This window comes from Humulus lupulus, chromosome 9, assembly GCF_963169125.1.
Source record: "Humulus lupulus chromosome 9, drHumLupu1.1, whole genome shotgun sequence".
Classification (NCBI taxonomy): domain Eukaryota; kingdom Viridiplantae; phylum Streptophyta; class Magnoliopsida; order Rosales; family Cannabaceae; genus Humulus; species Humulus lupulus.
In genome coordinates, this window is record NC_084801.1 from 98,593,576 (window position 1) to 98,665,664 (window position 72,089).

The 72,089-nt window shown below is 39.9% G+C and overlaps 2 protein-coding genes across 6 annotated transcripts; one reads left to right on the forward strand and one right to left on the reverse strand.

Moving 5' to 3' along the window:
* Nucleotides 1–6,132: 6,132 nt before the first annotated feature.
* Nucleotides 6,133–38,374, forward strand: LOC133802407 (uncharacterized). Of its 5 annotated transcripts, none has more exons than XM_062240703.1 (13): nt 6,133–6,287; nt 6,633–6,719; nt 7,497–7,633; nt 8,253–8,367; nt 8,452–8,508; nt 8,607–8,669; nt 9,189–9,257; nt 9,445–9,537; nt 28,745–28,849; nt 28,918–28,995; nt 29,959–30,087; nt 37,443–37,548; nt 37,864–38,374. In XM_062240703.1, the coding sequence occupies exons 4-13, from the start codon at nt 8,260–8,262 to the stop codon at nt 38,052–38,054; spliced, it is 999 nt and encodes a 332-aa protein (XP_062096687.1). In that variant the 5' UTR covers nt 6,133–6,287; nt 6,633–6,719; nt 7,497–7,633; nt 8,253–8,259; the 3' UTR covers nt 38,055–38,374. The 5 variants fall into 5 exon arrangements, with proteins under 5 accessions (XP_062096687.1, XP_062096688.1, XP_062096690.1 ...); XM_062240704.1 differs by lacking the exon at nt 6,133–6,287 and adding an exon at nt 6,458–6,479; XM_062240705.1 differs by lacking the exons at nt 6,133–6,287; nt 6,633–6,719 and adding an exon at nt 7,174–7,189.
* Nucleotides 38,375–45,453: 7,079 nt separating this feature from the next.
* Nucleotides 45,454–46,906, reverse strand: LOC133799885 (uncharacterized). The gene is made up of 4 exons (XM_062237873.1): nt 46,189–46,906; nt 45,782–46,134; nt 45,578–45,625; nt 45,454–45,459 (listed from the first exon to the last, which is right to left on the reverse strand). Exons 1-4 carry the CDS (start codon nt 46,904–46,906, stop codon nt 45,454–45,456), a joined length of 1,125 nt encoding a protein of 374 aa, XP_062093857.1.
* Between the last annotated feature and the right edge of the window lie 25,183 nt (nt 46,907–72,089).

Sequence of the window (72,089 nt, forward strand, 5' to 3'; positions counted from 1 at the left end):
GGTGCTCACAGTTCCGGAACCTAGTTAACATGAAGAACTGGTCCTTGAAGTCATTTGGATGGCTTGGCAGCTCGATGACCACCGCCGTATTAGGAAAACGGGTTAAATAGTAAAACCCGTCACCTCGCCCCCGCTGATCCGGGCTGGCTTTGAGGCAAAAGAAATATAAAATATCAGCAGGAGTAGGGACCTCCCACTCCTGCTTCTTGAACAAGTACCTCAACCCTGCCAGCAGACGGTAGGAGTTGGGGGGGAGCTGAAAAGGGGCCAACCCCACGTAGTTCAGGAAATTAGCGAAGTACTGATCCAGGGGGAGGAAGGCCCCTGCCTTGAAGTGTTCACCACTCCAGGCCGCAAACGATTCATCTAGCGGCGTGCAGCTCCGCTCGCCCTCCACAGCAGGTAAGGCTATGACTGAGGCTTTCCCCAGTGGGATCTTGTGGGTGAGGAAGAGTTTGTTGATCTTCACCTGATCGGTTACCTTTGAGACGATTCTCTCCGCCTTAAAGAATGCGTCGGGGACCACCTCGACTTGTTTCTCCACGGCCGGCCCAAAGTGGGGGGTCGGCGAGCTGGGCATCACCGCCTTTCCCTTCTCCTGCCGGGAGGCCGAGCTTCCAACGTTCTTCTGAGGGAGGTTCTTTTTTGGAGTCATCTGGTCGCCTAGTGAACACAAGAAAACATTTTAGAAAAGGCGACCCAAGCGGGAGGAAGAATAATTATTATTTGCACGAGCTGAGGAAAGCCCAGCTCGTGGGAAGTGGAACCACGCGGTTTAGTGAACACGCGCGTATACTCCCAATAGATCCCAGATTACTCGGAATTCGTGTGTCAGGAGGTTCAGAGTGAAATTTGCCTTGGGAGGAAAGTTTCAGTAGGCAGGAATTGCAAAACCGCCCATGAGGCGTGTTCCCTAAGCTACTCGGTTTTGCACCCAAAATTCCCAAAACTCCTACCCAGAAAATGTCCCAGAAAAAGCATCCTGAAACCCAGGCTCTAAGGCGATTTCCTTCAACCAGTATGTCCTAGCCTAAAGAGGATTGTCACCCTCCTTATCCACGCAACCCAGAAAACCCTTGCATGCGGCTACAGTAAATTTTTTACCTAAGCTACAGTAGCATGTTTTCAAAATGAACAGGGTCAAGAAACTTACAGTATATGGCTGGAAGGTCGAAGAGAATGCTGCGTTGATAGGAGCTTCGTCGGTGAGATAGCTTCCAAAGCTTCGGAGAAACTCGTGCGCCTAAGCTTCTTGAACAATGAAAATGGCAGCAACGAAGGCGAGGGTTTTGTTTTTCTGAAAGTTAGAGAGGGAAGAAGGAAAGAAATTTGGGAAATTTTGAATGAAGGGGTGGCCCGTGCGTAGGGTGGCCACCCCCTTTTTATATACGTGAAGGATCACGTGTAGAAGGCTCTTGGATGACCCTAGTGAGGGATCCGAGGCCTTCCACTCGAAATACGAAACGACGGCTGGGCTTAGGCTAGGCCATTAAATGCGATTCTCGTAAAACGCACCGTCACCACCCACGGCGTTCCACGTATCAGACGCCTGCACAAAAAGTGGAATGTGAAGGGTTGTGGGGAAGTCTAAAAGCCCCTACTGTGGTCTTCTATATATGACGTCATATACCACGAGCAGGAGCTTGGGGGGCAGATGTACGCCCTGGTTTTCCCACGGGCTGATTAACAGGTCGAGCCTCGGACTAATCAAGGTTAGTCCGTGAATTTCCCCAGGTCAGAGATCCTGTTTTCGAGGTCGTACCCCCTTTAGCTCGAGGTATCCTCAAGGACTCGCCCAGGACTGCCCAAGACTGGGGGAAGGAGTCTGAAGGCTGAAGGTCGGGTCAGGGAAGAAGCTCGTGGTACGAGCTTCTCATGGATCTCTGACCCTTTGTAAAGTCAACACACGCAAGATAAACGTGCCTATATCTGACATCACGTGTCCGATATCTCCCTGACTTCTCGGACACGCCGCAGGAACGTGCGTATTCAGACACCCACGGCTGGGTTGGGCCATGCAGCCCATTATCTCCTTATCTATCGATTTGACCATACTTATGTGTCAGGTTTAGGAATTAATCATGAATGTCACAGAGTTGATATGACAAATAAGAAGGTCACGGGATGACCTCCTTACCAACTTCCAGGTGCCTTCTCCTATAAATATGGAGACCCTGGGAGTTGATAAAGGTTGGAAAAACAATAGTCTCAAAAGAGATATACACTTTGTAACCAAATACCCAGAATATATCAATAATATTGATTAGTGGAGTAGAAGGATTTTAACCTTCGAACCACTTAAAAAACGTGTCTTGAGTCACCTAGTTCATCCTTTAAGATTCCATATCTATGACGGTTCTATTTTCAGCACTAATCCTTTTCTCTCTTTCTCTTAATTACCTGTTGGCGAAAAACCGCGTCAACACTCATTTTAATAGGTCCATGGCCCTCAACGCTAATATCATAGGAATGTGGGGTCCATGCATAGTACCCACAAAAATAATTGGGTTCTCACCCTCTGGCTCAAAAGTCACCATCTTCTTCCTGCAATCTATAGTGGCCCCATATCTGACTAGACAATCCATCCCCAAAATCATATCAAAATCATCCATACCAAACTCAATCAAATCCACTGATAGTTCCCTACTATCCACCATTACTAGCAGTGCTCTAATCCATCTCATAGAAACTACCAGCTCCCTTGTAGGCAGTATCGTCCCAAACCCCATAGTATAATACTCACTAAGCCTACACAATCTATCAATCACTTTACTAGAAACAAATGAATGTGTAGCACCATAATCAATCAATACAATATATGGAGAGCCAGAGCTAGAAAGCTGATTTGTCACTATCGAGGGACAAGCCTCAGACTTTGCCTGTGTTAAGGAAAACACTTGAGTTAGAGTTTAACTGTCCGTCTTCCCTCATTCCTCTTTATTCAGTGTGGCCAATCTTTCTTGAGGTGTCCAACCACCCCGCACAAGTAACAAGCCCTTGCCCAACATTCACCCAGATGGCGCTTCCTGCATCTAGTACACTCTGGATAGCTCCTCCATGTCTCACCGCCTCCCTGATGACCGCCCTAGGCACCCCGGCCCCTCCTATCAGGACCAGCAATGGTTGAGGTGTCAGGGGTCTTCCTCTTCTGATCACTGGGGCCTCCGCCCGTACCAGACCTTGTAAATGGAGGCACTGCCCTACGAACATCTCGTCTTGCAGCGTTTCCCCTCCAGATCTTGTTCTCTGCCTCCTCAGCAATGAGAGCCTTCTCAACCGCCTGGACATAGGTCATCTCCCCAGGTACTGATGTGATCATCACATTTCGGGCTATCAATAAACCTATCATGTCTAGCTGCATATGTAGGCACTAGATCTGGTGCAAACTTTGCTAGCCTATCCAATTTCAAGGCATACTCAGTAACTTTCATGCTGCCCTGTACCAACCTAGTAAACTCATTCACCTTTGTCGCCCTGACGAAAATGTTGTAATATTTCTGGTTGAACAAATCTCTGAACTCATTCCAACTCATAGCAGAAACATCTCGGGGCTATGATGCTACCTCCCACCAGATGCAAGCATCATCACGAAGCATATAGGTGGCACAAGCCACCCTGTCATTGCCTTCCACCCTCATAAAATCTAGGATGGGGTGATCATACTCATCCACTGTTCAACTTTTAGTGGATTTGGTCATCCCTCAAGGATTGGAGGATGCTGTCTCCTAAAGCCTTCATAAAGTGGCTCCCACCTATTCCCAATATCAGGCGGCTGTACAACTGGTGCCACAACAGGTGGCAAGTTAGGTGCAACACCCCCTGGCGGAGCCTGTTGCCTGAGAAGGGGAATCTCTTCTTCCTAAATCTGAAGTCTAGCTTGCATATCAACAAGCACCTGCTGCCAGTTCTCAGGGACTGGCGGAGGGTTCTGGTCCTGCTCATCATCTCCAGCCTCGACCCCAGCGCTGGCTAGTCGAATTGATCGCCTTGGACGCATAAATATCCAAGTTTATATGCAATCAATGACTTGACTAGTCAAGCAATGATAACAGGTTTATATTCATCCCATGGTCCAGCGCCAAAACTCAACCAACAACACATAATCAGAGTATGAACATGCATTTAAACAATTATTCACATACAGTAGCAATGCTAATAAGCACGCCTTAACATATGCACACAACAATCAAGGGCCAGGCCCTATCAATATGTCTCATGCTCCCAAATAAATGTGCAGATAAAGCATTTATATTTCATTTAAACACTCAAACACATTATCACATATATGGTTACCGAACCCTGAGTCGAGCTTGTCTTTAACGGAGAGTGTACATACCCAACCAGTCTTTAAGAACCCTTAAACCTAGATCGCTCTGATACCAAGTTGTAACGCCCTAGATAACCAAGATTGTTACATTATGTGTTTAAAGTAGTGCAAGACTTGCTAATCAAGTCGTTTGAACATAAATGTGTTTCTCAAGTCAATTGACAAGTTAGGGTTAAAAGATTTTGATCGTAGAATGGTTGCATGGGATCCCAAAAAAGGTGTTTACATGGTAGATACAACCCTCAAAAGTTAATATAACAACAGTCAGTCTAAATGGAAAAATACAGTTTTGAGCTCTAATCCATGTAAATTCCTCGGCCGTGGCGGTCGAGCAGCTGCCAACGTACACATCGCCCCCAAAGCTCTCCAACTCATGGCTGGTTCAGCTTTCCTTTGCCCTTACCTGCACCATGCATCACCTATGAGCCAAGGCTCAGCAAGAAAACCATAATCACCAAGCATATATGGCATTGTGTCTGCTTCAACATCCGTGGCCAATTTGGCCAACGTGTCTGCAAACACGTTCTGTTCCTTGGGGATCTGATAGATGAAGTGTCTTTTGAAAGATTGGGGTAACTCCCGGGTTCGCGCCACATAGGCGATCATATTTTCCTCCTTCATTTGGTATTCTCCCGAAATCTGCCTGACCACTAGCTGGGAGTCGCTGTGGACTTCAATGTTCTCTGCCCCTACCTCCCGGGCCAAGCGTAAGTCAGAAAACATGGCCTCATGCTCAGCCTCGTTGTTCGATGCTTTCGAACTGGAAGTGTAGGGCGCTTTGTAGTTGGTGACCTTGAGGGGATATTAGGATGATCCCGGCCCCGACCCCATTCTCGTTGGACGCACCGTCCACGAAGATCTTCCAAAATGGCATTACGTGGTCGATGGGTTCTTTGTCCTCGGTTATCCCGGTGTATTCCAGGATGAAGTTGGCCAGGGCTTGTCCCTTGATGGAGATTCTTGGGACATAGGCGATATCGAACTGGCTCAGTTCCATGGCCCACTTAAAAAATCTTCATGAGGACTCGAGTTTCTATAATACTTGTCGGAGAGGATGGTTCGTCAATACCTTGATGGCATGGGCCTGAAAGTAAGGTCTTAATTTCCTGGAGGCGGTCAGTAAGAAAAATGTCAATTTTTCGATCAGAGGGTATCTGGACTCCGCACCCAGCAACCTTTTGCTCACGTAATAGACCAGGAATTTGACATTTCCCTCTTCTCGCACTAATGCGGCGCTAATGGCGTGTTCTGACACTGCCAAATACAGGTGCAGTGGTTCCCCATCTACTGGTTTCGACAAGATTGACGCTTGGGCCACATGTTTCTTCAACTTGGGCCACATGTCCACTCGAACCTCTGGTTTCCGGTGAGTATGTTGAAGAACAGGGTGCACTTGTCCATGGACTTCGACAAAAAGCAGCTTAAAGCTGCTATCCTTCCCGTCAGACTTTGAACATCTTTGTGTTTTCGTGGCGACGACATGTCGATGAGGGCTCTGATATTGGCCGAGTTAACTTCTATCCCTCTTGAGCTTACTATGAAGCCTAGAAACTTCCTGGATGCCACGCCAAAAGTGCACTTCTTGGGATTTAGCTTCATCCCATACTTCTGGATAATGGCAAATGTTTCTACTAGGTCATCCGCGTGTTGGGCCGATGTCTTAGACTTGACCAACATGTCGTCTATATAGACCTCCATGTTCCTCCCCAGTTGGTTCCGGAACATCCTGTTGACTAGTCTTTGATAGATGGCCCCATCATTCTTGAGCTCGAAGAGTATAATGATGTAGCAGTATACACCCTTGTCTGTTTGGAAGTTGGTGTGTTCCTGGTCTGCTACATGCATCGAGATTTGGTTGCTTCTAGGCTTCAAACGCAGTGGGGCAAGAGGCGTGCTTCTGGGCTTCAAAGGCAGGGAGGCGACAGATTCAGAAACCTGCAAATTCAAACTCTAGATCTGGGTTCGTCTTTTTGTATGATTATTTGGTTTGCGTATGAATTTCTTGTTCTATATTTGATTTCATAGGTTTGTGTACTGAATTTCTAAACAATAAGTTGATTTGTGTATAAATTATATAGATAATGAGTTTATTTGTATGTGAAAATTCTAGTTCATTGTTTGGATCTCGTTTGAATTTTTGTGGGTTAAGGAGGTCAGCCGTAACTTGATTATGACTTGCTGGTTTTTATGTTCTTGTGTATAATTTTGTTTCATTATGATTTGGGTTTTAGATTTTTGTTTCTTTATAATTTTGAAGCAGGTTGAGGTGTTGAATTCATTGGTTGTGATTTTTGGTACTGAACAGATTTTGTAAGTTGATGACTCCATTGGTCGTGAAGTAGCGAAGTTGGTGGCTTCACTTCCTGATGGTGGTTTTCCACTTCTTGAAAATGTGAGATTTTATGAGAAAGATAAGAATGGTCCTGAGCATGCCAAACAGCTAGCCTCATTGGCAGATATTTATGTCAACGATGACACAATACTGCATATGTTTTCCAACTTTGTATAGCTTATTTTCTCGAGAGAGAGGGAAGAAAAAATGGTTTATTTTATTTTTATTAATAAAAATATATTTTTAATTACTTTTGTAAGTTTATAATCAATTTATAAGATATTTTTATTATTTAATTATTTATAATTAAGAGTGTTTTGATATTATGAAAAAATTACCAAATTAGAGTAGAAAGTACATTTTTTGATTGATTTTATAATACACAATTTTTTATTATTTTAGTGGGTAATAAAATTATATTTCAATACAGTGCACAAAGAAGTATATTCCTATTTTATCAAACCCTGCGTATTTATTTGGTGTTGATATTGTCAAAATAGAGACAATTAAAAGGGACAAGTGAAGAGTGGGTAATAAACCACTTCTCTTCAGACAAAGCACCCTCCTACCCTCTTTGAAAATTGTTTTATCAGATTTTAGCATCTTCTCTAGTTAGTTTTTGGATAATTTCTGTAATAATTTTGGCGTCACGAGAGCTTATTGAACATTTTTGCCCAATTGTGGGAGTTTAGATCATATATTGGCTTGCACACCAACTGTTTGATGAATTTCTTCTTCAGCATTTCCACCTACATTGATTAGTTATATTTGATTATAACTTTTATGAATTTGAACTGAAACTCTCCATTTATCTCCTACTCTACTCTCCAATTCCAGTATTGGGTAAATGAAGTGTATCCTTCGATAAAGCTATTGTTTCTTTCTCATAGTCACAAATATCTCTCCCTGTTGCCGCTCCAGTTGGGTCCTCCGGCGAACCCACTTTGCCGGTTCTCTAGCCTCATCGCTATCAGGTAGTTTATGTTAGTTTTGTTTTTTTTTTTTATTTCTGTCTATGTTTTGATTAGAAATTTTAGTAATGTAGCACTGAGCTTAGATTCTTGTAAGTAAAAATGAAATCCTGGTCTGCATTTTCTATTGGAAAAATGAAGTAAAAAATAGTAGAGTTCATTTCCCAAAGAAATGATAAGATTATCTATTTGCTGTCAAATCTGTCAGTAATCACATTTCCTTGGCTGTTGAATCCAAGATTATGAATGATTTTGCTTTTCTTGTTTGGGAAAATAAGATATGTATATTTTGCTTTTGCTTTTCATAGCTTTGCTTCTGATTACATGTGAAACGTTGGAATGGTTCTTTCTTTCAAATTGCACTCTTTTTTTGCATAATTAACATATAAAAACGTTGCATGTCCCTGCGGTTTGTGTAAAAAAGGAAGAAGGCTATTTTGTGGGAAAATCACAAAGAGATTAACCATAGTAGAAAACGAAGACATTGTTGTTAATTATGTATTTTGTTTTCATTTAGTTATTTCTATCTCTACCAGTTTTTCGTTTTATTATTATTTTATTTTTATTATAAGTTAGGCATGTAGAACGAGTAAATGTGTACATTTTGAACTTGATGAAGCAGTTTTTCCATGATGAATGATGGCAAAGCTGTGCTTGAAAGTTTTCTGAAAGTTCTTCCACCTGTAGAGTTCTGCTGTGTCTACGGTTCTGCTCTTCATCCAAATAACCATGACAAGGTTTCTTTTTATATTTTCTCTCTTATTTTGTTAGTTGTTTATAAGTGTACTAACTTTTCTTTGAATTTCTGATTTCGGTATAAGTCTAATCTAGTGGACTATATTCTTGGTGTGTCAAATCCGCCGGAATGGCATGCTGAGGTAAGCTTCAACTGCTTCACATAATGACATAACTTATCTTCTTTCGTAAAGGATGTCTTAATTTTTATGGGTTTTAACATTTTATGGGAACAACCAAGAATCTCAAGTTGAATGGAGATCACTATGCTTCGTGTATGCTGCACCTCGGTGGGTCAAGATTGGTACTTCTCTCTCTCTCTCCCTCTCTTATACATATGGAATTACATTTACACCCTTGTGTTGTGTCAACATTACAGTGACAAAAAAGGAAAATAAATAATGTTACCATCATAAGCTATGTTGCCGTTTTAATGAAATTAATTGTTCCTTTTTTTTAAATCATCTTTGGTTGGTTACAAAAAAGAACAGTAAATTATCTTGGATTACATCCAGAGATTGTAGTCTCTTAGCATTGCTTTTCGAAAAGACATATCACTATTTAAAAATTTGATGCTCGAACTTACAATGTTTGTCTTTTATTATTATTATTATACGAAACAAGATTGTATTAATAAAAGATAATAGGTATCCTCTGTATACATTTTAGGCAGCTACATAAAAGCTGCTCATTCTAAGACATTGTATACGTCTTTAAACATTTTAAAAACTTAAAAAAAATGGTGTTACTGTAATTTTTTAAAGTCTTCATTCACATATACTTTTATTTCTTGCTAACACTATATATTAATAACTTGTGTTAGATCACTGAAATTGCTGACAATATTGGTGTGGGAGTGCACTTCAACCCTTATGTTACTTGGAATGACAAGGTACTGAGCATTCAGCTCTAATGATAAGTTGGAATGTTGGTGGGCTATGAGTTCTACTGCCTTTCTTTTGTAAATGGTGATTTTGGCACTGAAATTATTATTATTACTTTTATTTAATTTTTACATTATTTTTCATCTTTTGCATCTGCTACTCCTGAAATATGTCAATTTTCTCAACTCTTGGCAGATGTTCAAGTATGGGGTAATTCGGATGCATAATTTGGTTCAGGACATACTTAACTGGGAAAGATTCTACTTGTGTGGTCGATTGCAAAAACCTGTAGGCCTTCAGTGTTTTTCTGCAACTTTGCATGCCTTCATTAAAAACCATAATTGAAGTTGTGCAATTTTTTTTCCTTGATGAAACTGAGTAAATTTATTTATAACATTTAAACAGAGCATGGAAGCAAATTATGTTAATAAGAATAGTTTTAGGAGACAAATAAATAAACATGAGTTCATTTTTTTTAGTTTTAGTTTCCATGCTTGTCATCTACAATTTTTTTTCCCATTGCAATTTTCTACAAGCTTTTTGTGCTTGAAAAAAATAGGGGTGTTATGTCATACTTAGAGATATGTTTGCTAATCCATGTATCTATATGATGCAGTTTATATTAAAAAAATGGTTTTTTTTAATTGAATAGGTCCAAGTATTGGGTTATATTGTGGGTGTGCAAAATGGTGAGAAATAATCACCTCCTCTATATTTTATTTTCTGATACACAATATACAACCTAGGGCTAGAAATATATATAGGTTATACAAGAAACTACATTAAAAACAAAATAGGAATCAATTCCTATATCCCAGGGAACCCAAAAGATCAAACATTAATACCCTATTTTTCTAACTGTCAACACTCCCCCTCAAGTTGGACTATAGATATTGATGAGTCCAAGCTTGTTTACAAGAAAATCAAATGCTTGTTCGGATAGTCCCTTTGTGAGAATATCAGCTAGTTGTTGATCAGTATGCACATATCTAATGCTGATAATTACTCCATCAATTTTTCTTTAATGAAGTGACGGTCAACTTCCACATGTTTAGTTTTGTCATGATGTATAGGGTTATGTGCAATGCTGATGGTAGATTGGTTGTCACAGTAGAGCTGAATAGGAGCTTCATATTCAATCTTTAATTTTCTAGTAGACGTTTGATCCATATAGCTTCACATACTCCATGTGCCATTGCCCTATACTCTGCTTCTGTACTGCTTCTTGCGACCATTGTTTGCTTTTTACTTCACCATGTGACCACATTCCCCCATACCATTGTGCAATATCCAGATGTAGACTTTCTATCATCATCTGAATCGGCCCAGTCTACATCTGTGAACACTTCAACCTCTCTCAATTGTCTTCTTGAAAAAGAGGCCCTTTCCTGGTGTTTGCTTGAGATATCTCAGAGTTCTACACACTTCATTGAGATGCCCCTGACACGGATCATGCATGTATTGACTGACTAGACTCACTGCGAAAGTAATGTCGGGTCTAATATGTGAGAGGTAGATGAGTTTTCCTACTAGCTGTTAGTACCTTCCATTGTCAATTGGACTTCTTTCAAACATTTTTCTTGTGTCCGAGATCAATTGGAGTTTTGCTGGGCCTGCTTCCGAGCATACCTGTCTCCTTTAGAAGATCTAGAGTATATTTTCTCTGGGACACGGAAATACCTTTTTTGCTTCTAGCAAATTCCATACCCAGAAAATATTTGAGAGCACCGAGATCTTTGACTTCGAACTCCTTTGCCAACATTTCTTTGAATTCATCTCCTCGGGGTGATTACTATTGATAATCATGTCATCAACATATACGATCAGTACTGCAATTTTTCCACTTCCTAAGTGTTTAACAAAGAGAGTGTGATCAATCTGACCTTGTATGTATCCAAGCCCCTTGACAACTTTCAGGAAACGATTGAACCATGCTCGAGGAGATTGTTTCAAGCCAAAGAGTGATTTGTTCAGTTTTCAGACTGTGGTTGTCTTGAGAGATTCTTCAAATCCCGGAGGCTGACTCACATACACTTCTTCTTCAAGTTCCCCATTCAAGAAAAATATTCTTTACATCAAGTTGATGTAATTCCCAATCCATGTTAGCAGCTAGCGAGAGTAGAACTCTAGTAGTGTTGAGTTTGGCAACTGGATCGAACGTTTCCCTGTAGTCAATTTCACAGGTTTGAGTAAACCCCTTGGCAACTAACCGAGCTTTGTACCTCTCAATAGACCCATTTGCATTGTATTTGATGGTGAATACCTATTTGCACTCTATTACCTTCTTGTCTGGTGGTAACTCCACTAATTTCCACTTTTTATTTTGTTTAAGTGCTCTTATCTCTTCAAGCACTGCTGCTTTCCACTGGGAAGAATCAAGTGCTTCTTCGATATTCCTGGGAATCACAACATTTGATAAACTCGAGGTGATAGCTTTAAATGGAGATGCCAATTTTGAATAAGAAATGAACTTTGAAATGGGGTGTTGGGTGCATGATCTAGTTCCTTTCCTCAATGCAATAGGAATATCTAGATCTGACTGTTTGTTTGATGGGAGAATACCTGGATCCTTTAGGAAAGTGATTCCATCACCGGATTAGGTGTTTAACTGTGCTGAGGATTCGTAACTTGTTTATTTCTTTCTCCCTTGGAGAATACACCCGAGTCTCTTTCTGTACGTTTTGGTTTTGAGGATGTCCTTCTAGAGAGGTTGGTGGATTTTCTGGAGAGATTGTTGGATTTTCTTGTTCGTATCTGGTTCAGAAAAAAGTGGAGTGGAAGAGGTAAATGGAAAAGGAGTGGTTAAGGGTAATTCTAACCTTCACGACTACTGAGCTTCTTGCTGGTGATGGTTGGACTCCCCCTGAAGCGATGTGGGAGTGAAGGAGTATCCTTGAAAAGGTGACATCACATGAGATGAATGTATTTTTTGGTGAGTGGACAATAACACCGACAACCTTTTTTTGTGGGAGAGTAACCCAAAAACACTGTCTTAATGGCTCTAAGATCAAATTTACTTTGATGGTGGGAGTGAACATGCACGAAAGCAGTGCAACAAAATACTTTAACTGGTAGAGTATTTGTAGAGGTCTGAGGATATAGAGATCCAAGAACAGAATATGGTGTTTTGAACTTAAGGATATCGTCACTCCAAAGATATTTAAGGAGATGCATAATGAACATAAGAGCATGAGCTACTTCTAAGAGATGGTGATTTTTGTGTTCAGCATCTACATTCTGTTGATTATTGTAGAAATATCTTTGTAAATACATTTTGTACAGCTAATTTTAGGTTGTAATTTACAGCTAAGTTAGGTTGTAATTGACAGCTATGTTTAGGTTGTATTTTTTTGTCTAGCTCTTTGTATTCAGCCTATATATAGGCCATGCTATTCATCAATAAAAATCAGATTAGAAGTATTATTCACACAAATCTACATGGTTTCAGAGCCATTAGTAGTCTAAAAATAAAAAACTCTTTCCAATCTTTTCTGCCCTCTTTTAGTAAAAAAAAATTAGGGTTTTTGTAACGCCCTACTTCCTTAGAGCCGTTACTAAGTGAGTTTTTAAGACAAAACAGTGTGCAATGAACTCGCTAACCGAGGTTTTGAAACAAAAGTGTGACTAATTAAAAGTTAAGGCTGTAATCTTTGAAAATGCGTCGTTTTATTAAAACTTCTATTATTAAACATTTGGGATCCCAAAATAAGGTTTGAAAACTAATTACATCTTGAAACAAGGTTACAGTTGAGAAATCATAAAATCATAGATTATTACAGCCATTTTCGAATAAACCCCCAACCAAAGCAGTCGGGCAGGCCAAACATGTACGCGTCGCTTCACGCTCTCCGTACTCATGGTTGGTTGACTCAGTCTTTGCTTCTACCTGCCACACGGAGCACCCGTGAGCCGAAGCCCAGCAAGAAAACCCAAATAATACATAACATATGCAATTCATATAGCTGGCATAATTCACTGATAAATAGGAAAACCATCATAATAAACAAGCACGGCCATGCCGCCCCAGAGGCCTTACCAAAGCCTGGGGTTTCGGTTCTCACCGCGAGGATAACTCATGTATCCCTTGGGTCCCACCCTGAATATAAGCATCCCATGTGCTGTGTGTTACTTTCGGCCCCACGGCCGTACCCGGCCTACGCCGCACTCGGCCCTTGCCGTTCATTTCATTATAATCACACTTATAGTACATTCGAATAATCATTCACACACATCATGATTCATTTAAGGTTAAACATATGCACATAATACAATCTGGGGCCATGCCCTGCAATCACACAGTGGGGCCATGCCCTAATCTCGGGTGTTACGGTTTTCTTACCTGTATTCCGAGCTTTCCGATGCACCAAGGCCACAAGCACGGTCCTCTAGCACGAGCCTCACCGAAATCCTAGTCACAACACACACAAAACACTCTTTAATACTAACCAACCCAAAACCACTTCCCGGGACCAATCCCGCACTCTCGGGACCTCTAAATCCCTAAAACAATACATTGGAACCATCCCCCGAGTCCCCGGGCAAAAGCCCTAAAAACCAGAATTTTTGCCAGCCAAACTGGCCTAGGGCCGCGGCACTCCCCTCAAGGGCCGCGGCGCCCAGCAGCCTGACCTCCTCCTGATGCAACCTCGCGCCGCGGCGCCCAAGAACAGGGCCGCGGCGCTCATACGCGAACCCAGATTTTCTGGGTTTTCTCTTGCGTTTTTCCCGAACTAAAACAATCTCAAATCATCCCAAACTCAAACCTAAGCCCCAAAACCATATCAAAACCCCAAGTAGACCATTCAATCATCCCATAAACATCATAACCCAGCTCAAGAACACAATCACTCTCAAAATCCACCCCTTAGATTCCTAAATTCAGCAACTCAAACAAAACCTAGAAACTCAACTCAAGCTTTAGATTTCTCAAATCAAAACAGAAACAAGCCCTAAATTTGCATAAAACTTCTTACCTTAAGTGGAGAATTCATTCTTTGCTTCCTAGATCCATCTCCAAGTCTCCAAATTTCAGCTCCTTCTCCTCTTCTTCTTCTAGCTTTTCTTTTCTTCTTTTCTAATTTTATCAAAACCCAACATATATGCCAAGCCCAAACCGTGTACCCCTATAACACAGCTCAAATTTGTCTAAACCCCTTGCCAAATGACCATTTTACCCCTTCATCAAAATCCTTTGCTAACTAAACCTCAAGGGCACACTAGTCATTTCTCCTATATTGCAATTCTACCATTTCTTTCACCTAAACTTGTTACTCTTAGCAGTAACTAACGGTTACCCAGGTTACTCAATCACCAATAACCAATACCCGCTAAACCTCAACTTAAACATAAAATTCCCAAGGTACCCCTAGGCTCCTCCCGAGCCAGGTACAAAATCTCGTTGTGACTCATAAGTTAATTTGCTCTCTAGGACCGTCTCGGCACGTGCATCACAACAATAACACCACACTCACGTGGTACAAATCACGGAATACAATTATCACATATCAATGCAGTTATGCCCAACAAGGCCAAAATTACAGTTATGCCCTTCTAACACGATCCGGGCCTACATGCATACTAATATACATAGCCATGCATCTTAGGTAAACAAATAGTCACATAACATGCTTCAAATCATAACCATGCATTTAACTCATCAGATCACACATAAATCCCATCATGCCCTCCTGGCACGCTAATCAAGGCCCTTAAGCCTTAATAGCGAATTTGGGTCGTTACAGTTTTGCACTTTTTAGCTCAACCTTAGAAAATTATTTTAGGGCAATCTTCTACTCTCACCTCCTTCACAGGAAGCTTCCTGCACCTCCGGTCGGCCAAACCCTGAAGTTCGGCACCCAGCAGAGCCGCGCGTGAGCCTCACGCGCCGCCTCCATCTCCGGCCCCATCTCCCACACGCGTGGCGCATGTAGGCGCGTGCAGCACCCTGACGGCGAGCTTTTTCCGGCAGCGTCTTCCTCGACACTCCTTGCTGCATTTCCCTGTTCTTATCAATGGCTGTTGCAGCCAACTCCTCATCTAAAAGCCAATCTCAAACATATCACCTTCTCAAATCAATGGCTTCTCCTCAACTTCTCCAATCAGCCAAACCCACTCCTCAATCAGCTGCTCTTGTCACCAATTCTTCTCATAAAGTCCTCTATTTTCAAGATTTGGAAGTTAGCCACTTCTCACAGGACAAAATCAATGCAACTCCAACACCTCTTGGGCAGTGTATGCAGCAGCCAAATCCATCTTCAACCGAGGAAAATGTTAGCATAATGTGTCATCAAGGTTCTACGTCTCACACATTTACTGCAACCTCCAACAAAGGTACTTGGATTGTTGATTCAGGGGCTTCCGACCACATGATGTGTGATTTACAAGTCTTTAGCACCTTCAAACCATGTGCTGAATCCCACACCGTCAGAATTGCCGATGGTTCTCTCTCAAAAGTGATAGAGACCGGCTCTGTAACTTTATTAGATGAACTTCGCCTTTCATCTGTTCTATTTGTCCCTAAACTAAATTGCAATCTTCTTTCAATAAGCAAACTTACTCGAGATCTGAATTGTGTAACTAAATTCTATCCAAACCTTTGTGAATTTCAGGTTGAGGGCTCAGAGAAGGTGATTGGCAGTGCTGAAATGCATGATGGGCTCTATATTTTCAAGGATTCTCCTAAAAGTAAACAAGTTCACAAATCCAGTTGTGGTAATCATTCCAATTTAGATTCTGTTTCCAATTCTGTGTCTGTTTCGAATGAAAATCGTGTTATGTTGTGGCATTTTTGACTAGGACATCCAAATTTTGGTTATCTTGAAAAACTATTTCCTCAGTTATTTGTCCACAAAAGACCAAAATTCTTTCATTGTGAAGTATGTCAACTTGCTAAGAATACTCGAAACTCTTATCCCAGTCTTCCTTACAAACCTTCACAACCTTTTTCGATGATACATAGTGATATTTTGGGACCCTCACGAGTAACTAATATTAATGGATCTAGATGGTTTGCATCCTTTATTGATGATCATACTAGGACAACATGGACATTCCTTATGAAAGAAAAATCTGATACTGCTTCTATTTTTAAAAATTTTCATTCCATGATTCAAAATCAATTTTGCCAAAAAATCCAAATCCTGAAAACTGATAATGGAAAGGAATATTTTAACTCCATTCTTGGTCCATACTTGTTAGATCAAGGTATTGTTCACATTAGTTCATGTGTTGATACTCCGCAACAAAATGGAGTGGCTGAGCGAAAAAACAGACATCTTCTTGAAGTTTCTAGATCCATCATGTTTTCAAATCATGTTCCTAAACAGTTTTGGGGGAAGCCTTACTCACAGCCACCTATCTCATCAATCGTATGCCTAGTCGTGTACTACAATTCAAAGCTCCCAGAAATCTGTTACTTGCCACATTCCCTCATATCTCAGCTTTCTCCTCCGATCTTTCATTTAAAGTCTTCGGATGTACGGCTTTTGTCCATATTTATGATCACAAACGAACCAAACTTGATCCAAAGTCTCACAAGTGTCTCTTCATCGGGTACTCCAACACTCAAAAAGGGTATAAATGTTACTCCCCAATTACAAAAAGGATCTATAACACTATGGATGTTATCTTTTTTGAACATCAATCTTTCTTTCCCAAATCTGGTATTCAGGGGGAGCATTCTCGGGAATATCAGCTTTGGGAAACTCTTCAGGATCATCAAGCTGCATTTCCTCAACCCAATGTTGTGACACACAAACATCAAAGTGCTCAGTCTTTGCCCTCTTTGCCTATCCAACCAGATCAATCAACTGGTCCTTCCTTACCCACTTTTCCTATCCAACCAGATATCAGTCCAGAAAACACACCTAACCCGTCCTTCTCTATAGTCAATCCGCTCTCACTTTTCTCCTTAGAAAACCCAAACACTCCTTCAACTTTACCACCACCTCAAACTCAAGCACAATTTGATATAGGTAACAAAGAACTTCGTGTTTATAGTAGGAGAAAAGTTGGAAATATAGAGGTCAACATGCAAGACAAGAACTGCTCAAACACTCATCAAAGCCCTCTCAACCTCGAAAATCATGAAGGTAAGGATTCTGTGGTTCATGAGTTAGTTTCTCCTACTATTGATGATCTCGACCTACCTATTGCTCATCGAAAGGGTGTTAGAACTTGTACCAATCACCCCATTGAAAAATATGTTGCTTATGGGAAACTAACACCTATGTACTGAGCTTTTGTCTCTTCTCTTGATCTTATTCAGATTCCCACAGACATTTATGAAGCCTTGAAAGATCCAAAATGGAAGACTGCAGTCAATGAAGAAATGAATGCTCTTGAGAAAAATGGTACTTGGGTTCTCACTGAGTTACCTCAAGGAAAACAGACAGTTGGTTGCAAGTGGATTTTCACCGTCAAATATAATTCAGATGGGAGTATCAACAGATTCAAGGCTCGATTAGTTGCCAAGGGATTCACTCAATCATATGGTGTTGACTATCAGGAGACCTTTGCTCCTGTCGCCAAACTTAATACAGTAAGAGTTTTATTATCACTTGTTGTAAATTGTGAGTGGCCTTTATATCAGTTGGATGTGAAGAATGCTTTTTTGAATGGGGATCTCGAAGAAGAAGTCTATATGGAAATTCCACCAGGCATGAAGTCTGTGGTCTCAAGGAGTAGTGCAGAATATCGTGCTTTAGCCTTGGGTATTTGTGAAGGGATGTGGATCAAAAGACTCATGAATGAATTGAGGTTTGACTCTCCTAAGTCTTTTAAAATGTACAATGATAGTCAAGCAGCAATTAGTATTGCTAAAAATCCAGTTCACCATAATAGAACTAAACATGTTGAATAGACAGATACTTCATTTCTGAGAAGGTGAATTCAAAGATCATTGAGCTCAACTGCATTCCTACAAAGAAACAAATTGCTGACATTCTAACAAAAGCACTACCAAGAACAAGTTTTGAAGAATTTAATTCCAAGCTGGGTTTGTATAACATATACAACTCAGCTTGAGGGGGAGTGTAGAAATATCTTTGTAAATACATTTTGTACAGCTAATTTTAGGTTGTAATTTGCAGCTAAGTTAGGTTGTAATTGACAGCTATGTTTAGGTTGTATTTTTTTGCCTAGCTATTCATCAATAAAAATCAGATTAGAAGTATTATTCACACAAATCTACAAGTATCAACACACAAGCTTTGATGGACAATCCCATTTTGAAGAAGATAGGGACCAAGAGTGGTATTGAAATATTCAGTACCATGATGTGCACCGTACACCTGCAACAGTTAGAACAATAGAACAGTAGCCAAATTGTACAAAGAAAATGGCAGAGGAAGAGAGTGTAGCTATTATTGAATAAATAGAAAATAGCTAAGGTACAATCCCACAGACTTTCGAGAGGCTGGGACTCTCCAAGATGCCAGGACCAAATGACTCAGCTCAAGCATACCCCTCTCTCTCACCACAACACCCTATATTAGTCTACCATAATTGTTCCACACACAATTACAAAAGTGCCCTTAGCATCCCAAGGCAGACCAATTTACCCTTGCGTTTTAGGCTTACCCCCACCCCACCCCACATCTTTAACCTTGTCGGGAATTGGCCACGGATGGTCTCAAACTTCTCCCAAGTGGCTTCAAACAGTGACAGATTTTTCCACTTGATCAACACTTCAACTTGACGTCCTGTACCAGAGTTATCGTGACGAACATTGAGAAGCTCTTCGGGTTCCATAAATAACTCTATGTCAACAGTCAAGGTTGGAGGCAAGGTGGGGGAAGAGTGCGGTACCGACTGCCGCGTGGAGTTGAGAGACATGGAAGACGAGGTGGACAGCCGATGACGCCGGTAAATTCAAGCGATAAGCGACTGCTCCTACCCGTGACAGCACCTTGAAGGGCTCATAAAAACGAGCCGCCAGTTTTTCATTCTTTCGGAGAGCCAACGACTTCTGCTGATAGGGACGGAGTTTTACAAACGCTGAATCACCCACTTGATACTCTACATGGCGACGGGACGAATCAACTGTAGCTTTCATTTTCTATTGAGCCCGCAACAAATGCATCTTCAAGTCATCCAGAAAAGCATCTCTGTCTTCTAGCATTTGTTCTACTACCACTACTGGTGTAGTACCCGCTGCATAGCGGATCAAGGGCGGAGGGTCGCAACCATACAACACCTAAAAGGGGTGCATCCCAAAACTGAATGAAACGTCGTATTGTACCAATATTCAACCCAAGACAACCATTTCGCCCACACACGAGGCTTTTCTGTTGCAAAACAGCGCAAGTTTCGAGAGAACGGTTGACCACCTCAGTTTGGCCATCGATTTGAGGGTGATAGGCCGTGCTATGCTTTAATTCTGTTCCTTGTAAGCAAAACAATTCCGCCCAAAAATTGCTCAAGAAGACCCGGTCTCTGTCGGAGACTATGGAGCGAGGTACTGCATGTAATTTGACCACATGATGGATAAAATTTTCAGCAACTATCGTAGCATTGAAAGGATGTTTTAGGCCAATAAAGTGGCTGTATTTATCGTATCCATCCCTTTCGATTTGGGTAGACCTTTGATGAAATCCATCGACAAATCCTCCCAAACACGCTTAGGCAACAGCAATGGCTGCAACAAACCAGCAGGGGACATGGCCATACTTTTATTTTGTTGACAAATATCACATTGTCGCGCAAACTCCACAACTGCCCGCTTCATACCAAGCCAATAAACATCTCCTCGAAGCCGCTGGTAAGTGCGAGATTCTCCCGATGCCCCCCCACCGGTAAACAATGGTAATCCCTCAAAAAATCTGGCAGCAAAGCGGAAGTAGCCGTTAGAACTAACCTGCCCTTTTAGAGTACAAATCCCGGAACCTCTTTCCCTTGTGCAAGGTCAGCTATAATGTGGGCAAGAAGGGGGTCCTGCTGAACTTCTTGGGCGACCTTGTCCCAATCAAGCAAAGTGGTCGAAGACAAGGTAGCACATTCCACCAGGTTGACACGTGATAGTGCATCAGCAGCTCTATTACCCACTCCTGGCCGATATTGGATCTCGAAATCATAGCCAAGGATTTTGACCAACCATTTTTGGTGCTCTTGCGAAACAAGTTGTTGTTCAAGCAGAAACTTCAAGCTCTTTTGGTCCGTACGCACTTCAAACTTCCTCCCCAACAAGTAAGGGCGATATTTAAGAACGGCAAGGACGATCGCCATGAGCTCCTTTTCATAAATGGACTTTAGCTGAGCACGAGGCTTTAGTGCCTGACTGAAATAAGCTAAAGGTCTCCCTTCCTGCATTACCACAACCCCTTATGCCATAGCCCAAGTGTAATGCCCTGACTAATTCTAGACTTCGGACTATTAAAAACTACTAATACATAGCTATTATTTTGACATACATACATACATAAAATAGAACTTTATTATAAAACTTCAAAATACGGTACGAAATACAAAATATGTGATCCCATCGTTATTTACATAAAAACATAAATATAAACTTCAATTAATTGTTTAAAAACTAAGTGTGGAAATATATAAGAACATAAATTAAAAGACTTGAAACAACGTCATCCTCGATCTTCCAGCAGTCCATTCAATCAATCCATCCCCAATACACATGTCAAGCTGCCACGAATCCATCCTGCCTACCAAGCTCATTTTCTTACACAATCTAAAATAAAAAGAATGAGCCTAATACCCAATAAGGAAAATCTACTAAAACATATATCATAATTCATAAGACTATATTATAAAACATATGACGTAAAAACGTATATCATATAGGACTACAATATTAATAGCCATTAACTCATTATTGTAGCATGTGATAAAGCCATCTAGGTCCTCAGTCTACTAATCGAGGTAGGTTAGATCACAAAGTAGTATATGATAACCCATCTAGGTCATCTGTCTACTAATCAAGGTAGGGTAAATCATAACTCTAAACTATGATAATGATAAAAATCTTGGGGTTTGCTATCTAAACAACTATAAGCCCCAAGTGACTACAAAACATATTCTTACATATATAATATATCAACATATCATAACATAGCATATAAACATAACATAACACATATAATCCAACTTATTTTCCTTTCCAAAAGCGGGGGTATTGGAGACAAGAACAGAATTGGACTAAAGAAATGAAGATGAAAAAGAGATCTAAACCATCAAGATAGAAACTTATCGAAAATCCTTAAGTTTCAAGAAACTTAAACACCTAACTAAAAACCATAATAATGAATTAGGATCTGAAGAAAATGAAAGAAAATAAAAGAACTACGATGGATTAAACTTGAGGATAAGAATATCTTGAATGAACTAGAACTTTGATCTACTCCTCGATACCGAAATAACACTATCTTACTTCCCAAGTGTTTAGAAAAGATAAGATTGGAAAAGCTTTTATCCTAAAACCCAAGTGTTTTCTCTCTTAGAATAACTTAGCAGCTTGGAAGCTCTGGAGAATGCTTGAATGATGAATGAAATGGCTGAGTACTAGATCCTATTTATAGAGTTCAATGAGTGAAACTAACCCCTTTTAAAATGAATAAATAAATGAATAATAATTTAAAAGATTTGAATTTTCGTTTCATTAGATGCCCAGAACTCGGTCAAAAACATTCAAAAGTAAGTTCAAGTGGTTGGGAGCTGTTTTTAATTTAAATCCACAAAGTTTTAAAAAAATAGCTCAAGGAGCCGATATATCGCCTACCTAGGCAATATATCGCCCCTACCTATGTCCCGAGCTTCCGTGGTTTCGTTCGTGCGAAGTCGACGTGTTTTCCGTATCTTCCACGGGCAATGTATCGACCCCTATCGCTGCGATATATCGGCATACGTTGATATATCAAACACGTTTTTGCACTATTTTAACATATTTTGAATTTGTTTAAATAGCTTTCACTGAGTAAAACATGATCCTAACAGCTTTTTTAAGGTTCTAGAGCTTCTAGATTTATCGTTTATTAAATTATTCATCCAAAATGCTTAAATCCATAAACAAGCTTGTAACAAGTGTCACGTTCTTATTAGTTCTATCTAAATCTTAGGTTATAATAAATAATAATTCTAGGACCAGTTATATTAATCAAACTTTATGTTATAATTAATATTTTTAAACTATAGGTTAAAATTATAAAATATCCAACTGTTTCTATGAGTTTCCAACTAAATCCCGACTTGAACCAATAATTACGAAAACTAAAATACTACTAGCTACTGCTACTACTATCTAGCTAAGTATAATTCCGGGACACTACATTGAGGCATTCGTTTCGACTACAAATGTCTTGGCAAAATCCGGAAGAGCCAAAATCGAAACTGAAGCCAGCGCTGTCTTAAGGGCCATAAATGAATTAGTAGCCGCCGTTGTCCACCCGAAATGATCTTGTTTGAGTTGATCCATTAGAGGTCGAGCAATGGCGCCATATCCCTCCACAAACTTCCGGTAATACCCTGTAACTCCCAAAAATCCTTTTAATTCCTTAAGCGTTTTAGGCAGCGACCAATCCACCATAGCCTGAATATTAGAGGGATCAACCGCATCTCCCTCTCCTGAGATGATATGCCCCAAGTATTCCAACTGAGTTTGAGCAAAACAACATATTTTTAGGTTGGCATACAACCTGTGTTGGACCAAAGTTTGCAGAACCATGGCGAGGTGTTCTATGTGGGTGTTACAGTCCTGACTATATACTAGTATATCTTTGAAGAAAACCAGAAAAAAACGTCGCAGAAATGGCTTGAAAATCTCATTCATGAGCGACTGAAAAGTAGCGCGAGCATTTGTAAGACCTAAGGGCATGACAACAAACTCATAATGTCCCTTGTGAGTTCGAAAAGCCGTCTTGTGGATGTCCTCAGAGCGAACTCGAATTTGGTGATAACCCGAGCGTAAATCCAGCTTTAAAAAAATCTTGGCCCCATAGTTCGTCCAAAAGCTCATCGATAGCGGGAATGGGAAACTTGTCTGCCACTGTCTCTCGATTGAGTGCTCGGTAATCTGCACAGAACCTCCAACTACCAGCCTTCTTTTTAACCAATAAAATAGGACTAGAATAAGGGTTGGTACTGGGGCGGATAAGACCAGCAACCAACATCTCTCCAATTAGTCTTTCGATCTCGTCTTTTTGAATTTGAGGGTACCAATAAGGTTTCACGCTAATGGGTGAGGTCCCTGGCCGTAAGGGAATAATATGATCGTGACTCCAGTGCGGTGGTAACGTAGAAGGCAGCTCAAACACTGAAGCAAACTGCTGTAGAAGTCCTGAGACCGGTGTTGTGATATCCTCTGTTGCTGCCAATACCGTGGAGCTACCCAATTCCACCCAAACCCCTTGCTTCTCATGTTGTAAAAGTTTCATCATAGACTTGAGTGAAACTCTTATTTTATGCAACGATGGGTCACCCCGCAGCGTAAAGGCCTTGCCCCCAACATTCAACTTCATGATATGATCTTTCCAGTGATGGTACGTACATCCCAAAGTTTCAAGCCACTGTTTACCCAATATCACGTCAGTACTTCCCAAGGGTAACGACAAGAAATCATTAGTGATTTCTAATTCCTGTAGGATCAAAGGAACCGACTGGCATACTCCCTCACCCTTCACGACCTGTCCAGTACCCATTTGTACACCATAAGCCTTAGTAATGGAGATGGGAAGCTGTAATTTCGAAGCCAATTCAGCAGTGATGAAATTGTGAGTAGCCCCGCTATCAATGAGAACCACAACCTCATGGCCATGGATACTGCCTAGCAGTTTCATGGTTTTCGGGGAAGTTAAGCCCACGACGGAGTTCAAGGATACCTCCACCAGCTGAGCCTCCATCGCTGTCGTCGCCGGAGTACTCGTGGAAATGCCCAAAGTTTCATCAATGGGGTCTTTGATAGCTTCTTCGAGAGCCTCATCTTGTAGAATCACAATCTGCAACTTTGGAAACTTGCACTCATGCCCTGTACGCCATTTTCCATCACACTTTAAACACACTCCACGATCCTTCCGATCTTGGGTCTCCGCCTCTGTAAGTCGTCGGTAGGTGGCCGTGTGCGTTGTGGGCGATGCTGATTTTGACGAAGACAAAGAAAAAGTTCCCTTCGGTCCATCTAGTTGCAAGGCGCTCAAAGGCCGAGTTAGGCTTAGGCCCGATCTTTGTGGCCCACCACGATGGGCTCGCACTAAAGCCTTGTTGGCTTCAATTGTTTCGGCCAATTCCATAGTTTGGATCAAGCCCTCTAGTTTGAGTATGCATAATGGGCCCTGTATATCCATTTTCAAGCCCTTCACGAAGGTAGACTCGAGCATGGAGTCCTTGACCATTACCAACATCGACTCGTTGGACTCAAACTGCCTCTAATAGTCCTGTACCGTCGACGTCTGTTGCAGGCCAAAGAGGCGATCATAGAGCGTGCCATCCCGGGTCAGAATCGCCTGATGAGCATGGACTTAAGCTCAGCCCAGGTCACAATCGGCCTCTGCAGGTTTTCCCAGCGAAACCAATGGAGGGTCACTCCTTCCAAACACGGGACAACAACTTCCAACTACTCTGCCGCGGAAAACCGCTGCAAGCCAAAGTACCGTTCGACACGAAACGTCCAGTCATCGGGGTCGGTGCCTGAATATATAGGTAATTCAATCTTCCGAGCTCGTAATTCATGCCAACGCCCCCCATCCCCTTTGCGCGAGGAAGACCCACTCAGCTGGGTCGAACTGGCCGATGGAGGATCGCCTGGCCCATCCCGATGGTCAGGACCAAACTGTCTCGCCACAAGCTCGGAGGCGATGAGTGCTTGTCCCTTGAGCACCATTTCAAGCTTCTCCATGATCACTGCCAGGTTATGAGTATGAGAGTTCACAGTGTCCTGGAGAGACGAGACATTTGGCATGCACCAAGTTCCAAATGCTCTAATACCAATTGATGTGCACCGTACACTAGCAACGGTTAGAACAATAGAACAGTGGCCAAATTGTACAGAAAAAATGGTAGAGGAAGAGAGAGTAGCTGTTATTGAATAAATGGAAAATAGCTGAAGTACAATCCCAAAGACTTTCGAGAGGCTGGGACTCTCCTAGATGCTAGGACCAAATGACTCAGCTCAAGCATACCCCTCTCTCACCAGAACACCCTATATCAATCTACCATAATCGCTCCACACACAATTACAAAAGTGCCCTTAGCATCCCAAGGTAGACCAATTTATCCTTGTGTTTTAGACTTACCTCTCCTAGCATAGGTGAACCTGATATCAGTCCTAACGTATCATTGTCAGTACGAAGTATTCTTGTAGATGTTTGGTACTGTGTTTTGATCATTTGACGAAAGTTTTGAAAAACTTGGTATGTTTCAAACTTACTTTTAAGAAGATAGACCCAAGTGAGACGTGTGTGATCATCGATAAAAGAGATAAACCATCGCTTACCATGAGAAATATTGACTTTGGAAGGTCCCCATATGTCACTATGAATGAGAAAGAATGGGTTGGAAGGTGTATATTTTTAGTGAGGGAACGAAACATGGGTGTGCTTGGCAAATTGACAAATATCACAATGGAAATTGGTAATATTCTTATTGACAAAAAAAGATGGGAATAAATGTTTTAAATACAAAAAACTTGGATGCCTAAGTCAACAGTGTCATAACATAATTGTTTTTGAAACAAAGTTTGAAATAAAAGATGAACTTCAACAAAAATTAGAAACAGAACTTGAACCCAAACGTAGCAGAGAAGAGAGCTCTTTAACTGGATGTTGTCTTTCAAAGAAATAAAATCTGTTACGAATCCTAGCACTGCCAATCCTCCTCCCCGATGATAGATTATGAAATTGACAAGAATTGGACATGAATTTAGCGAAACAATGATTATCACTGGTTAATTTGTGGACAGAAATTAAATTGCATTGCAAAGAAGGAACATAAAGTACTAATTTAAGAATAAGATCAGGAGATAATTTAATAGTGCCTATTCCAATAATAGGAGAATGAGTGTCGTTTGCAATTGTGACACTAGATTTAGTGGATCAGGGAAAATAAGTATCAAACAAATGTGGCAAACCTGTCATGTGATTAGTGGTGCCATCGATGATCCATGGTGTGTTGGAGGTGGAAGAAAAATTACCAGAGTGTGCAACAGAGGCACTATGAGTCTCAGGATTGGAACTGGGGTTCATGGATGATTGACTCAAAAGAGTGTATAGGTGGGCAAGTTGTTCCTTCCTGAATGAGGGGGTAGCAGCACTATTCCAATCAGTGGTACTCTCAGTTTGAGTTTGATAGGCTTTTCTCTCATTTTGGCGGCGAGGGGTCTAGTAGGGTGGTTTACCATGGATTACCCAACAAGTGGATCGAGTATGACCGTGATGTTGGTAGTGATCACACCAAGGCCAATCACCCTTACGATTAGGCCGAGGGTCAGAAGTGGACTGCCATGTGGTGGGGGGGGCTGGATTTTGAAACAAGGGCCGAACTTTCAATGGGTTGCAAGTCAGAAGTAGTGAGCATGGCATGACGACGCACTTCTTCACGTCTAACCTCAGAGAATGTCTCTTCTTCAGTGTCAGGAAATGGGACACGACCCACCAGACGACCTCTAACTTCATCAAGATTACTATTTAACCCCGTAAGAAATTCAAAAGCTCGTTCTTTCTCTAACTGCTGCCGTTGGATTGTAGTGCAGTTAACACACAGTAGTGTGGTATTCAGATACAAATCGAACTCCTGCCACAAGTCTTGTAAGTTGGAAAAATATTGGGTAATAGTTTGATTACCTTGCTTGATTTCTTTAAGCTTGGTACGGATTTCAAAAATCTGAGAAGCGTTACCAAGGTCAGAATACATTTTCCGGGCAGCGTCCCACACCTCGTTAGCAGTCTTAAAGAATAGATATTTGTGGCTGATTTTTGAGTCCATTGAATTAATTAACCATGCAAGTACAATAAAATTTTCAGCTTGCCATAACTTGTATGTGGGATCATTGGAAGGAGGTGCAGGGAGATCACCAGTAATGTATCCTAGTTTACCACGACCACAAATGACAAGTTTGACAGATAGGGTCCATTGCAAATAATTTTTGCCATCAAGTTTATGGGCTGTAATATTAAGTGAACTACTGTCCAGGCTATACAGAGAGCCCATAGACCCATTGGGCTGAGTGCGAGTTAGGCCCAATAGGTTGATAGGTAACTTCATCACTGTTAGACATCTCGTGAGATGTGGCTAGTGAAGGAGAGTTGTCCGAGAGCTGACTCGAAATTGTGACTGGAGAACCGCCGAGAACTTCAAAGAACAACCTAGGGCTGTGCGGCTGGAGATGACGCCGGAGTGGAGTGATAGGGGTTGGGTTGGGCTGGCCGAGGACTTGTCGAGGGTGCATCGTGGCTGGCCGAGGGCTTCTGCAGTTGGGCTGGCTGTTGGGTTCTGCGTGCACTCATGCGACTGGACGTCAGACCGATTCTTGTCGTGACGGAGCTTTGCTGGAAAAAATGGCAGATGCTGGAGGATCGGAGATGGAGCCTTAAATCTCTGATACCATGTGCAAAATGGTGAGACATAATCACCTCTATATTTTATTTTCTGACACAATACACAACTTCGGGCTAGAAATATATATAGGCTATACAAGAAACTACATTAAACACAGAATAGGAATCGATTCCTATTTCCCAGGAACCCAAAAGATCAAACATTAATACCCTATTTTTCTAACTATCAACAGTGGGTTTCCTCTATTGATGAATATATAAAAATGTCTTTCTCTAGCCTTGTTAATAATAACGATGAAATTATATATATAGGGAGTTCTTTAAATATATATATAGGGAGTTCTTTAAGTAGGAGTGTCTGATTTTGACACGTGGAAAAATTATATCCCAATTTTTTTTATATGATGGTAGACATACATACCACCAATTTTTGGGAAAATCCTATTAATTTACAGTGTCGAAATCATAATTCAAACCGTGAAAATTAGTAGGATGTCTGCTATAATTGCAATGTATACTATTATATAAAAAAATAATTGAATTATGATTTATCCACGTGTTGGAAACATAGACGCCCCTGCCATTAAAGACAAAAGTGACACTTTACTTGAGAAATTTTCTATATATATTATATGTTTAGAAAAGAAATTCCTTTCGCAGACTAAACCTTCATTATATATATGCCTTGTCACATTCATCTAAACATTTTTTAATAGTTATTTTCAATTGCACTTGTTATAGGGGGTTGGCGTTTTTTCAAACTAAAACATTTGATTTTTTTAAATTGAAAAAGTTCCATTGTAACTTTTTTTATAAAGGAAAAATGTTTCTGCATAAATATTTTTGATATGCTGTTAAAGGGAGCATTATTTGCAATTCTTCCTGGGTTCTTCTGCTAATTTAATCTTATGTCCCTTTGCACTCCTCTTATGGTTAAGAGACCGTTGTTTCATTTACAATGTGATATTTAACTTAATGGAGCTTCAAACATTTTTCCGCAGGTTCATATGCTGGTGGATAATTTAGATGTTGAGAATTTAAATTCAGTTAATTTAAGGGCTGCAGTTTCTGCTTCTCTCCTCCTTCTGCCGATGAAGTTTTCTGAGGTTTGTTTCTTTGTCAATGCTCAATCATTTTGGAATTTCAGGAATATCCTCACTACTCTTTAATGCAGGAAGATCTTTATGCCAAAATATGCGGCCTCTCCTATATGGGTGATCTGCGTATGCTATTTGCTGAGGACAGATACAAGGTAAAAACTTAATAGCTAGGCAATATTTTACTTTTTGTTTTTCTTGAAATTTCAATTGGTATACGTTCTGTTAAGTTATGGCTTGCTTTTATGTTGGTTTCATTTTAATATAAATTGTTGAAGAAGCGTGTGATTTTGCTGCAAAACAATATTGGGGCTTGTCTAGGTGCCAGATGCAATCGAGATATGATAGCGAGAACCAAATAGGATTCTTCAATCTATTCAGTTTTTAAGGTTTCAATTTCATGTTCATTCTAATGAATTGTGTTTAGTGGAATTATATTTACACCCCAAATAAATTTAATGACACCTTTTTTTGTGACATATTTATCTTTAAGTAAAATACTAAAAATTTTTCATTTTAAATTATATTAATTTTATTTATAAAATTTTAGTGATAGCAAGAACACCCAAATTCTTATACAATTAAAATCTTAAATTTATTCTTTTAAATTCAGCCTTTTCAATCCCTTACAAGTCATAAGCATCATTGTAACAATACAACTATAGAATTTATCATTGGAAAAATTATCTACTATAAAATTAAGTTTCTTGTATTTTTTAATTATTTTTCCATTCATTTATATTTAAGACTTTATTAAACCTTTATGTTGTTTTATTTAATTGTTTATTTTGCCATGTAAGAAACTTTAATTTTCAATCTTAACAAATGAGGTACATAATTTTTTTTTATTATTAAAAGGGGTGCACAATTCAAAACCTAATATGGGAAATATATGAGGCGTAAAAATATAATTACATTTTTAACTTATGAAATGGGACAAACTTAGGTTAGGCTGTGACCAGAGCCTCTTATGTTTAATGTATGGTGAGATGCGATTTGTGAGTTCATTAATTGAACTTTGCATGACGTCAGTTTACTGAAAGGGGTTATATAAGGCATCGTATGCTCTTCTTGTGTATTTGATAATATTCTTTAGTTGGAGAAAATAAATGTCCCAGGTGAACAAGATTGTACGGGGACAGTTTGATTTATTCCAGTCAATGTATAAGCCGTTTCTTGAAGAATTCGAGGCTAATGATATTTTGAGATCCTCATCATTTTCAAATCACCAAGCAAACATATCTCAGGTTGGTTTTAATCCTCAAGTCTTTATTGTCTACTTTATAATTCAGTACCATGTCTTAAACATCTACTTGCAGTTAACAACTTTATTTGTATACACGCATTTATTTTATATAAGAAGCGAAAGTACATAAATGTAATAAACAACCACAAACTAAGAACAGCTTTCCAATCCAACAAAGCTGAGGAAAGCCAAATTTACATTGCGTTGTTGGAACTTTTTTCTAAAAGTAAAAGTGAATTATTAAAAAATTGAAAAAGTATCTTTTGTGTGTGATATGGGGAAGAGTCCATGGATTTGGAACACAATTCTACGAGTTTATATAAGATGCAAGTACAAGCCATTGGGGTGTGCCCCAAGGGGTACCTAGTTTTGTGCGCATGGGTGAGTACTCACACACTTGACCACCACACCCGCGTCGCCGACCGAGCCGGGTGGGTGGTGTGGTGTCACGCTTTTTTTTAATTGAGAAAAAATTATATTCATTATTTATTTAATTCAAAACGTGTTTAAGGCAGTCAAATTGGGAGACTGAACGATCTATTCTTTTTGCTTAATTTTCTGCACGAGACGAATTCTCTCCAAAAACGTTTTTCTTCTTCCTGTTACAAGTCAATTATGGTTTTTAATTCGATAAATATACAAATTGGAAAAGGGTAAGAAACATGCTTTTTAGAAAATAAAAACGCGTCTCGATTTTCTTGAGCAATTAAGTGGTGTATGTGAACGACTTTCTTCGGTGCAAAGGATATTGTACAGTGTCGATCTGGGTTATTCTGGGAATGACGCGGTTGTTAGGCTATTGTGCACACTTGGGGCAGAGTCGCGAAACGTCTTAAAGAGAGTAACTTGGTCCCCGACTCAACCTAGAAAACTATATCGGTAATTTCGTTCTTATTTTACCTTTTTGCAGCAACAATTTTAAGACGTTTTCTTTCTGCCATGTCTACCGATGAGTTTTTTGGTTCTGCTTCTTTTGATATTAACAAGCCTTTTCGTTTTGAGGGTCTACATTTTAAATGATGGAAACAAAAGATGTTTTTTTTCCTTACCATGAAAAAAGTCGCTAATGTATTGACCATTGTTAAACCTGTTGTATCTGAGTCTGCTGATGAAACAAAAAAAGAAAAACAGACTAAGGATGTAGAGTCTTGGGACGAGAGTGATTTCCTTTGTAAGAATTTTATTTTGAATGGTCTGTGTGACGATTTGTATGATTACTATAGTTCTGACAAATGTGCCAAGGAAATCTGGGAGGCATTACAGAAGAAGTACGTTATTGAGGAGGCTGGAACTAAGAAGTATGCTATTAGTCGCTACCTGAAATTCCAAATGACTAATGATAAGCCCGTAGAGACGCAGCCCCATGAGCTACAGAAAATTGCTCATGAAATTATTTCTGAAAGTATACCTCTTGATGAACAATTTCAAGTTATGATTGACAAATTACCCCTAGTTGGAGGGACTTTAAAAATGTTCTTAGGCATAAGACTTAAGGAGTTTTCCTTGGAAAGTTTGATTACTCGCCTTTGCATTGAGGAGGAGGCACGAAAGCAAGATCAGAGAGAAGAGGTGCTCGTTGTCTCAAACAACACCACCACCAAGAAGTCTACTGTTGTAGTTCTGAAGCCCAATGGCAAATATTTTAAGAATTAGAATCGCAAGCCGAATCCAAATTCCAACCGCAACAACAATCCTCAAAACAACAATCAGAATGGGAACCCTTCAAGGAACCAAAATGGAAGGCAGCAACCACCCTTAAAGAATGACTCTGGACAATTTATATGCTACAACTATAACAGACCAGGTCATATGGCACGCAAGTGTCGGAACAGGCCAAGCACTACCCCGTCCCAGGCAAACCTAGCTGAAGAGCCATTTACGGCTATGATTTTTGAGATCAACCTTGTTGGTGGATCAAATGGGTGGTGGGTAGACATTGGTGCTTTTCGCCACGTTTGATGATCGTGCTATGTTCAAAACATACATTGCTGCCAAGCATAAGAAAGTGTTGTTAGGAGACTCTCACACCACTATTGTTGCTGGAATTGGAAATGTGGAACTTAAATTTACCTCAGGAAAGACTTTATTACTGAAAGATGTAATGCATACTCCTGAGATGAGAAAGAGTTTAGTTTTTGGTTTTTTGCTTAACAATGATGGGTTTACTCAAATTATTGGGGCTAATTTGTACACCATCACTAAGAATGGTATTTTTGTTTTGACAAGGTATGCCACTGATGGCATGTTTAAGTTGAACGTTGAGTTTAATTAAGTTTCTTCTTCTGCTTACATGTTGTGTGATTTTAATGTTTGTCATGCTAGAATTTGTCATGTTAATAAGCGCATTATTAAGAACATGAGTAGCTTAGGTTTAATTCTAAAAATGTCTTTAAATGATTTTGAAAAATGTGATTTTTGTAGCCAAGCAAAAATAACTAAGGCCCCACATAAATATGTTGTTAGAGAATCCGAGCCTTTAGATTTAATTCATTCTGATATATGTGAACTTGATGGGGGTTTTGACCAGAAATGGTAAACGTTACTTTATTACATTTATAGATGACTGTTTTGATTTTATTTCAATCTATCTTATGAAAACAAAAGTGATGCGCTTGATATGTTTAAATTACTTGTAAATGAAATTGAGACTCAATTCAATAAGAAAATTAAGAGGTTTCGTAGTGATAAAGGAACTGAATATGTTTCAAGCTTGTTTATTGAGTTTTATATTTCACATGACATTGTACACGAAACTACTGCACCATATTCACCTGAAGTGAATGGTAAGGCTGAAAGAAAGAATAGAACTTTTACGCAATCTGTTGTGGCTATTCAAGCTTGTTTATTGAGTTTTATAATTCACACGACATTGTACACGAAACCACTGCACCATATTCACCTGAAATGAACGGTAAGGCTGAAAGAAAGAATAGAACTTTTACAGAATCTGTTGTGGCTATTTTATTGAATTATGGTGCTGCATCTCATTGGTGGGGTGAAATTTTGTTAACTATTTGTTATGTGCTAAATAGAGTTCCTAAGTCTAAGAGAAAAGTTTCACCATATGAGATCTTGAAAAATAGGCAACCTATCCTGTCTTATTTTAGAACTTGGGGTTGTTTAGTATATGTTCACATACGTGATCATAAGAGAATTAAGCTAGTAGGTAGAGTCTATGAATGTGTTTTTGTCGGTTATGCAATTAATAGTAAAGCATATAAGTTCTATGATTTAAATGCGCAAGTTATTGTGGAATCAAATGATGCTGATTTTTATGAAAATAGATTCCTTTTTAAATTGAGAAATAGTGGGGGTGCATCTTCTAGCAACATTCCTATGATTAGGAGTAATGAGTATATTGAGGATAGACAATCAGAGCCTAGGAGGAGTAAAAGAGGTAGAGTTGCTAAAGATTATAGTTCTGATTTTTGTGCTTACACCTTAGAGGAGGGTCCTACCAACCTCCAAGAAACTATCTTCTCTAGATGCTGGCCTTTGACAAGAAGTCATCAATGATGAAATTGATTCTCTTGAGTCTAATAAAACCTGACATTTAGTTGTTTTATCTTCTGGTTGCAACCTGACATGGATCAACCTGAAGGGTTGTGATCCCCGGTCAGGAACATAAGGTTTGCAAATTAGATAATTCTTTGTATGGCCTTAAGCAAGCACCTAAGCAGTGGCATGAGAAATTTGAGAATGACATTTGCACTATTATATGTCTATATGTGGATGACTTGCTTATATTTGGTTCAAGTAATCATGCTGTGAAATCAGTGTTGTGTTCAAATTTTGATATGAAAGACCTCGGTGAAACGAATGTAATCCTTGGTATAAAGATTACTAGGTCTGAAAAGGGAATTTCTCTAGATCAATCTCATTACATTAAGAAAATCTTGAAGAAATACAATTACTTTGACTATAAACCTGCTTGCACACCATATGATCCAAGTGTAAAATTATTTAAGAACACTGGGACGGCGTAAGACAATCCGAGTATGCAAGCATCATTGACAGCCTTCGGTATGCCACAGATTGTACTAGACGCGACGTTGCCAATGTCGTGGGATTATTGTGCAGGTTTACTAGTAGACCTAGTATAGAGCATTAACATGCTATTGAAAGGGTCATGAGATACTTATAGAGAACCATGAACATTGGATTACATTATCAGAAGTTTCCAGCTGTTCTTGAAGGATATAGTGATGCATACTAGAACACTTTGTCAGATGACTCCAAAGCAACAAGTGGCTATATTTTTAGTATAGTTAGTGGAGTTGTTTCTTGGAAATCAAGGAAACAAACTATTTTGGCTCAATCAACCATGGACTCTGAAATGATAGCACTAGCTACAGCTAGTGAAGAAGCAGGTTGGCTGAGAAGCCTGCTAGCTGAGATCCCTTATGGGAAATACTGATATCAGCTGTGTTGATCCATTGCGATAGTACCGCGGCTATTGCAAAAGTACATAACTGTTTTTACAACGATAAGAGACGACAGATGCGTTGCAAGCATAGTAATGTTAGAGAGTTTATCTCAACATGAGCTATTAGAGTGGATCATGTACGCACTGATGGTAATTTAACAAATCTTTTGATGAAAGGATTAGCTAGAGAGAAAGTCCATAAAACATCGAAAGGAATGACCTAAAGAACTAGGTTCAATTGGTAATAACAAGTTGTGAAGTGATATGAGTTGGATCATGCTATTTCCATTAAAGTATATAGAAACATGAATTCCTGAAGCGATGGGAAGATGAGTTAAGAGAAACACATAATGAGATCTATACTCTGTGGAGTGGAGTACCAAGCTATAGGAGCACTCTTGATAGACTCACCTATGTGAATGTGGAAGTGGGGCCGCTTCTTATGAAGTTTTAGGAAAAATTTCTAGAGCATTCACTATATTGGGATAGACGTGCATGACCATTAACTCACGAGCTTTTGACTACACCATTGAAAGGTTGGTGTGTGGTACGATGTTAGAGATAGAGTTCAAAATTATGTGTCACTCTAGTATAATCTAAATCGTATTCACTACGCAAATGTACAAGTCGAAAGATACATTTGTTTATGCACAATCTTAAAATTTTTTATATTACTCGAGAAAATATTTAAAAAAATTCAAGTGGGGGATTGTTGGAACTTTTTTCTAAAAGTAAAAGTGAATTATTAAAAAATTGGAAAAATGTCTTGTGTGTGATATGGGAAAGAGTCCCACATGGATTTGGAACACTCTTCCATGAGTGTATATAAGTTGCAAGTGCTAGCCATTGGGGTGTGCCCTAAGGGGTACTCAGTTTTGTGCGCACGGGTAAGGACTCACACACTTGACCATCATACACGCGCGCGCCGCTGCCGTTCGTCCGTCCGGGCAGGTGGTGTTGTGTCGCACTTTATTTTTTAATTGAGAAAAAATTATTAAATAAATATAATTTTTTTAATTTATTTAATTGAAAACGTGTTTAGGGCAGTCAAATTGGGAGACTAAACGATTTATTCTCTCTTTAATTTTTTACACGATACGACTTTTTCCCCACGTTTAGAAAAACATTTTTCTTCTTCCCGTTACTTCTCAGTTCTGGTTTTTAATTCGATAAATATACAAATTGGAAAATGGGAAGAAACATGCTTTTTAGAAAATAAAAATGATTCTCTCGATTTTCTTGAGCAATTAAGGGGTGTATGTGAACGACTTCCTTCGGTGCAGAGGGATATCGTACAATGTTGATATGGGCTGTTTTATCTTGGGGATAGTGCGGTTGCTAGGCTGCTGCGCATACTTGGGGCAGGACCGCGAAACATCTTAAAGAAAGCGACTTGGTCAGCGACTCAACCCAAAAAACTATATTGGTAATTTCGTTCTTATTTTACTTTCTGCAGCAACAATCCACATCCCCATTTTCTCAAAAGATTATCAACAACAAATGACTAAACACTTACAATTTTAAGCTACCTGCAACCTAATATGTGTTTTCCTCTCAACATTACAACCCCCATCCATACACTATCTCTACCCGCACATACCACTCAAACTAGCTAACTCATCTAAAAAGTGATCTCGACCTTCTACGGGGACCATAAACACCTGAAAACCACCACTGATCGTTCTCAGCTTTTTCAACTAAATGACTCAATGATTGATAATGACTTGATACTCATTATCAACTTCTGCAACCAAATGCTTAATTCTATCTATAATGACTTGATACTCCTTATATTCATTAAAAATCTATTCATTTCTCTACTTCCTTTCATGATCATATCCCTTATTTGGATTATTTTATGGAAATTAAGAGAATTGATGACAGCCTGTTGTCATGATTCTTTTTTATATTAGACTTTTCTTTCATTATCAAAATATAAAATAGGGTTTCATCTCCCTTCTCAATTTTTCTTTAAATCCTTTGTGTCATTTGAAGGCATTAATCATTCTACCTCTCTCTTCCCATCCCTCTCACTCACTCTTCCTCTTTCTCCTTCCCTCTTTAACATTCTCCATCTTCTTCCCTCCCTCCCTCAGTTTAGAGCTGTATATTTTCAGCAATATAATACTTGGCTATTTAAAATTTTTGCTCCCTGAACTATGACCAATACATTATTGTGCCTCTTGATTTTTTTTATAAGTGAGACTTCTGTTAAGTTTTATCCTATGTGACTAATGGATTTCTGACTTGTTATTGCCACGTTAGCACCATGTGTATAATTTAAAATTAAAAAAAATATTTCTTATAAAATATTAAAAATAAAAAATATTCAAATTTTTTTTAAATGATTAATTAAATAAATTTTTTAAATATTAAAAAAATAAATTGAAACTCATCTAATTTTTTTTAATAATGATGGAAATAATAAAGTTTAAATTAGATTAGTTTAAGTTTGGTAAAAAAAAAGATTATTTTTCAGTTTTTTTTTTTAATATTTGAAATTTTATTTAATTAATCTTTTAAGAATCTATTAAAAAATTTTTCTTTTAAGAATTAAAAAGAGAAAAGATTTTTTTTTTGAATTTTTGCATTTCTTTTACTTTTAATATTTTATCAAAAAATATATTTTATAATTTTAAATTATACACATGGCGCTGATGTGGCAATAACAAGCCAGCAATTCGTTAGCCAATCTTACTTTACAACACTGAATAGTTTGTGAATAGTTCGGGATAATTTTTAAAGATTCCAAAAAATCAGCCACAATAATTTATTGGTCATAGTTCGGAGACAAAAATCCTAAATAGCTATAATAATTTGTTAACAACCTCAAATTGTATACTAGATATTGTTGTCGCTCAAACACTGTATGTGACTACGTTCAATTTGGGTTCCATAAAATAATAATCTATTGTTACTTTTTATTACAGGATTGTAGTGTATCAACAGCTCACACTCTCGTATCTTCTCTTCCTCCATTTGTCAGAAGTGAAATGGCGATGAATTTAGGAGACAAGAAACATTTTAGTGAATCTGGTATGTATTCCATCTCATATGCAGTGAATTATCGTAAAATTAGTTTTTGAAAGTACTAGTTGTTTTGAGATTCTAGATCTTGTACTCAAATCTGAAAGTATGAATTTGAAATTGCTTCAAGAACAAGGCTTACGAAGAATAGATGGGACCTGTATTATGTTCGGTATGCATGTGTGGAAAATGTTTGATTGTCAAATTCATGTACGAGTCTACTTCCTATTTTTAGATACCTGTCCTCAATGTAGTAATGAATGTACTTGTATTTACACCCAAAAAAATTGACAGTTACATGAGACTTTTCATGTTTTATTGTAGGTCAAGCTGCATGTGAACTTGTGATTAGCTCAAGAGAAGAGGCTGCGAAATGCATGCAGAAGATTCTGAAGAGAAAAGTTATGGTTTCAAGTGCAAGACAGGCTATCTCTGGTCTCTTGGCTGTTGGAGGTGTTAATGGAATGAGATATCTTGGCAGTAAAATGAAAAAGGCTTGGAAATCCTGGATGTGATATTCAGAATTTCTTTCTGGTTTCCTGTCCGAATATGGTAGCAACTAGTTCGGCCATGAGATATTGGCCCTTTTTCGTGCACCATCCTTGCCAATGAAATAAATTTGCCTTTCACCGCAAGGTGTACTTACCATCCTTCTAATGAGCTTCCAAGAGTATTACATTGATTGTTTTCATTAACATCATCATTTACAGTAAAATAGACATGCACTATTAGACCCTTGGATCAAAAAGAACTTTGGAAAAATGCCACTTGTGCCTCAATCAAAAAACTGATCTGAATACAAAATGAGAAAAATGAAAAAGTGTATTTCCCTAAACCTAAAGTAGCAATATATATAGGCCAAAACAAAAGCCCAAACCAAAACAACCCAACAACTAACAAACCCAAAAAATAACTAAAATTCTGGAAAATAATACTAAACTCAGTCAAAAATAAATTGTATTTCTGTTACTCCCCCTCAAGATGGGGCAAAGATGTTGTGAAGACTCATCTTGGAGACAAGAGTGTGAAACTGAGTTGTTGATAGAGTTTTTGTGAGAATGTCAGTGAGCTAGTTGTTGGTGGAGACATGTAAAGTTCTGATGATGCCTTGATTGATTTTGTCTCGAACTAAGTGACAATTTATTTCAATGTGCTTTGTTCGTTCATGAAAGACATGATTGGAAGAGATATGAAGAGCTGCTTGGCTATCACAGTAGAGAAGAACTGGTTTTGTTTTAGGAAAACCAATTTCTTTGAGTAAGGAGAGCAACCAAATAACTTCAGTGGTGACATAAGCCATGGATCTATACTCAGCAGAAGAGCGAGAGATGGTATGTTGTTTCTTTGACTTTCAAGAGATAAAAGAGTTGTTGAAGAACACACAAAAACCTGAGATGGAGCGCCGAGTGTTTGGGCAAGCAGCCCATTCAACATCACAATTGATGGAATGATCTAAGGGCCAATAAGTGGTAGTGATGGAGTCCTTGCTGGTTGGATAGAATAGACCATGTCCAGTGATAGATTTGATGTAGTGTAGTACTTTGAGGGTAGCTTGATAATGGGGCTGCTGTGGAGAGCAAACAAATTGGCTCAATCTATTAATGGAAAATGATAAATTGGGCCGTGTGATGGTCAAGTAGATGAGGCGACCAATGAGTCTTCTATAAGCCTTTAGTTCCTCAAGTAGCTCGTCGTCTTTAGCAGATAACTTGAGGTTGACATCCATTGGTGAAGAAGTGGTTTTGCATCCAAGTGTGCCTCTTCAAGGATTTGGAGAGCATATTCTCACTGAGATAGAAAAAGGTCTTTGCTATTCCTAGCAATTTCAAGACCAAGGAAGAATTTTAGTTCTCCAAGATCTTTTAATTGAAAACAAGATGATAAGTATAGAATAAGAGTGTTTATTGTATGAGTAGAATCGCTTACAATCATAACATCATCAACGTTGATTAATAGAGCCAAAAACTTTGTATTGTCATGCTTAATGAATAATTGTTATATGAGTGCTAAAAACCATAGGCAAGTAAGAAAGTAGTGAGTTTAGTATTCCATTGTCTAGAGCCTTGCTTAAGGCCATATAGACTTTTGTTAAGTTTACAAACTGGTTTTTGGAAATTAGTATGCTCCCCCTTAAGTGTATATCCTTGAGGAAGAGACATGTAAATCTCTTCATCAAGGTCATCATTCAAAAAAGCATTGTTTACATCTAATCGATATAAATGCCAACCATAATGGGCAGATGGCTAACAAAAGTTTAACAGTGATCATTTTTGCAACAGGGGCAAATGTGTCAAAATAATCTACTTCTTGTTGAGTATAACATTTAGCAACTAACCTAGATTTATATCTTTCAACAATACCCTTAGAATTCCTTTTAAGTTTATAAATCCATTTGCACCCAGTTGGTTTATGTGTAATGAGAAGGTCAACTATGGTCCAAGTGTTGTTATTTTCTAAAGCATTTAGTTCTTCATTCATTGCATTGGTCCATTATAAGGAAATGCTAGTTGTCTTGTAAGATGTGGGTTCACTTATAGAGTTAGCATTGCAAATAATTGTATAAAAATAAGGATGCAATTTAGAATAATCAAGACAGTTAGATAAATGATATTTAGTAGAGGATTTGCTAGATGCTAGACTATTATAACAGTGATATTGCTGTAAAAAAGAGGGAGGTTTAGAAGATCTTCCTGTTCGAGTTATCACTTCATTAGAGTTTTTGTCAATGCCGAAATGGTCTTGTTGCCTTTGTCAATTTTTCGTTTCTTGTGGAGAAGGATTATGGGCAACAACTCCATCATTTGGTACATGCATAAACAACAGAGAAGTAATGTTAGAAAATAAAGAATTGATGTTATCAATAGATCTATTATTAAGGAAAGGGAAAACTTTCTCATAAAAAACATCTCTATATATGAATATTTTATTGCTGGTTAGTTTCATAACTTTGTAGGCTTTCATACCTTGATGATACCCTAGGAAGTGTAACGACTCTCAAAACATACAAGACCAAATCATGCGGAAATTTAAAACTTTTTACTTTTAACTCGTTGTACCGAAAATCCACATAAAAAAATCTTTTAAAAAATCGTGCGTGCACAAATTTAGTTTAGCAAACAGAATTACAACTACTCTTTTATAGAGATAAAGCAAAACAAATATCACAAAAGAAATAACAAGCTCCCAGGGTTTCTTTTCAAAATTGTGTTCCATTGAAAACCTCCTCAGGTCGAGCCACATGTACATATCCACAAGTAGACTCCAGTGCTCACTGCTCCACTTTGCTTTTGCACTTACCTACAACATGAAACAACTAGGTAAGCAAAAACGCTTAGTAAAAATAGTATTGCACACAAATATACTAAATCCAGTAACAGGTTGCCCTAAGGTAGTTACCACTACCGGTCATAGGGTATTTGATAAATTCCAACCCTATCATACAATTCTCAATAATAGTCTTAACAGAAAATCAAGCACATTGGTTGTACCGAACAACCAATGTTCATACATATCGAAACCACCTGCATTCAGAAAATCCCAGATATTCAAGATATATAACCATATCCGAAATAAATAGTCTAGTTGTTTCTAACAACCAAGTTCACTTATATCACAATAACCTGCACTCAGAAGATTATCAGAATATTCAATTATATTTAGCACACATCATGACTAAGCAATTAAATTATCAACAAGGGATCCAAGCCACAACCCGGTTCCAGCATTTATGTCCTGGCTCCAACCCGGACTATATTACCATTGTCCTGGCTTCAACTCGGACTATATACTTCCCATGCCCTGGCTCCAACCCGGACTATATTACCATTGTCTTGGCTCCAACTCGGACTATATACTTACCATGTCCTGACTCCAACCCAGACTATATTACCATTGTCGTGGCTCCAACCCAGACTATATTACAATTGTCCAGACTCCAACCTGGACTATATTACCATTGTCCTGGCTCCAACCCGGATTATATTATGCTAAGGTTCTAGGTTCAACCCAAACCTACTTACCATTTATTTCCAGAATGCCAAAGCATTGCAAGAGTAGGCATTAAGCATACCCTGGTCTTAATGACCCAAACAAAACTAGTGTAATGTACTACTACAAGCACACACTAGTATATTCATGTTGTAGCCAAGAAAGATAAAGACTAAGTTACTTGGAGTCCTTAGTTTCCAGCTGGATCTTTTAACTCTGCTATCCGCTTTTCCCTTCGCGGTTACTGTAATTAATACAATGTACTTGGATTAAACTATGACATACTCATATAGCTAATATTCTTTGATAGCTACATTCAATAAAGTTCTCTAGACACTCTATACTAAAAAATTCTCTTATACACTTTACAGTGTATAAGACCAGATTCCACTTTAATAAATTTACGGTTTTCCTGAGAAAAATCGTCCTTACATCAACATGCTCTCCGTGCTGTGCATTTTGATATTCTATCTCTAGATTACTCAATTGTATCACGTGTATTTTGGTTACTTATAAAATGAGTTTCAAACAACTCTTAATCTTAGAAAACTATCCACCTTTTACTCAAGTACAAAGTTTATTGTTTTCCATTCTTTACCCAAAAATATTGAATTTCGACCTTTTACAATTTATTATCTGTTAATGATAATACTTTTCGATTTATGGTTTTATAAAACCTAACTCCTATTTTTACCATCTTTAATCCATAACCTAGGATCTCTATTACGCCATTTTAAAAAAGAAAGGGCAATTGGCCCCCTTGTTTAGAAAATGGTAAAAATGAATTCTCAATAACCTTAAGCTAATTTGGGATTGGTTAGATAGTCAAAACTTTAGCTATTTTTTAAAACAACTTCATTTCCAATTCCAAACCTAACTTTTTTCACTATTCATTTTAAAGTGATAAAAATCCCGCTTTTAAGCTCATATTCTATGTTAGGTTCTCTAACCACAACCCTTTAAAATCCCGTTCACATATTATGCGTCCTAATGACGGGAACTAGGCGAAAGCTCATGTCAAAATTCAATTTAGGTTAGGAGAACTAACCTCCCAAAACTCATTTTTTGTTAAGTTTGGAAATTACTAATTTTCCCCGTTTATAGGGCAGCTTAGAAAAATTACTACTCTTAAACCGTGACATATTTTAATCTAAAATTTTACCAGGGCCTTGATACATATCTTAAAAAAATTTCTCACCAAGTTTCATAATTTTTGGAATGGAAAAACCCATTAAACCATTTAAAGAAATATGGGCAGTGCCTGCTGCCTAAGAGTTTTTCTCAGATTTTTAGGGTTCTTTGAAAAATTATTTCTCTTACACCACAGCCCGGTTCTTTCTGAAATTTTACCAGGATCTTTACTTATATCTAATTTAGTTTCTCTCAAAATTTCATAATTTTTAGGATAGGGGAACCCATTAAAAAATTTAATACAATCTGGGCTGTGTTTGCTGCCCAGAAATTTCATTTTCAGATTATTATGACAAACTTTGAAAAACCATTACTCTTTAATTATTTTTCATTTTCCTCTAAACATTTTCTGTTATCTTTATACATATTTGAACTAACATTTTACCAAATTTCATGACTTTTGGCTTAGTAAAACGTGTTCAATTTTCAAAACAATCTGGGCAGTGCATGCTGCCCAGAAATTTTCCAGATTGCATTAAGATGCCAAAAAGTTCATAACTTAGGTTTGAAAACACATTTTTTACGATTTTCCAAAGCCTAAACTCAAGTACTCATCTTGAACTATGAAACCATACAAATTATTTCCATAAAAAGAGGTAGTAGGGTACGATCTGACCCGTTGGAATTCAAACCACGAAAACTTGGTAGCATGCATTTTTACACATTCTAGCAAAACTAAACACAACTAGCAAAACCCTACCCACATGCATGCATGCAAATCAATCAAGCTAACCCACAAGCATAAAATAAACTTCAAAAACCAACAAAATAACCTTTACAACCAGATCTAACATCAATAATAAAAAAACAACTCAAAAACCAACCAAAAACTCTACCTTTGTAGTTCTAGCTTGAAGATGAGATTCTGTAGCTTTTCAAACTTCCTCATTGGATTCTATACACTCAAACCGAGCACCAAAGGTTCCACATGCAGATTTTTAAAAGAGTGTTAGGGTAGAAGATGAAGATGAGTGGAAAAATTACCAAAACTCTAAAATCCTTACCTTTGTTCTCACTAAAACATTAAAAAGCTTCAAATCTTGATATTTCTTAGAACAACTTCCATTTAGACTTAGAACACAAGATCCATGCCATGCATTGCTATTAGAATCACATGCATGCATAGTAAAACCCCTTAGGATTTCGGGTTTGAAAGAAAAAGAGAAGGAAAAAGAATGTACTAGGTTCGAGACTTACACTTGCCTAGATATCTCTTGAGTTTCTTCCTTCTTCAATGGGGAGAGAGTGCTCTTGCTCTTGGAGAGAAAATGACAGCAATGGAGAGTGAGGAGGGACTAGGGCTTTAGTTATGGGGAGAAAAAATGGAGAGAGCTATTTTCTTGAGGAAAAGAAAATTTAAAAAAAAAAAATAATGATTGGATGTGTAAGAGGGAAATGATTGAGGATTTAGCCAATGGGTGGGTAAGTCTCTTACTCTTCCTAGGGTAGGTGTCCTAGACACTTGAGTACACTAGGGCATAGTCTAGTCGCCCATCACACCCTCTCTCCACCTTTGGAAATGACTAAAATGCCCTTGTTCCTTTCAACTCATTTATAATGCACTCAAGGGCCCTTTGGTAATTTCACTCTCTAAATTTAACCAAATTTTTACCCTATAGTTTTCAAATATCTCCAAGCTAAATAAAATAAAATAAATGTGACCAAAAATAAAATTTTGTCACATAACAAATAATTTTGGTAATTTACTCAAATTGACCAAAATGTCCTTAGAGGCTCGGGCAAGAATTTCAATTCTTAAGCCCGGTAGATTGGAACTAAATCCTCAATCAATTTTTCTTAATTTTATTGGCTCGACTATACAATCCTAGTTGCCAAATATTTTTATGCCATAGTAATCCTCATTTTACATAATTCGAGATTTTTCCCTTATTAGGGTTTGCCCCTCGGTCCAAGACCAATTTTCTTTGCATAAGCCTAAACCTTTTACCAAATTAGCACAACAGCTATAAAATTCATGAAATAACATAATTTCACATAATATTATTTATTGAAATAATATTTCACATAATTCTTCACCGGCTCCAACCATCTACTAACGGGTTCAAAACACGGGATGTTACAGGAAGAGAGAAGGAATAACTCTTGGAGAAAATTTGTTTCTTGAGCTCGGCAAAGCATCCAAAGCATTTTAAATGATCATAAGTAGGAGGTTTAAAATGTAATACCTCATATGGCGTGGTGTTTTTGAGTGACTTGGAGGGAAGCCGATTGATCAAGTGGGTGGTTGTAAGAACAAAATCACCCCAATATACTAAAGAAATACCTGATTGAAACATTAAAGCTCTTGCAACATTGAGTAAATGTTGGTGTTTTCGTATAGCCACCAAATTTTGCTCGGGACAATCAACACAAGATAAGTAGTGAATAGTGCCTTGTGATTTTAAAAAAAAGAATCAAAATCTAATTCTTTGGCATTATCAGATCGAACTCCTTTTATTGAAGTGCCCAATTGTGTGTGAATCATTGATAAAAAATGTGGTATAATTATGGAAACATCAGATTTCACTTTCAATAAAAAAAGCCAAGTATAACGAGAGTGGTCATCTACAACAGTCAAGAAATATCGATACGCTTCTCTAGTCTCATGCATAAAAGGTCCCCATATATCAATATATATTAGATCAAAAATAGAATTTGAAATATGGCTATTTGAGGGAAAAGACAATTTTCTTTGTTTTGCTAAATGACAAATATTACAAGAAATGTCTTGTTTATTTAAAGCTGAAAATGAAAGTAAAAAATCTGCATTAGTGGAAACATGTAAAGAAGGGTGTCCAAGTCTTGAGTGCAATATGTCAGTAGAGATAGATGCAATCCTAGGCACGTCCATGACATATACATTCCCAATACATTTAGCCCTCCCAATCAGAGTATGACAATGCTTATCCTGGATAAAGCAATCATTTAATGTAAAAATTACATTATAGGCAAAATTTTCACATAAAGCACTAACAAACATGAGATTGATGGTGAATGTGGGGAAAAATAACACATTGTACAAAATGAGTGTTTTAGATAGTTTGACTGTGCCAATTTTAAGAACATGAGCAATCATGGCATTAGGCATGGACACAAAAATAGGGAAAACAGTGTCATCAAAATCAGTAAACAAAAATTTATCTTTGCAAATGTGATGACTAGCACCTGTATCAATCAGACAAGAGGAGTTAGAAGTTATACCAGAAATTTGTGAAGCAGATGCGTCAACATGTCGAGATTGCATTTGAGTTGCAAGATATGTGAGGAGTTGCTGGCACTGTTCAGCGGTGAAGCTTGAAGAGGACGACTCATTAGAGACAACAACAACTACTCCTTGTTTCGGTTGAGACTTGGATGGAAAGTCTTGTTTGTTGGTAGTCCAAGAAGCATTTGGATCACGAGGCTTTGGCTTCCATCCTGGAGGAAAATCGTGTAGTTTTTAGCAACGATCACGAGTATGGTTTTGGAGACCACAATGAGCGCATAGTAAGGTTTTCTTCCCAAAAGGTTTATTGGTGTGAACAGGGGCAGCCATTGGCAACTGAAGATTGGATAGTGGTATTTGTTTTTCCTCTTGGATAATGAGAGAAAAAACTTTGTTAATGGGAGGAAGAGGCTCGAACATCATAATATTGGTGCGATTTTGGGCATATGATTCATTTGAGCCCATGAGAAAATACAGTACATAATCTTGTTCTTGGTAAGAGGAAGATGCTCCATCAGTAAGTGGCCTAAACATACTCAATTCATCATAGAGAGTTTGCAAATTGGTAAAATATGTGGTAATGTCAAGGTCACCATGCTTGATGTTAGATATGGATTGCTTTAGTTGGTAAATCCTATGGCCATTTCTTTGGTAGTACCGATCATGAAGAACCTGCCACATTGCAGAAGCTCGGCCACAATATAGAATGCTTGCAGCGATTGGAGGTGAGACCAAGTTAATGATCCAGCCCATAACCATTGAATTACAGCAAGTCCAAGAATTATAGTTGGGGTCATTGATGGGAGGAGTTGGAAACGTATCAAGGACAAACCCCATCTTGTTCTTGGCCACAAGAGAAATCGTGATGGATCGAACCCAAGAACTGTACTTGCAACTGCCATTTATAATGCTAGAGACCAAAACCGCACCTGGTTGATCGGCATGGGAAAGAGAATATGGATTCTCATAAATGGATGGAATCATCATAGATGGAGCCGATGGTGGTGGGGTTGTGGATGGCGGAACCGTGGGTGGCAGAGGCGGAACGACCTGCGAGGGGCGACCATTAACGAATGGGGTAGCGTCTGACTGGGTAGCTGGAATGCAATGAGGGATTGATGTGCCTTCGGTTTCAGAGGTTTGCCTCTGAGATCATGTTCTTGCCATGGTAAATAAAAATAAAACAAGAAAGAAGTCGACTATTTGTGAAGAAGAACGACTTGTGGGTGGTGAGGGTGTCGACTTGTTGCAGAGGGAGGCGACAATGGAGGTTATGGAGGTGAGATGGGCAAATGGGGTCGGGGTTGCATGAAGGTCGGCCGATATGCAGAGGGAGTCGAAAATGAACATTAGGGTTACAATGGTGTAAGCGGCTAGGGTTCAATGTGGTATACGGTAAAGAAAGAAACGAAAAAAAATTAGGTTTTACTTGATAACCCTAATACCATATTAGTCCCTTCGGTAAAAAAGAACTTTGGAAAAATGCCACTTGGGCCTCAATGAAAAAACTGATCTGAATACAAAATGAGAAAAATGAAAAAGTGTATTTCCTTAAACCTAAAGTAGCAATATATATAGGCCAAAACAGAAGCCTAAACCAAAACATTCCAACAACTAAAAAACCCAACAAAATAAATAAAATTACAGCTGGAAAATAATACTAAACTCAACCAAAATAAATGTAAACTCAGCTGGAAAATAAGATCCTTTTTGGTGCAGCATCGTTGCCAATGAATAAATTTTCCTTTCACCACAAGGTGTGCTTACCATCCTTCTAATGATCTTCCAAGAGTATTACATTGATTGTTTTCATTAACATCATCAATTACAGTAAAATAGACATACACCTTACTAATATAACGATCCTAGTGTTTTTCAACTGCATAGACTATGGATCTGAAAATTTGGTAAGACTGTCAATCATGTGGGTAAAGTTTTGCTACTTTTTTCTTTCAGTTGAGATTAAAAAACAATATGCAAGTTGTTTCATTATAATCTTCCAGAAAAAATTACGAGAAATTTACATAATATTCAATTTTTTCATTCTAAAATATCCCTTAAACAGATTTTGTCATTTTACTTTTTCAGCTCCATTTATTAATTTTATATGGTTTGGTTTTAAAGTCGAACAATGAAACTTTACGATAACTTTTTTTTGTAAGCACCATAATTGTTATGCTCTCTCTAGGTGATGGTTTGTTTTGTTAACTTTAACGGAAAATATATTTAAAATAGATATTTATTAATTATATTAGTATAAATTCAAATTGTTGTACCCTAATTTTAGCACTAGTTCACTCACTCATCTCGGGTATAGCTGGTAGGTAAATATGTGGAAAAGATAACCAAGTAGAATATCTAATTATTAACCACTTGAGCAGCTCGAGGCTCATGGTGGTCAGACCCGATATTGGGCATCCTGGATCATTACTAGCGGGGTCAGATAGCTATCAAGCACGAGGTCCTGGAAGACATTTAAGCTCGCGAGGACCTAAATATAATGCATACTAAGAGATCCCGAGATACTCATGAATTCTTTATGCGCCCATACATGGCCAGGCTGTGTCATATTTATATTATTTATTATGCGAGATAGCAGGAATGTATTTTGTAGCGACCCAAATTTGCTAATAAGGCTTGAGGCCTTGATTAGCGTGCCTGGAGGGAAATAATTGTTATATTGAATTAATATGTGAATTTAATGAATATGTTATTAGAAATGCATGTTTAGCTGAATTAAATATGCATGTGGGCCCCATTTGGTTGTTAGGGGCATATTTGCAATTTTAGCCCGTTGAGGGCATAAATGTAATACTTGTATATGTTGTGATTGATACCACGTGTGAGTGGTGATACAATTGTGATGCACGTTCCGAGACGGTCCTAGGGAGCTGTTTTGCTAAAAGTCACAACGGGGTTAAATACCCGGCTCGGGAGGAGCCTAGGGGTCTTTTGGGAATATTATAACTTGAGTATGAGAATTATTGAGAAATGGTTAGTGACACTTTGGTAACTTGGGTAACTATAGGTAACTCTTGAGGATAGTTGTTTTAAGTGGAAAGTGGTATTCTTGCAAGAGATTAAGGAAAAGTCTAGGATGCCCTTAAGGATTAGCTAGAATCTAAGTTAGAAAGGAGGGCAATTGGGTCACTTGGCTTAGGTGGTAGATAAGCCTTGGCTGAGGGAAAAGTTTAGAACGTTCTAACATTTTGGCTTATGCAAGAGTTGTGCTTTGGGAGCTCTAGAGAGAACTTGAAACCAGGAAGGAAGGAGGGGAAATCTCTGGAGTTTAGTGGGATCAAGAGGGGAATCAAGCCAAGGAAAAGCTAGAGGATTGTTCTGCATATTGAGGTAAGGAAATATGAGTAATTACTTTGTAGAATTTAGCTAAGAATGCTATGGTTTGAGAGTTGAGTTGTGTGTTGTCTTGTGGATTATTGGAGTGAAGTTTAGATTGGGATTAGTAGAATTTTGCTTGGGATTGGATAAGGAAAGCAGCTCAAGGTCGAATCTCCATTTTGAGGTGAGAGTTTCATGCATTTATGAGGTTATGCTTTGTTATGGTTTTAGTTTCATGAAGTTTTAAACCATTTTGGTGAATTATGGATTTGAATGTGTATTTAAGCTAGTTGTTGTTGTTTCTGGGTTACTATACTGTTTATTTGGGGTTTTAAGTTGATTTGGGACTTGGGAATATCTTGGGGTTGATTTGGAAGAGTTTTGGCTTGGGAAAATGTTGGGGAAAAACCCAGTTTTCTGGGTTCGCATATAAGCGTCGCGACCCTGTTCTTCCGCGCCGTGGTGGTAGGTTGAATTAGGAGGAGGGCATCATTCTGGGCGCCGCGGCGCTAGGCCAATTTCTGGGCAGGGGAAAAATGTGTTTTTGGGGTTTTGGCTCAAGGGGCTCGATGGATGCTTTCGCTACCTTGTGGGGGGAAACGGGAGGTCCCGAGAGCACGGGATTGGTTCCGGGAGATGATTATAAACTGGTTAGTAATGAGAGTGCTATGTATGTGTTGTGACTAGACTTTCAGCGAGGCTCGGGTTAGAGGACCGTGCTCGAGATTTCGGTGCTCAAGAAGCTTGGGACACAGGTAAGAAAACTACTGTTCCCATAGAGCTTGTGTTGCAGGGCACGACCCTATATGATTGTGTTGCAGGGCTCGGCCCTATATGACTGTGTTGCAGGGCGTAGCCCTTTGATTGAATTTATATGTGTTTAAGTATTCGTTTAGTTATATTATGTGTACATATAAATGAATGAACGACAAGAGTTGGGAACGGCGAAGGCCGAGAACGGCAAGGGGCTGGGAGCAGCGTTTAGCACGCGGAGTGCGAGTTGCCAAGGCGAGACCCTAAAGGATACCTGGGATATCCTCACGGTGTGGACCGCGAAACCAGGGCTTGGTAGGCGCCTGGGACGGCTTGGTAGGCGCCTGGGACGGCTTGGTCATATGTGTTTAGCCTGATGGTGGCTTGTTTATATGTTAAGTGAGTAATATACATATGTTATATGCTTGTGAGGGTTTTCTTGCTGGGCCTCGGCTCACGGGTGCTCTATGGTGCAGGTAAGGGCAAGGGAAAGTCAACCAACCATGAGTACGGAGAGCGTGAAGCAGTGCGTACATGTTTGGCCTCCTTGGCTGCCACATCCAGGGGTATTTTTGGGAGATGGTTGTACCAAACCTGAATTTTGTCGTTTAGCCGACTCTGATTATATTTTTAAGTTGTAAATATTTCTAAACAATATTTTTGGGATCCCAAAGGTTAAACGCTTTGTAATTTTCAGTAAATGGTTATTTTCAAAGTTTATGACTCTGATTATAGTTTAATTACACTTTTTTCTTAAAACCTCGATTAGCAAGTTTAAATGCACGTTTAAAACTCACTTAGTAACGACTCTAAGGCAGTAGGGCGTTACAACTTGGTATCAGAGTGAGCCAAGGTTTATGGTTTCTGGAGAATGACCGAACATGTACGCTTGCTGTCAGTGACAAGCTCGACTCAGGGTTGGTTGGCAATAATTGACTTATATGTTTGAATATGTGCTTAAATGCCCTATTTGCCTGTTTATTTCATATTGAGCGTGATGAATGAGTTAACATATGCATGATGCCAGGGCATGGCCCATTGAGTGTTATATGCTATTTGTGTATTATGTGGATTGTTGTTATGGTTGGCTGATGTGAATTGGGAGGTGGTTTTGGATGTTGTTATATTGCCTGATGAGCGGCGTCGTTGATTGCAGGCATATTGATTGTGATGCCTCGACAATCATCTAGACTCTGCGGCAGTCAGGCCGAGGATGAAAATCAGGGTCAGGACCCTCCACCTGCCCCACAGAATTGGTAACAGATGTTTGCCGAAATGGAAGCTAGATTGCAGCGAATAGAGGAAGAACTTCGACAGTTAAGGCAACAGGGCCCTCCACAAGTCACTGGCCTGCCAATTCAGCAGGTTGTGGCGCCAGTGCCGGTTCAGCCTGTGATGGAGAACAAGTGGGAACCCTTGTATGAAAGGTTCAGGAAGCAACATCCTCCCACCCTTGAGGGTGGACCAGACCCACTGCGGGCAGACCAGTGGATGAATATGGTATCCTCTATCCTAGATTTTATGAGGGTTGAGGGGAATGAGAGGGTAGCTTATGCAAGCTACATGTTCAGAGAGGATGCCCGCATCTGGTGGGATGTGGTAGTTCAGAGGAGGAATGTGACAGTGATGACTTGGGAATAGTTCAAGAATATTTTTAATGAGAAATATTACAGCGTTGCAGTCCGAGCTGCGAAGGTTGATGAATTTATCAACCTGACTCAGAATCGGTTGACCATGACAGAGTATGCTCTGAAATTTGATCGATTGGCGAAGTTTGCGCCAGATCTAGTGCTGAAATATGCTGCAAGAAGAGATAGATTTGTACGGGGGTTGAACGTTATGATTGCCCATGGTATGAAGATCACCTTGGATCCAGAAACTACTACCTATGCTCAGGTTGTGGACAAGGCCCTTACAGTTGACGGGGCCGAGGACCAGATTTGGAGAGAGAGCACTGTTAGGCCCGATGCTAGGAGGACGTGCCTCCTTTTATTGGATCCAGTCGGGTTAGTGGCTCCAGTGAACAGAAGAAGAAGGCCCCAGATTCTTTTGTTCCTCCTAGTTCGGATAAAAGGGCACGAGGTGCTTTTAGTGGCCGGCAGGGCGGAGGTGACAACTGGAGGAGCTTTCCAGTTTGTCCTCGGTGCAGATGACGACACCATGGTGAGTGCAGGATTAGGGCCTGTTTTGTCTATGGGAGTGCCAATCATCTGAAGAAGGACTGCCCATAAGCCAGGAAGGAGGGGCTGAAGCAGGGTGATAGTCTCGCTCTTGCCAGAGTGTTTGATTTGACTCAGACTGAGGCGGAGGCTAGCCCCTCACTTGTGACAGGTTAGATTTCTAGTGTTGGTTCTTCTTATATTGCATTGTTTGATTCAGGAGCTACCCACTCATTTGTGTCTGCTAGAGTGATAGATCAGCTGTGTAGACCTAGTGCTTTGTATGCTAGGGGTTTTCAGACTTTGTTGCCAACTTAGGAACTGGTAGTCTCTAGGAGATGGATTAGAGCTTTACTAGTAGAGGTAGATGGTAGGGAGTTGTTTGCTGATCTGATTGAGCTTGCGATGGATGACTTCGATATGATCTTAGGGATGGATTGGCTATCGAAGTATGGGGCAACGATTTACTGCAAGCGCAGGATGGTGACTTTTGAACCAGAAGGAGAGGTACCCTTTGTATTTGTGGGAACAGCTAGTGGACCGCGAGTACCTATGATTTTAGCACTAAAGGCTAGAGATTTGATGCAGAGAGGTTGCATAGGATTCTTAGCGAATGTTGTGGATACCTTTAGAGTTGTGATTGTTGGACCGGGGGAGACCAGATTGGTATGTGAGTTTCCAGATTTGTTTACAGCAGATCTGCCAGGGCTGCTACCGCAGCGGGAGATTGATTTTGTTAGAGTTGGTACCAGGGGCGGAGCCAGTATCTAGGACACCTTACAGAATGGCTCCGGCAGAGTTGAAGGTGTTGAGGATTCAGTTGCAGGAGTTACTGGATTTGGGGTTCATCAGACCGAGTTTCTCGCCATGGGGCGCTCCAGTGTTGTTTGTCAAGAAGAAGGATGGATCTCTTAGGATGTGTATTGACTACAGAGAGCTGAACAAGTTGACTATTAAGAATAAGTATTCACTGCCTAGGATCGACGATTTGTTTGACCAGCTACAGGGAAGGACAGTGTTTTCCAAGATTGATCTCCAATCAGGTTACCATCAGTTAAGGATCAAGGAGGAGGACATACCAAAGACCGCTTTCAGCATGAGGTATGAACACTATGAATTCCTGGTTATGTCCTTTGGATTAACCAATGCCCCAGCAGCTTTTATGGACATGATGAATAGGGTTTTCAAGGACTATTTAGATAAGTTCGTGATTGTGTTCATCGACGACATTCTGGTGTACTCTTAGTCAGGGACAGAGCATGAGCAGCATCTACGTTTGGTGTTGCAGCGGTTGAGGGAGCATATGTTATATGCTAAGTTCAACAAGTGTGAGTTCTGGTTACCGCAAGTTACATTTCTGGGCCATATCATCAGTAAGGAGGGGATTCTGGTTGACCCAAGTAAGATTGAGGTAGTGAGAGACTGGCCTAGACCGAGCAGTGTTCCTGAAGTGAGGAGTTTTTTGGGATTGACAGGGTATTATCAGCGGTTTGTTGAGGGGTTCTCTAGGATAGCTACGCCATTGACAATTGACAAAGAAGAAGAAAAAGTATGTTTGGACAGACAAATGTGAGAACAACTTCAAAGAGTTGAAGCGGCGACTGATAACCGCGCCAGTGTTGAGTTTGCCGACAGACAATAAGAAGTTCGTGGTTTATTGTGATGCTTCCAGACAGGGTTTAGGGTGTGTGCTAATGCAAGCTAGGAAGGTGATAGCCTACGCATCGAGACAGTTAAAGGAGTATGAATAGAGATATCCCACGCACGATCTAGAGTTGACAGCGGTGGTATTCACACTTAAGATTTGGAGACATTATTTATATGGTGAAAAGTGCGACATATACACCAACCATAAGAGTTTGAAGTACTTCTTTACTCAGAAGGATCTGAATATGTGCCAGAGGTGGTGGCTAGAGTTGGTTAAGGATTATGATTGTGACATCCTATACCATCCTGGGAAGGCTAATGTAGTGGCTGATGCATTGAGTCGGAAAGGCCCAAGACAACTATTCAGTTCGAGACAGATCTCAGATAAGCTAGCGGAAGAGATGTCTAGAGTAGGTATAGAGTTGGTGGTTGGTCGATTAGCCAACCTCACTCTTCAGTCTACGCTCCTTGAAAGGATCAAAGAAGCATAGGGGAAGGATTCCCAGTTGAAGGGTCACAGGGAGAACGTCTTAGTCGGAACGACTAATGACTTCTCTATCTCGGAAATGGGGTTACTGAGGTACAAGGGTCAGATTTGTGTTCCGATGGATTCTGATATCCGACGGGAGATCTTAGATGAATTGAATACCACTCCCTATTCCTTACATCCAGGGACGACGAAGATGTACCAGGATCTGAGAGCTTTGTATTGGTGGCGGGTATGAAGAGGGATGTGGTGGATTATGTGGCCAAGTGCTTAACCTGCCAGCAGGTCAAGGCTGAAGATCAGAGGCCGCAGGATTGCTGCAGCCTCTAGGTATTTCGGAGTAGAAGTGGGAAGATATTGCCATGGACTTCGTGGTTGGTTTGCCGAAGACCGTGGGATAGCATGATTCAGTGTGGGTGATTATGGAGAGGTATACCAAGTCCACCCACTTTTTACCTATCAGGATGACTTATACCGTGGAACAGTATGCCGAGCTATATGTGAAGGAAATTGTTCGACTTCTTGGGGCTCCGAGGTCGATAGTATCCGACAGGGACCCCACCTTCACCTCCAAGTTTTGGGAGAGTCTGTAGAAAGCTATGGGAACGCAGTTATGGTTTAGTACCGCTTATCATCCTCAGACAGATGGACAGTTTGAAAGGACGATTTAGATATTGGAGGACATGCTACGAGCCTGTGTGCTAGATTTTGGGGGATCTTGGAGTAAGTATATCCATTTGATTGAATTCTCGTATAACAATAGTTATCAGGTGACTATCGGAGTGGCTCCATATGAGATGTTTTATGGGAGGAAGTGCAGGTCACCTATCCATTGGGATGAGACAAGTGAGAGGAGTTATTTGGGTCCTTAGATGGTTTAGAGGACCAACGAGGTGATAGAAAAGATTAGAGCTTCAATGCTCGCCTCCCAGAGTCGCCAGAAGAGTTACTCAGACCTGAAACGCAGGAGCGTAGAATTTCAGGTCGGTGACCATGTGTTCCTTAGGGTTTCGCATTTGAGAGGGGTGGAACAATTTGGTGTTCGGGGCAAGTTGAGCCCTAGGTTTGTTGGCCCCTTTGAGGTTCTGGAACGGGTTGGGGAGGTAGCTTACAGATTGGAAATTCCTCTAGCCTTATCAGGGGTTCATGATGTATTTCACGTGTCCATGCTCCGGAAGTATGTGTCTGATTCGACGCATGTTCTGAGTTATGAGAATTTGGAGCTAGACCAAGATTTTTCATATGAGGAGAAACCGATTCAGATTCTCGATCGGAAGGATAAAGTTTTGTGGAGCAAGAACATCGCCTTGGTGAAAGTGCTATGGAGGAACAACATAGTTGAGGAGGCGACGTGGGAACTTGAATCAGATATGCGGGAACTATATCTTGAGTTGTTCAGGTAATTTTGAGGACGAAATTTCTGTAAGGAGGGGATAGTTGTAGCGACCCAAATTTGCTAATAAGGCTTGGGGCCTTGATTAGCGTGCCTGGTGGGCAATAATTGTTATATTGAATTAATTTGTGAATTTAGTGAATATGTGATTAGAAATTCATGTTTAGGTGAATTAAATATGCATGTGGGCCTCATTTGGTTGTTAGGGGCATATTTGCAATTTTAGCCCATTGAGGGTATAAATGTAATACTTGTATATGTTGTGATTGATACCACGTGTGAGTGGTGATACAATTGTGATGCACATTCCGAGATGGTCCTAGGGAGCTGTTTTGCTAAAAGTCACAACAGGATTAAATACCCGGCTCGGGAGGAGCCTAGGGGTATTTTGGGAATATTATAACTTGAGTATGAGAATTATTGAGAAATGGTTAGTGAAACTTTGGTAACTTGGGTAACTATAGGTAACTCTTGAGGATAGTTATTTTAAGTGGAAAGTTGTATTCTTGCAAGAGATTAAGGAAAAGTCTAGGATGCCCTTGAGGATTAGCTAGAATCTAAGTTAGAAAGGAGGGCAATTGGGTCATTGGGCTTAGGTGGTAGATAAGCCTTGGCTGAGAGAAAAGTTTAGAACGTTCTCACATTTTGGCTTATGCAAGAGTTGTGCTTTGGGAGCTCAACTTGAAACTAGGATGGAAGGAGGGGAAATCTCTGGAGTTTTGTGGGATCAAGAGGGGAATTAAGCCAAGGAAAAGCTAGAGGATTGTTCTGCATGTTGAGGTAAGGAAATCTGAGTAATTACTTTGTAGAATTCAGCTAAGAATGTTATGGTTTGAGAGTTGAGTTGTGTGTTGTCTTGTGGATTATTGGAGTGAAGTTCAGATTGGGATTAGTAGAAATGAGCTTGGGATTGGATAAGGAAAGCAGCTCAAGGTCGAATCTCCATTTTGAGGTGAGAGTTTCATGCATTTCTGAGGTTATGCTCTGTTATGGTTTTAGTTTCATGAAGTTTTAAACCATTTTGGTGAATTATGGATTTGAATGTGTATTTAAGCTAGTTGTTGTTGTTTCTGGGTTACTATACTGTCTATTTGGGGTTTTAAGTTGATTTGGGACTTGGGAATATCTTGGGGTTGATTTGGAAGAGTTTTGGCTTGGGAAAATGTTGGAGAAAAACCCAGTTTTCTGGGTTCGCGTATGAGCGCTGCGGCCCCTACAGGGTTGTGCCGCGGCGCTAGGCCAATTTCTGGGCAGGGGAAAAATGTGTTTTTGGGGTTTTGGCTCAGGGGGCTCGAGGGATTCTTCCGCAACCTTGTGGGGGAAAACGGGAGGTCCCGAGAGCACGGGATTGGTTCCGGGAGATGATTATAAACTGGTTAATAATGAGAGTGCTATGTATGTGTTGTGACTAGGTTTTCAGCGAGGCTCGGGTTAGAGGACTGTGCTTGAGATTTCGGTGCTCAAGAAGCTTGGGACACAGGTAAGAAAACTACTGTTCCCATAGAGCTTGTGTTGCAGGGCACGACCCTATATGATTGTGTTGCAGGATTCGGCCCTATATGACTGTGTTACAGGGCGTAGCCCTTTGATTGAATTTATATGTGTTTAAGTATTCGTTTAGTTATATTATGTATACATATAGATGAATGAACGGCAAGAGCCGGGAATGGCGAAGGCCGAGAACGGCAAGGGGCCAGGAGCAGCGTTTAGCACGCGGAGTGCGAGTTGCCAAGGCGAGACCCTAAAGGATACCTGGGATATCGTCACGGTGTGGACCGCGAACCCAGGGCCTGGTAAGCGCCTGGGACGGCTTGGCCGTATGTGTTTAGCCTAATGGTGGCTTGTTTATATGTTAAGTAAGTAATATACATATGTTATCTGCTTGTGAGGGTTTTCTTGCTGGGCTTCGGCTCACGAGTGCTCTATGGTGCAGGTAAGGGCAAGGGGAAAGTCAACCAACCATGAGTACGGAGAGCGTGAAGCGGCGCGTACATGTTTGGCCTGCCTGGCTGCCACAGCCAGGGGCATTTTTGGGAGATGGTTGTACCAAACCTGAATTTTGTCGTTTAGCCGACTCTGATTATATTTTTAAGTTGTAAATATTTCTAGGATCCCAAAGGTTAAACACTTTGTAATTTCCAGTAAATGGTTATTTTCAAAGTTTATGACTATGATTATGGTTTAATTACACGTTTGTCCTAAAACCTCGATTAGCGAGTTTAAATGCACGTTTAAAACTCACTTAGTAATGACTCTAAGGCAGTAGGGCATTACATATTTATTCTATTATCAAATCATATCCCAGCATAAATGAGAATATCCTATAATAATTATATACCATATATGTAATTACACGGTTTGTTTACACGGTTACCCAAAACTTTCCATGAAATTCCCCTATAAATATTGGGAATATTGGACAAGAAATGGGACCATTATTCTGTAATACCGAAACTCTGCCAAAATAGAGAGAGAAACAGTAATAATATTGACTCGTGGACTAGGTGGAGTTTAACCACTGAACCACGTAAAATTTCTGTGTTTTTGAGTGAGTTCTTGTTATTTCATTGCGGTTTACCATTAAGCACTAATCTACTCATTTTACTTCTTAATATCTCGTCGGCGAAAAATCGCGCCAACAGTTTGGTGCTTTCATTGAGAGCTCATTAGTACTACTCAAATTTCAGTCAATTTTCATCATGGTGGTCACTCGCTCAATGCACGACAATGAGGCAGAACAGCCTGGTGGGCAGGAGGCCCATCATACTACTGTTCCATATGAAAGAGGTCCGGATGTTCAACAACGTCTAGGAAAACAACCAGCAGGTCAGGGCGATACCGGGAGTTCGGCGTCGTTACCACCAAATCCTAATCTAGGCTATCTGATTGCCATCGAGATGGAAAATATGCAGCTGAGGAGCCATCTCGCTAGGGCAAACAGGCAGATTGAGGAGGTCTTGGCTCAGTTACCCCCTCTTGCAACCGACGTTAATGTCGGAAAGAGGCAAAGTGGGTCTCATAAGTTCCACAGGAATAATCCATCTAAATCGAGTCACCGCCACTCCAAGTTTTGTACCTGTGGGGCGAGATCACCAGAATGCTTGGCCCAGTGACCATCACAGGGGTCGTTAGCATGTCAGTCGGTCGGTCAGGACTGCAACCCCATGTTCAGTGCCTTCTTCACAGGTCCCTAGGAATGCCCATGAAAATCCACAAGGAGGGGCTAGGACAGGCTCACAAAGGCAAAATGCTCCAACAAATCCTCCTGTGCCACGATCGGATCACTAGGCACAATGACTTGGAGACATTAGAGTAGAACAGAGGCGGGCTAATTTAGTCCGTCCTGATGGAATGAGGATAGCCTCACCAATAAGGCATCCCCCATCACCTATAAGACATCCAACATCACCTCGTCCTCAATGAGATATTCCAGCTCATGGGGACAGTAGGAGAAATCCTCCCCCATCCGCCAATACATCCCACGAACACGTGCTGAGAATCCAGGTCCTCGATCCCAACCGCGAGCTGTAAGCTTCACAAACGGGAGTTACTGGACTGAAAGCCATCGTAGCAGCAAGAGAGAGACCTAAGGAATCATTTGAGTTTAGCGCAGAGCCTTCAGTATGACCCGCAACCTGATTTGCACGATCTTCTGAACTCCCAGAGAAGGTATCCAGCTCGGGATGAAGATATTAGCTACACTCGACAAGAGGGAGGTTCGTCCATAGTACGCGATAATGAGAATGCCCCACAAAACCAAGCTTGAGCTTGGAGGGAAAATAACCCGTCAAACACATATGATAGGATAGGGGTTGTTGAACAACCCCCCAGTTAACCTAGGGACTAGGGACTAAACTCTTGAGAGACTAGCTCTGATGGAAGAGAAAATGAAAAGACTTTTTTCCAGAAAAGAAAAGGATGATTGCGACTTAGATGAGGAGCTCGAGCCGTTCGCTCCAAACATTACGGCGGCAACGTATCTCGTAGGCTTTAGGATGCCACACCTGTCACAATTTGATGGAGATGGAGATCCGTCTGATCACCTCGGAATGTTTAACACCATGATGATGGCCCACAATGTTGGACTCGATCTAAGATGTATTTTGTTCCCTGCAACTTTAGTCGGGCCTGCCAAGAAGTGGTTTAAACAATACAAGAAGCATTCCATAAGCTCGTGGAATAAATTTTCTTCCGACTTCAAAAAAGCATTCCGAGCTTCACAGGCAGCTCGGGTTGAGGCTGATTCGTTGGCCAATGCAAAGCAGCAACCTGGCGAGACGTTGAAGGCTTATCTGAGTAGATTTTCCAATGTTGCTGCACGGGCTAGGGATGCTGATGACAGCTCCAAGCTCATGGCAATGAGGACAGGAATCCTCGTCGGGGGTGACTTATGGCAGGAAGTCCAAAGAAAAGGAGTTAAGAGCGTAGACGAATTCCTAGCCCGAGCTCAAGAATGGATAAATTTAGAGGAGGCGCGAGCTTCTGTCGTAGGAACTAGCCAGACCCCTGCCCAACCTGTTGGAGCAGTAACGGATGTTGTAGCTACGACTCAATCTGTTACCCAGAATAACCAAGGGGGAAATAACAAAAGGAAGGGGAACAGTGAGAGCGACCAGAGCAGGACGAAGAAAAACAATCTTGGGGAGAAATTCAAACTTGTCTACGCTACCTATACCGATCTAACGGACACTTGGGAGCACATTTTTTTGGAAAATTCTAATCGCCTTCCATGGAAGAAGCCAGAACCATTGATGAACCAGAGGGCGAAGAGAGATCCCTCAAAATTCTGCCGATTCCATAATGACATTGGTCACAATATTGATGACTGTCGGCCGTTGAAGGATGAGATCAAAACTCTCATTAGAGTTGGACCATTAGCCCAGTACGCCCGAAACCGAGTAGTCCCTAATCAGCCCGCCAGACAGAACCCTTAATCAGCCCCTAAAGCTCTGATAGGCCAAACCAGAGCTCAGGAAAATCAGGTTGAATCTCCTTCGATAGTAGGGGGAGATATAACCACTATTGCGAGAGGACCACATTTGGCGGGCACGAGCAGCGGGGCCCAAAAGAGGTACATTCACGAGCTAAAGTCTCATAATGGGGTGGAGTTCGTCCCGGAGCAACGATTATCAAAACAACAACAATTGGAAAAGCAACCAATCATTTTCACGGAAGAGGATGCTAGCCACGTCTATTCCCACATAACGATCCGCTGGTGGTAATCGTTCAACTCGCCAACCAAAGAGTCTGAAGAACACTAGGGGACAACGGGAGTTCTGTAAATCTACTTTTAAGGTCCACCGTGGAAAAAATGGGTTTATCCATAACTGATTTGAAGGTGACCTCGATGACTCTGTATGGGTTTTCGGGAGAGGGGTCAGCAGCCATCAGGACGATCAGACTGGTGGTGACATTGGGGGAAGAGTCAAAAATTGTTTCCAAATTACTCGAGTTCGTGGTAATCGATTGTCTGGTTGCATACAATGTGATTTTGGGCCGACCTACACTGATGGCATTTGAAGCCATAACCTCTATCTGCCACCTGACAATGAAATTCCCTTGAGCTACGGGGATATGTATTGTTGGAGGCGATTAGCTCACTGCCAAGGAATGCTATAGAATTTCTATGAAGGGAAAGTCACAACCCGGGGTAGCAAGCGATGGTCATAAATGACGGGGATGAGGAGTTCCAGATAGTAGAAGTTACTCATGGAACAGAAGAACCTCAGCACAAAGTGGATAGTGAGGTCACCCAACGCGACGACATTGACCCACGAGTAGGCAAAGACAGATTAGAGCTCAAAGCCATAGAAGAGCTCGAGGAAGTAAAAATCGATCCCAAAGAAGCTTCAAGAGTTGTAAATATTGGAAATATTCTTGATGACAAAAGGAAGGAGATGATTGATTTTTTACAGAAAAACCTGGACGTCTTCGCTTGGTCGCATGAAGAAATGGTGGGAATCAATTCGAATATAATAATGAATACTTTGAATTTGGACAAGAATGTGCCTGCAAAATCCCAAAAATGGAGATGTTTGGGAACAGTCCGAGCTGAAGCCCTTGAGGAAGAAGTAGCTCAGTTACTAAAATGCGGGTTTATCTGGGAAGCAAAATACCCGATCTAGGTTTCCAATCCCGTACTAGTCCCGAAGCCAAACGGGAAGTGGAGAACCTGTATCGAATTCTCAGATCTAAATAAAGCTTTTCCTAAGGACTGTTTCTCACTACTAAGGATTGACCTGTTGGTAGATGCCACGACAGGTCACGATGAACCCTGCGAACCAGGAACATACTAGTTTCATGACCGAGCATAATGTATACTGTTACAAAGTTATGCCAATCGGATTGAAGAATGCCGGAGCTACATACCAGCGCTTGGTCAACAAAATGTTCGCTAGCCAGATCGAGAGAAAAATGGAGGTGTGTGTTAATTACATGCTTGTCAAGTCAAAGATTGCCAATGACCATGTGTTCGATCTAGAAGAGTGTTTTGGAATATTACGGAGATATGACATGAAGCTAAATCCCCAAAAATGCATTTTTGGAGTGGCATCTGGAAAATTTATGGGGTTCATAGTCAACACGGGGGGAATTGGGGCGAATCCCAAGAAAATTAGATCGTTGTTAGAAATGGCCTCATCCAAGTCACGTAAAGAAGTTCAAAGCCTAACTGGAAGGGTGGCGGCTTTGAATCGCTTCATTTCAAAATCCACTGACAAATGTCAGCCATTCTACAACTTGCTTAGGGGAAACAAGAAATTTGAGTGGACCAAGGAGTGCTAACAGGCATTCCATGACCTAAAAATGCATCTGGCCGAGCCCCCGGTATTATCTAAACCAATGTCTGGAGAGTCTTTGTTCCTTTATCTGGCCGTGATAGAGAATGCATACAGTGCCGTGTCAGTTCGAGAAGAAGACCGTGCTCAGAAACCAGTATATTATGTGAGCAAGAGACTTCTCAGAGTTGAGTCACGATACCCATTGATAGAGAAGCTGGCATTCTGTCTAATATTGGCTTCCAGAAAGCTCTAACCATACTTCCAGTCTCATTTTATCAACGTCTTGACCGACCAACCTTTAAGGCAGGTTTTGCAAAAACCTGAAACGTCGGGACGTCTTTTGAAATGGGCCATCGAACTTATCTAGTTCGAGATATTGTACATGCCACGGACCTCAATCAAGAGTCAGAACCTTGCCGATTTTATGGCTGAATGCGCCGATTTTCAAGAAGAACTCTTGAGGGAGCCGATGCAGGAGTTATGGAAAATCTTCGTTGATGGATCGTCAAACGAGAACGGATCAGGAGCTGGGATCATCTTAATCTCACTAGAAGGGCATCGGTTCCATACAGCTTTGAGATTCAGATTTGAGGCATCCAATAAAGAAGTAGAATATGAGGCCTTGCTGGTAAGGTTGAGGGTTGCAAAAGAGCTGAAGGCGAAGGCCATCCAATGCTATAGTGATTCCCAACTCGTGGTGAATTAAGTATTGGGAGAGTATCAAGCTCGAGGTGTAACGACCCGGATTTTCAAGACTCGATAATGCGGAAATATTAATGTTTTCATTTAACAAAATGTCTCAAAAACCCGTATAAAAAAAAACTTTTTTAAAAAGTCGTATGGCCATACTTAACATTTAGTTACAAACATGTTTTATAAAGATTAGAGTGAGCCTAGTTTAGGAAAATTACACAACATTTCCAAAAATAAAAAGGCTTCCCAAAAGGTCCGTCCACATGTACATTTGCAAGGAAGACTCCAGCGCTCACTGCTCTGCCCTGCCCTTGCCCTTACCTACAACATGAAACAACTAGGTAAGCGAAAATGCTTAGTAAGATCAACTTTCAAACAAAGCAGATAGAGAAATAGGGATCCGGACCCATCCGGGACCCTACACAATCAATTTCAAGAACGCTAAAGCGTCCTGGCAAACTTATGGTCATGCCTGATAACCAAGGATAAATTAATACATATCTAGATAAAAATCCTGCACTCAGAAAAATCCCAGAACAAGCAGATATATTATATCACAGCTAATTCTCATCAACAATTATATCCCTGCACTCAGAAAATCCCAGAGCAAGCAGATATATTATATCACAACTATATCTTATCAACAAATATATCCCTGCACTCATAAAATCCCAGAGCAAGCAGATATATTATATCACAACATAATTCGAGACCAACGCTCGACAATTTCCAACAATTCATGCGTAACGCGCCCTCCAACATAATTGCTAATCTGTAAAAGAGAACCGAGTCCCCACACTAAGATCCAGCCAATAAATATTCTCATCAAGGGTAACTATCGTGTTACCTAGGGCATCACTACTTATTCAAGAGTGTAATCCAATTTACACGGTTTTACGGAGACTTCTATGTTAATCAGTGGTGCTGGTGAGCAGCTGCCCCTAGGGTGTTCAACCTCACTCAATCTTGGCAACCCCTAGTATCTCTAGGCACTCTCACGGAATGGCCAATATTCACGGCTGCTATCCGGGAATAACTTATCAGAGCACTTGCTCGGATTCTAACCGTCCAATGATTAAGTAAGCATGAGGGCCCCTAGGTCCCATTTATCTTGGCGCCCCTAGGTTTAACCAGCTTATCCTCATCTCATGGCCACTCGTCGCGGTAATGAACCGGACATAAATAAAATCAAGCAGTGTGACGGGGATCAACCGTCTAGGATATGACGGACTTCTACCGTTCATATTTTCTAAATCAGCACTCACTAGACTAACGTCTCTAAGCAACTTTCTATGACAGCCTATGTATATGCATGTATCCCTATACTAACATACAAGACAATAATCATTTCATGTTGCAGCCATACAATATAAGTTGACTTACTTGGGGTCTTTAGCGCTCAGCAAGTTTTCACCCTCCAACGTTCAGTCCAGTTACGCTTAGCCAATACTGTAGTTATCCATACAGTATACTCGGATTAATTATGGCACTCATAATTCATTATTATTATTTTGGGCAGTTTGGTCATTTTAATAAAAGTCATTTGTAAGGATTTACAATCCTTATTTGGTTTTAAACCTATTAAGGAAAGTCATACAAAATATTCGAGACTAAACCCTAAGTCTCGGGGAGACCTATCCTAAGGTCTCGATACCTAGGCTCGGGTATCACAATGGTATTTCCCCACAACCCGCTAAAAATCTTATTCTTTCAAGGTATTGCTATTAACCCGCACTTTCGACTAGTCGGTTAAAATATGTAAGATTTTAGCCGGTATTATATGCAGAAAATACAAATAAATTCCTTAATTATTTTTAAAGAAAATAAATTCTTTAAATTTTCCTTTTATTTTTCTTAAGGTTTTAATATCTAAAAACCGTTTTAAGAAAATTGCCTAATTTGTCTTAATTAGGAAAATCGTTATAAATTTCTCATCTTGACTAATTAATTTTCCAAAAGCAATTAATCAATTTTACTTACTAGAAAAATAATTCATTTAATTATTTTCTCAAAATATAGGGTTTTAAACCCTCTTTTAATTTATTAACTATTAATAAATTAAATCTCTTATTTTTAAAAAGAATAAAAACTCTTTAATAAAAATAATTCATTTAAACTCAAAGGGGTAATTTGAGTGAAAATATGATTTCAAGACTTACCAATTTATATCTTGAAATAAGCAAAATTTTACTTTTTACCTTATGTTCCAAAATCTCATTTTTACACTAAGTGTGAAAAACCTATTTTTCACATTTTTAACTACATACTTCGTTAGTTCATAACATGAAATTTACTTACCCAATTGTTACCAAAATTTCCCAATTCCATTTTTTTTATGCTATTTAGGTCTTTGTAAAATCTTAGGTCAAAATGAGTATTTTTGATTGGTGAAATCATTTTCCAACAATGAGGTAAAAATGACCTTATTTCCAAACTTTGACAGTTAATAACTTTCAAACCGTTCAATATTTTCTTACCAAATTTTACAGTGGAATAATAGGTTATGCCAGTAATATGTCCACAAAATTTTAGAAAAAACTGGGTTCATTTCCCCTATACAGTGGCTGTCCAAATTTGGTTTCGAAAATAAGAATACGAAAAAAAACAGTTTTTTACCTAAACTTTGAAATAGCATAACTTACTCATTTCTAAACATTTTTTAGTGTTTCAAAAGCTCAATTTTATGTACTCAATCTCAACAACATCACAGTACAATTTAATTTTACAGAAACAATATACAGTGGCTGCTTGACCCCTTGGAAGTCACAGCTTAAAACATGTTTTGTTTTAGGGTATCCTACAAAACCCTTGGGGGTTTTGGTTCCCATTTTCAAAAATCAATACACATGCATCATAAAAATTATTAAACAACTACCATAACCTTATTACATCATCAACAAGAAACTCTAAGCATTAGATATACAAAATAATGCTTAAAACTAAAAACCCTACAACAAAATCATCAAAAGTAAACTTTTTACCTCTTTGGTGTTCTTGCTTAAGGTTTGGACCTTCCTATAAGCTTTGACTCCTTCAAAACCTTTCAAAAACCCTAACAAACTTCCCCCAACAACATAGTCAATTAGCTATTTGAAACTCTATGCTTAAAACTTTACAAAAGCCTAGATTAGTGAAAGTTTACCTTAGGGAAAATACTTCCTAGACCAAGACTTAGCCTCAAAGTTTCCTTGGTGTTCTTGGGCTTGAAAAATGGAGAGAACACTTTGAGAGGTCTTCAAAAAAAGATGATAGTGAATGAGAGATGGAGAGTGATCGGTTCTTAGTGTGGGAATTGCTCACAATACTCTTCAAAATATCACAAGGTACTTCAGTGCTTTTCTACCCACTTGCCCACTTGACCTCTTAATTAAATGGCTATTAAATTTTATAAAATTTGGGTTCACACCACTCTAAAACACCACATGGCCGGCCACTCTTTGCTACATATATGATCATTTCATTTTTTTTTAAAGGTTATTAATGTTTCATAAGAAGAAAAGTCCAAATTGGCTTTTGACACCTTTTTCACTCTTATTAAGTTTTAATCACCAAACTTAACATTAATTAATTAAATTAAATGTCTCTCACATTTAATTTAATTAATCACATAATAAAATTTAACCTAAGGTCCATTCATGGAATAAAATTCCCCATTTCGGTAGAATTAGGCATTTAACACAAAATGCCCTAAAATTTCCATTTTCTTTTAGGTTTATTATTTTTGACCAAACTTTAACTTTTATGAATGTATTTTATGCCCAAAATATAATTGCCATGATTTTTTGTTTTATTTTCCGAGATTTTTACCCGATCAGGGTTTTTGTGTCGGTCCAGGACCGAAAGTCTTATCTTGACTTTTAAAATCACAAAATTCATTTTTTTGGCTAGAAATAACTCATGGAATACTTACAAACAAAATATAATATTATTTAAAATAATATTATTTAAAATAATATTCTTAACCCGGGGGAAAAATCCCGACCTGAGTCGTTTAAAGGTACCCAAAAAGGCAGGACGTTACACGAGGTACCAAGATGGTGGCCTACCTGGCTAAGGTAAAGGGAGAAATGCTTGAATTTGAATATAACTCTGTTGAATGGATACCCCACGATCAGAATTCTAACGCTCATGTTTTGGCATGACTTGCTACCACAAGAAAGGCTGAGACATTGAATGTGGTACCGGTGGAGTTCTTGGAGAGCCCGAGTGTTACGGGAGAAGCGATGGAGGTCGGAATGATCGACATAAGACCGACCTAGATGACTCCCATAATGGAATACCTCTCAACTAGAAAGTTACCTGATGATAGAAAAGAAGTGAGAAAAATACTCTACAAAGCTCCACGGTACGTAATAGTCGATGGAACATTATATCGATGTGGTCATTCATTGCCTCTCCTATGATGTGTTCTGTCCGAGGAAGCCAAAACCATTTTACAAGAAATACATGAAGGTTGTTGTGGAGATCATGCTGCGGGGTAAAACCTGACATTGAAGGTACTGAGGCAGGGCTATTTTTGGCCCACTTTAACCAAAGATTCAATCTCGTATGTTCAGAAGTGCGACGAATGTTAGCGTTTCGCCATAGTTGCCCGAGATACTCCAGTCGAGCTAACAATGATTTCCTCTCTATGGCCATTCACAGCATGGGGAATGGACCTGATAGGTTTCCTACCCATGGAAAAAGGAGGAGTTCGATATGCGGTGGTGGCGATCGATTACTTCACGAAGTGGGTGGAAGCAGAACCTCTGGCAACCATCACCTCAAAGAGGGTCCTGGATTTCTTGGTGAAAAATATCATCTCTCGATTTGGACTCCCTAAGAAGATCGTGTCAGACAATGGTACGTAGATCGATAGTGATCTCTTCACAAACTTCTGTGAAAAATACGACATAACAAAGAGTTTTTCGTCGGTAGCATACCCACAAGCCAACGGGCAAGTCGAGGCTGTTAATAAGACCCTTAAGGCGAGCCTGGAGAAGAGGTTAGACGAAGCCAAAGGATTATGACCCAAACAGCTCCCGCAAGTACTTTGGGCCTACCGAACTTCTCATAGGACCTCCACGGGGCATACTCCTTTTTTCTTAACTTTCAGAAGTGAGGCCATGCTTCCAATTGAAGCCATGGTCACCACTCACAGGAAAAGGACATTTGATCAAGAACATAATAACGAGCTACTTAACGCATCTCTCAATTTGATCGAGGAAAAACGAGAGGAGTCGCAATTACAGCTCGCCCATTATCAGGAAAAGATCACTCGCTATTTTAATTCAAAAGTCAAGTGGCGTAGACTTGGATTAGGCGACTTGGTTCTCCGAAAAGTATTTTTGGCGAATAAAGACCCAAAGGATGGTGTGTTGGGCCTGAACTAGGAAGGACCATACCAGATCGTAGAAGTCTTACGCAAGGGAACTCTTAAGATAGCTCGACTGAATGGGGAAATAGTCCCACAGACTTGGAATGCTCTTCACTTGAAAAAGTATTATCAATAATGCTACCATCAATGTAAGGCTTATTTATAAAAGCCATTTGAATAAATAATAGATGGATAAAAAAACCATTTCTTAGCTTTATTATTGCGAGTTCGTGTTCTCATACTTGTAAAAGCTACTAGGAAAGTTTATACATTGTGGTTACTTGGGGGGCACATAACCGAGGTCAGTAGGATTTTTAGTGAAAAGTTCTTCACAAAAAAATATAATAAGAAATTAAGTCTACTCGAATAGGATTAAAAACTTAGAAGCTTTGAAAAATTGATTATTCAATGGCTTTTTAAAGCTTGAGTTTTTAATAAACCTAGCACGAACTAAGTTTAAATCATCTAAAACCCTGGATATAACCAGGTTCGAAACTTAGAAGCTTGGAAAAATTGATTATTCAATGGCTTTTTAAAGCTTGAGTTTTCAATAAACCTAGCACAAACTAAGTTTATATCATCTAAAACCCTTGATATAACTAGGTCTGAAGCATAGAAGTTTGGAAAAATTGATTATTCAACGACTTTTTAAAGCTCGAATTTTCAATAAATCTAGTACGAACTAAGTTTAAATCATTAAAAACCCTGGACATAACCAGGTTCGAGGCCTAATTATTAACAGGTATGGCGCAAATAAGCGAGCAAAATCTTGGATACAACCAAGATTGATATAATCTATCTCGATCTAAAGTCGATCCCTAAGACTTCGAATGTACAAGGGTCCAATGATTCACAAACATGAGAAAATGATAGAGGAAAGATAAACAGATCAAAGGTTAAAATGTATATTCAAATAAAGAAAAAACCTCGAGCTGAGCCTAGATGCAATTGTCTTAAATCCCAAAGGATTGTTAGAAAATACATGATGATTACGAAAGAAAATCTTAAATACAAGGTATTGGGCTCTGCAAGCTCGCTCCATGGAAGAAACCTCCTCTCCATCTCCTTCAACTGCTCCGGATGCCTCGCCAGTCTCTGAAGGTTCTTGTGCAAACTGGGTTTTGAATTTGGCAAGATACGAGTTCCACAGCTCGAACTCCATCAAAGAGAAGTTCTTGTCCTGGTTGAATGCCCATCAACGGTAAAGCATCTCCTCCATTGTTGACGAAGATAGAATCGCCTCTTCCTTGGCCTTAGCCTGGGCCTCAACAAGCTTCGCCTTGAGTTCATTGTTCTCAGCATGAAGCTGATCAGCACGGCGGCTTGCCTCTCCGACCTGAGCCTGAGAGGCGGACAGCGTGGCCTTTGCGGATTGCTCGCCCTCCGGAAAAGAAGTCAGAGCGGCCTTAGCAGTAGGCTCACTGTCCTGGGAAACTGTTAGGGCGGCCTTGGCGGCACGCTCACTCTCCGGAGCAGTGTTCAGGGCGACTTGGGTAGCGGTCAGCTCAACCCGGAGTTCTTCGTTTCTGGCCTTGACTCGAGCTATGCTTCAGTATTGGGCTAAAACGGACTACAGAATAACAAAACAAGTTAGTAAAAAATAAACATGATAATAAGAGATTAACAATGGGAAAGAAACTCACAGTGAGATTCATCCCCATAGCAGACTCGAGGACATATTCCGGGCTGCACTCCTCTATGGCCCTCAGATCCCTAGCACTAGCCTTGTATGCATGACCCACCATGTGACTCGCCGTTTCATATACGATACCCTGAAAAGCTTTGGGAATCTTGTCTAGGTTGTGTGGCTCGACTGGTATCCGGATGAGAGAGCCTTGGCTCTGGTCGACAGGGGCCTCGATTTGAATTACTTGGGGATGAGAAGGAGGCATATGTCAGGGAGGAGGAGGAGGAACTTGCTGAACGGTGACAGTTGTCACCGGAGCTGGCAGTCGAGCAGAGCTCGGATCTTTACCCTTGGAGGGGAGTTTGTAGTACCCCCCATTTTAGGGGTGGCCTTCTTCGCCATCGTGGGCCTTTTCACGATAGGACCAGTTCCAGACCCTCAAGCCTGGAAGGCACTCCTTAAATTAAGAGCTTCTATCGATTCCATCTCTTCACCTGAAAAGAACAAAGAGAAGTTAATTCACATGAGTAATGTTTCAAAGGTATAGAATATATATATAAAGAGAGAGGCAAGGATCCTACCCTCCGGGCTAGGAGAGGAATCTATTATGATCAACTTGGGTGTATGGACCAGGCTAGACACGACCTCCAACTCTTGGATTAATGGGGTGGAGGGGGAATCTAAGGCTACAATCTCTGGGATCCTAAGGGGTTCAGGTCCCTCCTTGGGGCTGGATTCATCTACACACTGCCTGAACCTAGGAGCAAATGCACCCTGAAGCTGAGAGGGATAGGTCCTATGATTAGTCCTGTATTCTTCAAAGATAGAGGATCTAAAGCTTAGTGTTGTCGACTACAATAGTTCCCCTAGGATAACTATGGTCGTAGCGCATCACCAAATGATCCACACACTGAAGAAGGGTTACATTTATATCCGGATCAGTAGGATGATGACTAATGAGCTAGTTAGGGTTAAGGCCGATTAACCTAAAGCTGGCAGCAACCCGATCTAACTCTCTAAAGAGGTATGGGTAACCTTGGCCGAAGGAGCCGGCTGCTGCCCCTGACACAGCTCGGTCAGGATTGGGTCCCTGATCAGCTTTGGAAACCCGTCTTTTCCACACAAGAGGCACCTCGACCTCTTCCTTGTCAGTGTCCTCAGCAGCTGGCAAAGCTTCTTGAGAGGAGGGAAGCTCGAGGATAACCGGAAGAGGAGCTCGGGTCCTCAGAGCTAGTGTTTGACCCTCGCCGCTCAGTTTACAGGCCAACATCATGATATCATTCACGACCTGGCGATAGTCCTTTTCCCTGGGGAGAAGACTGGACAATGTCTCATACTAACCCCCAAGGGTCACATATTTGTCTGTCCTGGCGAATATAGCTACATGAGGGACAAACTCAGTCAGAACAGATGCAATTTTTTTTTTATTATTCAATAAAATGGTCAAAATTCACGTGTTGAAATTACAAAGATAGATGACTTACGAGGATGGTTGAAGTACCAATGTTCCTAGTTCTTGAATCCATTCGACATAAATTATAAATCCGTATAGACATTTGGATGGAGGGGGAGCTCGATGACAGAGGTGGAATTTGGAAACCTCGTAAGGTAGTAGAACCCATCACCTTGCCCTTTCTCCTCGGGGCTTGCTTTGAGGTAGAATAAATACAAAATATCTGCTGGAGTGGGGACCTCCCACTCGTGCCTTAGAAACAGGTACTTTAGTCTTGCCAGAAGTTTGTAGCAGTTCGGGGGAAGCTGGAAGGGAGACAATTTTATGTAGTTTAAAAAATCTATGAAATATTGGTCTAGAGGGAGGAAAGCACCAGCCTTCAGGTGCTCGTTGCTCTAGGCCCCAAAGTCATCTTGGAAGGGGGCGTAACTCCTTTCCCCTTTAAACGCAGGACGAGCGAGAAGACTGTCAGTGTAACGCC

What these genes read in the sequence shown, in the direction of transcription:
- LOC133802407 (XM_062240703.1), top strand. Translation starts at nt 8,260, where the DNA reads ATGATGAATGATGGCAAAGCTGTGCTTGAAAGTTTTCTGAAAGTTCTT. An exon ending in TGCCGATGAAGTTTTCTGAG is followed by an intron (nt 28,850 to 28,917) that starts GTTTGTTTCTTT and finishes TCTTTAATGCAG; the next exon opens with GAAGATCTTTATGCCAAAAT. An exon ending in TTGCTGAGGACAGATACAAG is followed by an intron (nt 28,996 to 29,958) that starts GTAAAAACTTAA and finishes TAAATGTCCCAG; the next exon opens with GTGAACAAGATTGTACGGGG.
- LOC133799885 (XM_062237873.1), bottom strand. Translation starts at nt 46,906, where the DNA reads ATGATTCCATCCATTTATGAGAATCCATATTCTCTTTCCCATGCCGAT. An exon ending in CTTACTATGCGCTCATTGTG is followed by an intron (nt 46,135 to 46,188) that starts GTCTCCAAAACC and finishes ATTTTCCTCCAG; the next exon opens with GATGGAAGCCAAAGCCTCGT. An exon ending in CTAATGCCATGATTGCTCAT is followed by an intron (nt 45,626 to 45,781) that starts GTTCTTAAAATT and finishes TGCTTTATCCAG; the next exon opens with GATAAGCATTGTCATACTCT.